General features: G+C 36.2%; 1 protein-coding gene and 1 long non-coding RNA gene across 2 annotated transcripts; both read right to left on the bottom strand.

The window, feature by feature from the left end:
• Positions 1-6,063: 6,063 nt before the first annotated feature.
• Positions 6,064-9,684, bottom strand: LOC141702475 (uncharacterized). The gene is made up of 5 exons (XR_012567128.1): positions 9,455-9,684; positions 8,985-9,143; positions 8,045-8,862; positions 7,574-7,730; positions 6,064-6,338 (listed from the first exon to the last, which is right to left on the bottom strand). It is a non-coding gene; the product is annotated as an uncharacterized LOC141702475 (long non-coding RNA).
• A 21,242-nt stretch (positions 9,685-30,926) lies between these two features.
• Positions 30,927-31,634, bottom strand: LOC141702474 (uncharacterized). Its single transcript, XM_074506136.1, has one exon. It carries the CDS (start codon positions 31,632-31,634, stop codon positions 30,927-30,929), a length of 708 nt encoding a protein of 235 aa, XP_074362237.1.
• Positions 31,635-63,652: the final 32,018 nt, after the last annotated feature.

Raw genomic sequence — 63,652 nt, 5'->3', positions numbered from 1 at the left:
ATACAAAATTCATGCATGTTAACAAGATAACAACCCCAAGCTACATGAACAATTTAAACTTTACATAAAAATTTACAGAAACACAATAATTAACATTGAGTGGTTATTGAAGTTTTAACAAGGCATTCATTACATAAAATCCTCATAGCCTGACTCCTTTCTAATGAGATCCTTAAGAGTCACTAATACTTCCATTTATTCTAAAATTTCAGTTCCTATTAAATCTTCCACAAGCTTGAGCCACTCATCTAAGGAATAACCATTTAAGTAACCAACTCTAAATTTGGAAAATCTGTCAATTTTTATGTTCAGAAAATGTCCATCTTTGGAGAGTTTGCTCATCCATTTTACTTTAAGCTCATTTGATCCTTTCTCATTCTTGCAAGTTGTTCTGCATACTTCCTATCTCTTTCTTCCTTTTCAGCCTTTGCCCTTGCAATTTTTTCATCCCTTTCTTTCACCCATAGACAATAAGCAACTTTACAAAACCTTGTGATTGTACCCTTATCCTTCATCGAAATGATCACTCTTTTGAATTCTGTGGTTGAAAGTGTATCCATTAGATTACTGCCAAGTAAAGTGAAAGAACCATTATCATAATATATCATGACTTCTGTATATGATACAACCCAGACTCTGACTATTTCTTCAGCTAGCTGTTGAAAATATTCTCATATGTGAGGCACCAATTTAGTGGCAGAAAGTCAGATTGATTATAGAAGTTCCAGAGAGATCTTTCATTAACTTGCAGTTGCTTTGTTTTTCTTTCAACATATTTAAAGTGAATCTTGATTGGTGGTTTATTTGAAGGGAAGTTTGAGATTTTCTTTAGGCTTTTTGGCTGGTAGTGATTGGGATTTTGAGAAGGGAGTTTGCCGTTGGCTTATATAAGAATTTTGGCTTTGAGGTGAATGATGGTTGATTGTTTGAGCTAAAAGGTTTAAAGGGTTGAGCTTGGTTAATTTGGATTGGTAGGGATTGTTTTTGTGGTTTTGAACCATCTTGTCTTTTCTTACTTCTCCTTTCTTCTCCTCTTTTCTTGTCACGCGTTTTTCTTTTCATCTCCTTAACTCTCATCCTTCTTCTTATCCTTGCTGAATTGCTCTTGAGGATTGACTTGGATTTGAGCCATAAGGTTTTTGCTCATGCTTCTGCTCATCATCATCCTTGTCATCTTTTAAATTGAATTGTGTGGTAGGCAACATGGTGTCAGCATTTACAAGATACCTTTCAAGGATTCTGATCATTTCTTCATCTTCAATTTTCTTTTTCTTTTGTATTTCAAATTAGATTGTAGAGTCATAATCAGCCTCATGTTCCCTCTCACATAGTTCTTGGGAACATTGAATATTTTGTTTCTCTTGGTCTCTGAGCAGATGTAGGACACCCCTTGCTTGGATATAGATAAGCTTTAGGAAAAGCATCTATCTGAGTCTTTTTGAGTTCATGAAGTAATTAGGTGTCCTCTATGATGACTACATGTACCTTGTCAATCAAAACATCCAGTTCAAATGCTCTTAAAGTTCTGAGATTTGGAGGAGACACATGGATACATATGTCCACACCATCATCATTTATACTCACAACAATTCTCTTCTCAAAATAGTTATTAATTCTCACAACCACGGCCCTAATGAAGTTGATGTTCTTGGCCAACACTCTTTTATAGGTGATGCAGTTGTTTTGAAGAGACATTTGTTAGGACTGCAAGAAGTTCACTGAATTCTTGATCATGATTTGGTCATTTTGCAGCTTTGATAAGTCTGTCTTTTCCTACATCTGAAAATGATTGGCCTTGTGAAGAACTTTGGCCATTTTGAATAGGCTCTTTTGATTTCCCAGCATCCCTGCACTGTTGAATCCTAGCCTCAATCACCCTCTTAGTATTGGAAATAGGCATGAATAGGGGAGTTGGTATTTTTGGCCTTATAGCTTCAGGTAATGAGGGCAATGGTATGTTGACCTTCCCCATGATGGCTCCGAAAGCATAAAATTTTGCATTTGGAGATGCTTGTGAGAATCCACCAGGGTTTTGATGTCTGTTGTTGACTCTGCACCAAAGATGTGAGAACTTGTACTTGTGCACTTAGTAAGTCATTGAAAGATTGAAGAGAAGATACTTGTTGTTGAAGTTATTGAACTTGCATGTGAGATGAAGATTGAGATGTGGATGAAGTAGAGATCCCAAAAGTATCCTGCACAGCCTTCTTAATTTCTTCCATGAGCAAGACTGAAGGAATGTATCTGCTAGAGTGCATTTGATCCAGCTTCAGTCTTGAATCATTGGAGTGAGTGATATGGTTTTGAACTTGGTCATGCAGGGCTACAAATGAAGTTTTCATATTCTTGATACTAGTTTCCACCCCACTTAGATCATACCTAGACATTTGATCAGCAAAAGTGGCGAATTTATTCTTGATCTCTGTCTGTGAGGGAATGATTTGATCCATCTTCTTTCTAACCATCTTCATTATTTTGTCCTGATGCCCAGTAAGGGTAATTTGAAGTGCTTTTCCAAAGTTATATAAAAAAGCTTTAATTTGAGCCATGTATACCTCATTCACGGCATCATATACTTCCTGTAGGTTAAGGATCTAGCATTTATCCCTAAGATAGTTAGACACTCTTCCATGAATTGGGCTAATCCAGCATCCATTTCAATAGCAAACTCCTTATCGAACCATTTGTCATAGTTTGCATCCTGACCAGTTTCATCAATATTTTAGCTTGTTGTTCCTCAACATCTTTCTGGTAGGATAGTATAATGGCATGGTAGTCTTGATTAGATATGTTCGATATGAGAAGTTGTTGTGATATTTGAGCAAATCCACCAAGTTGGTCAACCATGAGATCAGTAATTGTGGAAGGTTGATATGCAGCTTCTTGAAGCCATTGAGATATGAGATGAGGTTTTTGTGGTTGAGAAGTAGAAGGTTGATTGGTTGGGTGTGAAGGAGATAAGACAGAACCACCTGTGATAGGAGTCACAGTTGTACTCACAATATGCACTGTGGTTATGATAGGTAGTTGTTCTCCACTAGTGATGGGAACCTCCAGTTGAATTGGAGGAGATTTGGTTGGGTTACTGTCATGTGCACCAGCCTCAAACCCTTGTGCTTCTTGCAAAGCACTGTCACACGAATGTGATGTTATTGCCACTCCTATAGCAGGGTCATTGTCAATTGTACTCCCAACTTCAATTATTAATACAATTTCAGCTAGGGTTTTGAGGGGAGTTGTTCCTATGGTAGGATCGTCCAATTGAATTGGAGAGGATTTAGATAGCTCCCTCTCAGGATTACTACCCCCAAACCTTACAGTCTGTGAAAGCTGATTTGCACATGAAGGTAGATTTATGATCATCATAGGGTCTTCAGTAAAAATGATGAATCCTCCATATTTGGGATGGTGTCATCAAGGTCTACCCCAGCTAGTAGCCTCTCATCATCTACATTTGGTTTCTGGTGGTGAGCAAGGTTTCTTGAACCTAGTCACTTGAGTGAGATTGCACCTGAGAATTAGATTCAGGTGCTGTGTAGAAAGAAGAAATTTTAGAGATAAGATTTTGGATTTCAATATTGAGTGTTGGCAGCTCCCCTTGAATGAATGAAGGAGCTTCAAGAGATGTGCTCTCCTTGTGTGTGCCATCCTTGTTTCTCTTCTCATACACTTGGATTTGTTCAAGTGATGATTGTGCAGACTCCTTACAAGGTGCATTTGGGTTAATGCTCTTTTCAATAGAGACATCCTTTGAGAGGGTACCTCTAGAGTCTATTTTTGTCCCTTATTTACAACTACATCCTTTTGAGAGGATACAAAGGTGGCTTGAGTGGTCAACTCTAAGTTTTTAGCCTTCTTTAGTTTTCTGACAAAGGGTGACTCTGTTGGTGTTTTTTCCTCACCACTCTCAGTTACAATTGGTAGGTTTACCTGCTTTCTCTTCCTTTTACTCACTTCACCCTTTTGGGATGATGAAGTAGTTAGTTTCCTAGCTGCTATTGGTATAGAAGAAAGGCTCTCAGTATTGGAAGGTCCCTGTTGGTGTTCCCGTGTTTGTACTTTCACAGGTTCAGGGACCATTGTTGTACTAGATTGAGCATTTATCCACATTTCATGCATGGGGTAAGGGTAAGTTTTAAACCTCTCCATCATGAATGGAGTGATTTTGAGACTTACAGTTGCCTTGTTATTTGTAACTAGTGATCCAAATAGAATTTTGGACACTTAGTTACAATTGCCTATTAATGATCTATCTACACCATTTATCAAATGTATGTCATTTACTTTATAGTTTAAAGAAGACATAATGAATCTAGGAAGAAATATTTCCTTATCTCTTGATGTTAAAGGCATTGTTAGCCTTGTGCTCAATTCCTCCAAGATTTAGTGTCCTACATTTATCTGTTTGTTGTGAGCCATGGAGTAGACTTAGTGTTGTCAAACCCTGACTTTCTGCAAGTGAAAGCCCTTATCACTGAATCAAAAAGAAAGGACCACTCTCTCCTCAGGTTCTTTTTATTCATGCTTGACAGATTAATATTCTCAAAATAATTGATGAAGTCTATGAATTTATAAGGCTCATCCTGAGTTGGAGCCTCCACCAGCTTGTCAGTAGGAATGCCTAAAACCATGTTGACGTCATTCTCAAAAATCTCCATCTGTTGGCCCTTGATGTATAGTTTATCACAATTGACGTAGCCTGGTTCTCATGCACATTGTTCTTGTTACTGCTGTGTTCCAGAAATCCCCTAAAACATCCAAGTAAAGAACAAGATTAGCAGTAAGAGCTCCCACAAAGTATGTTTCAGAAATAAATTTCACAAAGCTTTTGAAAGCTTCAGGAACTTGATTTGCATCTAGAAATGCAAGAAAGTTGGTTTCTTTTGGGATAAAGGGTACAATGTTGTTTACTGCCATTGAGAAGAGTATAAAGTTTAGTGGGTAAGAAAATTTGAAGAGAAAGAGCTTGAAATGAGAGAAATCGATTTGAAATTGAAAAATCTAGGTCACTTAGAGTTCTCAAGGCGTAAGTATGTGTATGTCGAGATGTCCGAGTATTTATAGTAAAAGCAAATGACTTATCGAGAACTCAAAAATAGACGTTTGGAGTTTGCTTATCGAGAAGTTATTTTAAAAATAGAATTACATATCGAGAAGTCATTTTAATTTACTATTTTAGAGAACTAAAACTAACTTGTCGAGATGTCAATAAATACTTAGTTTGTCCTAAAATGAACTGAATTGTTTCCAGTTTATATTTGAATAAATCCAAAAAAAATTAGAATAATTTTGCCAAAAGTATTTTACTAAAATAATTTATTGAATTAAATTATTTCAGCTATGAGGTAATTATAAGTCTAAAATTGTACTTGTAGAGAACTCTATGACTTAACACTTATAGGGAACTCTACAATGATTTATCGATAAGTCATAGTGAAGGTTATCGAGAAGTCCTTCGAGAAGTCAGAAAATTGACTTGTCGAGAACTCACTCGAGAAGTCTTAAAATGACTTGTCGATAAGTCAATTAGACTTATCGAGAACTCAGGTCTCTATACTTTTGATTACTTTGATTCTCACTATGCCATAGATAGCCTGATATAATGCATTTCTACTGTTACAATATGCCCGAAAAGCATTACAATAGACCTATTGTAACAGTAAAAAGCGTTGCACTTGCGAGCATTACATCAGACCCCCTATTGTAACACTTTGGCTACCTATTATAACAGGACTATAAGTATTACAATAAAGCCCTAACATTTTACTGATGTTACATTAGGTTGGATTTTTTTTGTCAAAGTAGGTCCCAATATGGGTCCCACACATAGTTTGATGTAACACTCTAGTAGAGCACTAGTTTTTATTGTGCAATAGTAGGTTTCATTAATGTAAGGCTACAATATATAAAAACATTACACAAGAATAAGTGCAAAAGTTAATTTTACAAATTTTGAGATACATCATCCGTTTGCAGGACAATCCCAGTCACAAATATGCTATGTTATACAGCAATTCCAATAGCATTATAACCAAACTTATTAACTACATTTTCATAACATTCTCAAATTTGATAATATACTTGAGATTAAAGGATGCCTGAATAAAATGTTGCTTGAATAAAAGGCTGCCTGACAATATTGACTTGAGAAACTTTTAGCTAGGACATCTCCCCCAGTTGATCTTCTAGCTGCAACCACAACCGCTCCAACCCAAATAATCATAGACCGGGAACAAAATGTCACAGTTTGGAACATACCGGTTCTAACTCCTTTTACGAAAGCTTCTCCCCTGCTTAGTACTAATGATCTTCTAACGGGTTTTGATTTGGGAAATAGTCTGCGACGTTAAAAAACAAGAACATAAATTAGCTGGGAAAAGCATGTTTATTTACTCGGGAACACATAAATCATCGGTTATCTATAATATCCTTATTTCTGAACTGAAACAAATCTTTCAAGGCATTATCTGTATCATATCTTTATAAAGGAATTTATATGTATTATATTAAATTCCCATAGCAAATCTTCGTTTAGCATATACATAAATTCGATGTTGATGGAAAGGCTGGTCACATCAGATTTTACCATAGCAAATAACGATTATAAAATTTACTCTCCATAAATAATATAGAAGAGACTGTACTATGTAGTAAATTAATGTACTCACATAAGCAAAAAGTAACCAAAAACAATCAATTTTCTATTTTGAAAAAAATGCAATTAACCTAATATAAAAGTATTTGAGGACTTCATAAATTGTGTACTAAAAGGGGTGTATTCATTCAAGATTTCAAAGGATTTTTTAGGATTTTTGAAATCAAGGGGTATTCAATTTGGATTTTAAAAAATCATTTAAAATCTGATGGTATTCAACCAGGATTGTTTAAAGTCTTTTAAAATCTGAGGGTATTCAATTTAGATTTTAAAAAGTCTTTTGAAATCTGATGGTATTCAATTTAGATTTTAAAAAATCCATCAAAATCTGATAGTATTCAAAATTCCATGGAGTTTTTTTTATTTGATAATTTTGTGGATTTTGATGGATTTGCTAGTACATTTTTTATCCTTTGAAATCTCTCTAAACTCCATAAGATTTTGATGGATTTGAGAAAAATTTAACTAAAATCATCAAGACTCTACAACATTTTCCATCAACTCTCTTAAAATCCATGTCAAATTGAAATCAACAAAAATCTTTCAAAATCCATAGATAATTATCAACCCTTTAAAATCTAGATTGAATACACCCCCCTAAGTCGCTTTACAAGCAACACAGTTTTAAGGAACTCATTCATAATCCTAAATTATTAATCCTCTTACAAATGCCTAAAATAATTCAGAGCAGCAAATACGAACTGGCTGTTTCTCCTTTGAAACTGAATATCGTGTTGGATTTTTTTTATTATATTAATAGCAGCACTAATTTATGTCATTTTATTTCAGAGAAAACATCATGCCTCAATCTAAAAATAAAGACAGTAATGATAATCAACACTCAAAACTGCAACCTATTTAGTAGAAGATTAACTTTGCAAAACATTTTGGCAGTTACTAATCAATAGAATTACTCACATGATCCAATAACGACGAATATGAAGAATCCGATGGCAATCGATCCCATGGGGTAAGAACTTCCTTTCTTCACAGCTGACTCAGGCACTGCACCTCTCTTTTTGATGTTCTTCTCAAACTTCTGCACCTTCCTATCAGCTAGTCTCTTTAATGTTGTCTGTCACATTAACAGATCACAATAATCAATTTATAACATAATTAAGGAGGAAGAAAATATGAATAACTATAATGTAACTAAACAGTTTTGCACAACAAAACATAGTTAAAGAAGACTATAAAAACGAGATTAATAAAGCGCGACTGCTAAGCACAAGCTCGTATATTTAAGACCCTGTAATGACCCTATTTTTTATTTTATTTTGATTTTCAAGCAAGGACTCCAAATCTCTCAATCTATATGGCAAGCAAACAAAAGGAAAAATGAATTGTGTAGACAACAATTAGTAATAATTGCTAGTGAAAAAGTCATACCCGATATCAGCCAAGTCAGAATATATGGATATGGCATCTCCAAAATCCTGCATACCACTACTTGAATCAGTCAGAATATTATGAGCATCATTTACCCCATCAAGCTCATAAACATACAGGGATACAATCTTAATTCATAGCAGGTGAGAAGTCAATTAAATACAGGGATACAATCTTATTACAGTGATACAATCTTATTACAGTGACGGGGCATAAAAAAATTCGGTAAAACCAAGAAGAGCACATCAACTCTCATAGAATCATTTTAATATGGAGAGAAAATATAGAGGAGAACTTGTTCTCCAACTTTGCAAAATTAGCAGATTAAATAGACGGGTAAACAATAATGCCGATCTTAGAGAACTGATCAACCTGAGAGAGCTTGTAGTTACCATGAATCCATAATTTTTCCTGAAATAACATAATAGTACAACTGGATGATCCAAATCAGTACAATATATTGACAATCAATCCACCTCATATAAGTAACTAACACCATCAAGCTCATAATATTCTGACTGATGGGGTAACTTTGCAAAACATTACCAAGATGAAGAACTGCAGCAACAACCCTAAAAAAGGCCTCCTGCAAAAATCCAATTAATGTTAAAAATCCTACAAGAAAACATAGCCCATTAGCACCTAAAAGAAAAAACATAAGGGCAATCATGTTCTTCCTCACTGATTCCAACAATATCCATAGCAATTCTCGTTGCAAGATATTCATGAGCATCATTTACCCCATCAAACTCATAATAATATGACTGATTCAAGTAGTGGTATGACTGAGGGTTTTCCAATTTATACTTCTCCCTGTCCTGCGAATCCAAGGAAAACTTATCAAATAGTTGTCAAATACATCAGGGTCCTTCAATAAAATTCCTAAAGGAAAGGCTTCATAACAGACTCACACAATATTAACAAAAATAGAAAAATGTACCTCAGGGGTGCAGCACAAAGAAGATAGAAGCAGTGATAATTTCTTTCTAGATTTGAAATCTGGCAAACCCGAGACCTCTCAAGCAAGTAAGTCCGTATAGCTGCCCCATTTATTCTCCCACTCTTATCAAATTGAATCTCCACAAACTTACCAAAACGACTATGTGCAGTTTTAAAGGTACAAACAGAGAGTCAGCTTACTGAAATGACAAGTATAGATATCTGAAATTTATCAATAACTACTACAATTTGCCCTTACAAACAACAACAACAACAACAACAACAACAACAACAACAAAAACAACAACAAACGAAGCGACAATAATCAAAACAATTCCAAACTCATTCAATTACAAAAACACCCATATATCACAAAAAATCACAAGTAATCCAATCAAACAACAAACTTCACCACAATACATAATAAATTGATATTGTAAAATCCGAAAGAGAGAAAAGAAACACAATTACCTTGACATAACGAATAAGATGCTTAATTAGGGTTTGTAATCATCTAAATTAAACATCAAGGGAGTGAATTCATGTGTAAATCGCCTCGATGGAGATCAAATTATAATAAAGAGATTAGAAAGAGATGCATCTCTGAGCATATTTTTAGAGATTAGAATGAATTGTTGGGGATGAATCTACTTTATCGGCTAAATCGAGAGTTCAAAAGGGATTATAGTACGGTACCTGTGACTAGGCTCCGCAAAGGCATGTTTTTTTTTCAAAAGCATGCCTGGCATTTCATTTATCAATTAAATATAATAAAATTTAAAACATATTTTCATTTATCAATTAAATATAATAAAATTTAAACATATTTATTATACTAATATATAGTGAACTTGAATGTAAAATTAAAGTTAGTTGATAGTAACAACCGAATACCATCATAATACTCATTTATATTAGTAACTTTTAAGATACTCAAATATATGTAAGTATTTTATAATTATATTTGTTATTTCTGGATATTTCTAATATTAAAATAATTATTAAAAAATAAAATAAATTAGTAAAAAGGCATGCCAAATTATGAAAAGGCATGCCTTGCTAATTGACGTATGGCATGCCCATCTTGGCATGCCCGTGCAGCTGTGACATGCACCCTAGATTATAGGCAGGGGTTTTTCATTTTGGGGGAAAAAGGCCGCCCTTTTTTTGGGCTCTTTTTTATCTTCTAAATCTATATAGTTTTTTTTTAATTTTAATTTTAACTAAAAAACTATTATTTTCTTAATTATTTATATATGTTATTTAAATATTTTTTTATTTTAAAATATTATATAAATATAATATTATATGTTTTTAAAAAGAAATTTAATAAATTTAAAAAAAAATTAAAATGTTATATATAACATTCTATTGTCATGAATAATCCAAAATATAATTTTAATTTTAATTTTATGATAATATATTCACTTTAATATTTTTAAAAATAAAAGAGTAAATATCATAACAGTAAGTGCTAGTGTTACATGTTATGCAACACCGTAACTCACATACAACACTAGCTTTATCACTATTGTAGCACCAAATCAGTACCGTTACAATAGCATATGAATTTCTTAGCTATTGCAACGAAATGCTTGTAACGCTTTTCAAAAACCATTGCATCAGGCCATCTATGGTGTAGTGTCTGTGTGGCGCCCTCCAAACCCGGGTTAGAAGTTTGGGGTCCACAACACAAACATAATATATCAACCTGTAAAAGAAATATTATTTATAATGACCCTGCTTCAAAAAACCACGGATCGCAACAGGTTAAAGTATGAAAACAAGCCACAACCTTAACTTTTATTACAGCTTATCAAATCCCAACTAATTTAACTTACAATTGATAATATAATCATTCTTACAACCTGACTATCTTTATACCGCATGAAGCTTCTGCTAGCTTGATTCAACTCCCTGGAATCTTAGCCCGCACTTTGGACTGAGGAACTTCACTATCATCCACATTCTTTTCAACTGTAAAATATATAAAAGATTCGCAAGGGTGAGCTAACTAGCTCAGCAAGTCATAATAGTGATAACTGAGGTTAAACAATGATCAAATGAGATGATTCAAAGGAATCAAATTTCTTTTTAATTCCTCATTAGAATTGGATATTTATTTTAAGTTTTAAAAACCAAGGTTAGGCTACTGATCAGTCACGCACTAACCCCGAGCAAGCACACAGCACTGCTCTAATTACTGGATCCAAGGAACACATTGGCCTAACTTGACCATTGGTATGGTCTGACCACGAATCTGCTCCACATATATAAAAACTATCCAATCCTAAAGTAGTTCAATATGATAAATGATATAATTCAATAAAACAAGTTCGTAATCAACAATAGTTAAACACTTGAATAAAAGCATAAGGAAGATTATGGATATCTCAAGGGGATTTCAGGGTATGTATAAGAAATGGTTTTCAATTTGTACCAACATCCGGTATTAGGTTAGAAATGATTTTTCAAGGTATAGTTCTTTGATGTTATAAAGAATGGTTGAAGTATAAGAGTTTCTGTGTTTTCAAACAATTTTGTTTCAGTGTTTTGTATTTGGTAGTGATACATTTGGAAAGTAGTATCATATTTATGTGGTTTGTATCTGAGGATCAGCAAAAGATGGTTTTACAAAGAATAAGGCTTATGGCTCAAGATCAAGAAAGATCAGGGTTCAAGGGTAAATTGTTTATAGCACTTTCTATATAAAACATGGGTTATTTTGAATAGTAGCGACACGTTATGAAACAGTTCAAAAATATATTTGCAATATATCTTGAAGAAAAGTTCAGAAGTACTTGCCTTACAGGCTTTACAACTAATACTGATCAATTCTGATCCGACTCTGCCGCTCAGGCTTTAACGTCCAACCACTAGATCTCATTGGATTCGACTTCGACACTCAGGTTTTTCTGTTGAAACTCTACTGAGACTGATTACTAGGTCATTTCTAGTCCATCGTCCACTTTCAGGTTCCCGATTATAACCTACAGGGTCGAAATACCCTACGTTAGACGTCTAGGTATGCTTGATATATCCTCGATACTAATTCTTACCCAACGATATTCAAACTCGACTCGTAATTATATGGATTATTATAATATAACAACACCCCCAACCGTCAGGGTGTACATTCTCGAGAAATTGGTTTGGTATTCATTTTCCGAAAATACGTATATTTGTAATTTTACAAAATCAGGGTTATGGATTTTAGAAAATTATTTCATCACATCGTGCAATCAAGTTCCATATAGAACACATATATATCTATGTAACCATTCGACGTCCCGATAATCATCGGATACGCTCCCGTATTTTCGTAGGTAAATTTCCCGAAAATCGGGCAGCGTCTCTTTTGTTTATCGGACTACCCGTCGAAACGATTCGACGTCAAACCAATCAATAATACAACAATCACAACTCCAGTCAACTCAAATTCATAACTCAATCACAATTAAATACGCAATCCAAGTCTCAATACAAAATCCAAGTCTCAATACAAACTCTAAATATCGGATAAATATTTCTCGAACTAAATTAATGTTTTGAAATTTTAGGACTTAGAATAAACATCACAGTCCACCGTCAGCTCACTGATGGTCATTGCTGACGGCGGCGAAATCTCGGAGGTACCCCAATGTCGGATGCCACTCACGAGTTTCACCGATTGATTTTTAATAATTCCCGTATCAATTACTTATTTCACGAATTGCAATCAATAAGCCCTGCAGAAATTTATACAATTAATTAATTATTCCAGACAACGTACACAAAGTGACAACAAAACAGAATCAGGTGACCAACGCACACGCGCGGCCAGGTCACCTCGCAGGAGTTTAATCCGGCGGCAACCGGACTGAACAGGGAAAAAGAACAGCATCACAACGAAGATATATACACAGGTATATATATACATGATTTCAAGCAGAAACAGGGCCAAAACGGAACCAGCCACCAGCTGGAATTCCAGCGGCGGCGGCTTGCCAAGAACACGGCGGTAGGGCGGCGAGACAGGGACGGCGGCCGGTACCGAAAAGAGGCACCACAGCCGGCGAAAAACACGAAAAGAAAGAAACCGTGAGCTTATATATATATAATTGTATGTATCGTTTCTTGAAAGAGAGAGTAGAGAAATCAGAGAAATTGGAGAGGCTAAGAAGAGAGATTGATGTTCAATAAATAAATAAAAAGAATGAATCACCTTCCTGCCTTGCTGAGTACAAACCACGTGTCCAATTAATAGGACACGTGTCTCCTCCGTCCTGACTATGAGCCCAAAGTCGAATCACTTTTTAATATTTTAACGTATAATTCTGCGAATAATTATTACTTAAATTAAAGCTAAAGTAATTTTAAAATTTTCTAAATATCCTAAACTAATAAAATAAATTTTTCATAAATTTCTAAATCATTTTTGAAACGCAACTCGTACCCGTATTTCGAAATTAACGATCTGAGCTGTATTTTAAAAAAATTCAGAAAATTACGAAAATAGTCTTAAAATGTTACAAATATCTCGAATTAAATAAAAATATAAGTTTCGAAATTTTAAAAACACTTCCGAGGTGCGCTTTATACTCGCTTTTTAATAAATAACGAAACGACGCACGCGTGAAATGACTCCTGAAAATTTCCAAAATAATTTTAAAATTCTCAGAATATTCCTAACTCAAATAAATATGAGTTTCATAATTTTTGAAGGATTTTAGAATTAAATATGGATTTTATCATTAAACTTACTCAGAAAATCATTTAAGGATAAATAATTAATGAAATATTGATTTCTCAATTTTATAGAAACCTAAAAATAATTACTGTAATTATAACATCATAAAATCAATTTTAGAAACATTCTCAATATTTATGCAAATAAATTTGTACTAAATCCACTTTTGAAAGTGAAAACAATTCAATACGATTCCAAAATTAATCGCGCGAATAACCCGGTATATTATAAATCACATATGGATAATAATCAAACAACACATAGCGGTCAAAACCAACACATATATCTTATTTATTTAATAATTTCCATAATTGCACAATTAAATAATTAAAAAGAATACACGAGTCGTTATATCCTTCCCCCCTTAAAAAGATTCTGTCCTCAGAATCTGGTCTAGTTACACAAGTGAGGATATTTGTCAAGCATATCTGACTCTAATTCCTAAGTAAACCCTTCTACTCGAGGGTTCAAACGTACTCACAACAGGTATGCATTCATTTCCAAGGACTTGCCGTTGACGATCAAGAATTTAGATTGATCACTATATGCAGAATAACTTGGACAAGAGCCTCATTGGCTCCTGATCAATTATTTAATTCAAACTCAATACTTATCACTTTAACATTGACAGGAAACATATTATATGTACTCACGGGTGTGACGATCATATCATTTATGAACAACTTTATCTATATTTATCAATACCTCGAATGGTTTACTAATTTTAGGTCTTAGCTTGTCCCTTCTACTCAAACTTATCCAATCTCTTTCAAGACGACACTTTTACTAACACTACTGGTCCTATCTCTATACTCATACTTTCTCTCAATACAATTTCGTTTTCTTTCTTTGTCTACTCTGATCTGTTTTAACCAATAGCACTATGCTCTTGGCGTGCCGATTTAACTTAGGATTTAACAATTTAGGATTTAACAATTTTCTTTCTCCCACTTTATTCTAATAGAAATGGGAACCTACACTTGCGTTCACACGAAGCTTGATACAGGGGCATTCCAAAACTGACATTGCTGATAAATGATCATTCCAGTGTTTCCTTAAAACTTCACCTCTCCACATATCTTACATTTCCTAAATCATTTCCGTACTTTGACTCTCCACATAAGGATGTTAGACGGTGCTCGTTTTTAACTTGGTTTCTAAATGTTTAAACATCTCTTATTCTTTTTCATCAATTAAGGCTGAAAAGTAGTCTCATATATTCATGTATTATCACCTTTAAGTATTTAAACTCCAGATTCCACTCTTTTCAATTCGTCTATTAGCTCCTCGGTGGTCTTAATTACATCCAAATCTTCTCTGCCGGCATAATGCATCTGTTACCATACAGTTTTACTTAGGTAGTTGTTAATGGATTAATTCAGAATCTCTTGTTAACCCTAGTCAAAATTTCATTCTTGAAGACTCAACGCATAGTTACTTTCCTTCTGATCCTTGGAGAGAAATTCTTGGGCATTCCACACAGACTTTCTTATTCTTTGAGTAGCTGAGGATGTTATCAATAAATACAGTTTGCTTATCCAAGCACTCCTTATACACCACGTTCCTTAATTTCTTATAATCACCTGATGCACTCGTCATTTCACATAATATCACCCGAGCTCGCAATGCTCTTAACTCACCATAATCGTAATCTCTGAAATTTTCTTAGGTTGGATCTTAAGTTATTTCTCGAGATATAATAGATTGCTTGAATTAGGTCTCGTAGGAAACTAATTCTTTATAGGGGTCACTTATTCTTATTCGTTGTTTTGTTAAACTCCCACTTCACGATTCGCCTCTTGTAAAGTCACTTCCTGGATCTGCTTTATCCACTAGGCGTTCCAATATTTCATTTTTAACTCTTTGACCTGTCCAACACCTCCTGATCTATCTTGAAATTTCCTTTTTATACTTGGTTATCACTATTTTTCTTTAAATTTCCATATATCTTGACATCTCTTCAATAACTTAAATACTTAATATTGTGAATTCCCTGTGGGATCTCATTTCTTAATTCTTCTACTTGTAGCATCCAAGTGCTGGAAGAAAATCTGGAGATATCGTGATCGTTCTCCTGGGCGTATAAATTTTCATTTTCTAACGACTAACATCGTGATCCATTATTTTCTCTTGACATCTTATTTTTCCCTTCACAACTTTAATTGAAAGATTACACTATCCATTTTCTTCCTTTTGGATTATGAACTTTAGCTTTCAATTCCAACTTTCAGAATTCTATAGTTAATTCCTCTGGTATAGTTTTTATGTCCGTTATTACTTTCCTCTATCTTTGCTTTTCCCCGTGAACACATACTTCAACCTCTTATGGCCCGTATAGATCTTACACCTTTCTCCATACATATTATGTTTCCCAAATCCTTCAAAACGAATATTATTACTGTCAATCCCAAATTATGGGTAGGATACTTCTGCTCATAAGGTTTCGGTTGTCTGGATGCATATACAATAACTCTATTGTGCTGCATCAACACACATCCTATTTCCTAATGAGAAGCATTACTATACACTACCAAACCTCCTTGATATTTTTTAAAATGATAAAACAGGTGTTGTAACCATTCTTTCACTTAACTCTGTAAAACTTTCTTTACCCTTCTTTACTTCATATAAACTTCTTACTTTTGTGAGTGTTTCTGGTCTCTTTTCATTCATAGTAACTTTAACTTCTGCTGAATCTCTTTTAATCTTTTCTACATTGACTATTTATGCTAAGAACTATATTTCATACAACTTCTTTCTTCTCCAACTTCCCAGTTATCATTAAATGCTTCGCATGGTCCTCCGTTGACTTTAAGTATCACAACTATAGCTTACTCGGATATTCCTTAAAGGAGATATCCATCTAGTTCAAATATTATTGGTATATTGGTTAATATAGATGACAATATGAGAACAATACTTAGTTATGAAAATTATCCTTGATACATCCATAGGTTTAATCTTCAATTAATAAAATATCAAGTCTTAAATCATTCTTATAAAAGTACTTTACTTCCTTCATTTGATCAAACAAATCATTGGGTCAAGGTAACAAATATTTGCTCTTGATAGTAAACTTGTTGAGCTCTTGCTAGTCGACGCATAATCACATACTTCCATCTTTCTTATTAACATTTAATATCGGTGCACCTTATGGGGTACCCTAGGTCAAATCGTTCTTCTTCTAGCATTTCTTGAATTCACTTTGCTATCTCCTTCACTTTAACTGGTGCCATTCTGTGCGGAGCCTTGGACACTGGCTTCATTTCAGGTGCTAAATCAGTCACGAACTCAATTTCTATATCCGAAGGAAATGTTGATAACTCATCCAAAAACATATCTTGAAATTCCTTAGTTACTATAACAATCTTCATACTTTGTTTGCTTCCGACTTTTATGTATTCTACATTCATCATAATGCTCATATCTTGATCACCGTAATTATCATTAACAAATTTGTTATCTTCTTTTATCTTCTGAACCTCCTCACCTTCTCATTTGGCATCCTCAGAATTATCTTTTCGTCACGACGGTCTGTCTGGACATCACGCTTTAGTAGTCAATTCATTCCTTAGAATAATATCAAATCCTCTTACCTCCCAGGATATCAATTCTTCACAACTTATTGCCAGGAATTTCAATTTCACCATTGGTACTCACTTACTTTAACAACTACACGTTCTTGACTTGCTAGTCCTTTAATCACAATCTTATCAATTCAACAGGGTAATTCATCTCATCTACAAAACCTTGAGAGATAAACAATTAAGTTTCTCTCACATCTTTTAATACTTTAACACATAAGGTATTCACCTTGATTATCCATATCATCACGTCTGTATTCCGTACAACATATTTCACCGGAAAATCACGTAATCTCGTTCTCGAAAACATATTCCTTATTGGAGTAGATTCCCTTGATTCTTAGTGGATTCTTCACTGAGACTAGTAATTTGTAATCCTCGCCAGGTGACCTTATTTCCTTCCCATGCATAAAACGTAGATGGAATTTCGTCTACTTAATTTAGGATACATTGGTTTCTGCTTGAAAACCTCTTGCAAAGAACGACAATACAACTAAGCAACTAGAAGGATTCACAATTCAACAAAATCGAAAGTTGAAAAGAAAGAAGAAACAAGGATTTGAATATGAATGAGACAACCACATTGGTACTTAAGATGGCCAGTCTTTCATACCATATGGCATACAGCACATGATTAGGTGGCGTGCCACCCGACTCTTCGTCATTCTGACAAAGTGTCTTACCATAACACTGTTTGTCCCAATCAGAAAGCAAAATTTGAGAGAAGTCAATAAATTTGAAAGGAATGGAATATCTTTCTTTTTGATATCATCATAAAGAATTAAGAAAAGAAGTTCATACATTTTTAGGAATTAAAAAGGAATATACGCTGTAATGTTGAGGACGAGAATGATACTGTTGGTCACCATCCACATTTCACCTGTATTCATCTTTCGAGCTTGCTCGATCATTTCCCAATTATATCATATAACAACTTTAGAAGTATGCTAAAATGTCTTCGCAACTAAGCATTATGGTAGATTCTTACTTGTCAAGTCTCGTGTCTGTAACGTCGCACCTATACGTAATACTTTAACAATTCGATCATAATGGCGTTCTTATCTGATAACTTCGGGCTTCCTCTTTTAATTTAGAATAACCACGAACCATATGATATAACGATCCTTTTGTTAACAATATTCTTCTTTTAGAGAGGTTTGGAAATCTTTTCAATCTTTTCGATCACGCTACGGCTTCTGTTGAATCAATGAATTCTTCGAACTCTGATAGTCCTAGTAATTGAATGTATAGTTACTTCGTACGCTGATTATGCTGTAAATTTTATCAAACAATACTTGCACCTCACTGTTAGGAATAATCAACTTCTTCATAATCGCAGGTTACTTCGTTCTTGGAATTAGCAATACTAGGTCTGAAACAGCATCTTTCCAGGTAATCCAGGCTTTCTAACAAACAAGAAACTCAAGTAGTAACTCGACAACCAATGTTTAAAAATCATTTTATTCAAAAAGGCTTCTAGAAATTTGTAAAGAAAAATCTTTTTCGAAAACTTGTTTTAAAAAGTTTGGAAAACCACAAACCTGGTTGTCTTTACTATATGAGTTTGTTGTTATCCTTCCGACCTATAACAAGGTACCAAACTCATGGAACGATCATATAGAGGTCCATTCACTTCAATCTACCTTTTCTCCTTCATCATGTCCACTTACCTTCCTTAATCGACGAAACTTCAATTGTTGTCGCACATTATCTTATTCGTAGTTTCACATCAAAGCTCCCATACTGGTGATACTCCCGACATTATCGTTACAGTAGTTAAATGGAACAGACTATCCAATAGTCCACAAGTCTATTTCATAGAACAAAGTTTACCCGTATCACATCACATCACTACTTTACATATCGCAATTATCGTAACACCATCATTTAATTTCACAAAAATCCCAGGTTTATACTTTTCTCTCTTATTCGTTCAAAATTCATCTAGTTCATCCCATTATTATTCATGGGTGGCTTAGTCACTAATGACTTCTTTTAACCCAACAACATCTATCCTCTGAAACACTTAAATCCCTTCTCTCTTTTTTTCTAAACTTATTCTCACCTTTATTTATATCTCAAGCGCTCACCAGGTACTATAACTCTCGAATCCCTCCTCGTAGATACAATCGCTTCATAGGACAAATTTTAAACTGGGGTTATAGAACAGGATATAGGGTAAACTGAAGAGATATGCTCACAGCCGAATGTCCAGTGAAAGAAGAATAAACAGATGGAGGTTCTTGAATAGGTAGCCTCATATCAAGAGGTAGAAAAGTAGCGTAAAATGGCTTGAAGAAGTGCAATCAGTACAACAGAAGGTAGTACCATTAATACTGGTGGAGGAACAAGGTACAAATCCAATCTGAAAGAAGATGACGATCCTCAAACGGAAAGCTCCAAATGATCAAATGATACCGGGAAATCAAGATCCGCCATTGCCGTTGTCTGGAAATCACGTCACAAGATAAGAATCCCGAATCGAAACATGAACCGTGTCGGAGACCTACTATATAGTCGCACTCATCCTCACGATATCTTATCTTCCTGTTTCCTATTCCTAATCCTAACCCTCTACCCAATCCCGATAATCTAGGCTTGTTTCAGTGACTTATAACATGTAGCTCTGATACCAACCTGTGGCGCCCTCCAAACCGGGTTAGAAGTTTGGGGTCCACAACACAAACACAATATATCAACCTGTAAAAGAAATATTATTAATAATGACCCTGCTTCACAAAACCACGGATCGCAACAGGTTAAAGTATGAAAACAAGCCACAACCTTAACTTTTATTACAGCGTATCAAATCCCAACTAATTTAACTTACAATTGATAATATAATCATTCTTACAATCTGACTATCTCTATACCGCATGAAGCTTCTGCTAGCTTGATTCAACTCCCTGGAACCTTAGCCCGCACTTTGGACTGAGGAACTTCACTATCATCCACATTCTTTTCAACTATAAAATATATAAAAGATTCGCAAGGGTGAGCTAACTAGCTCAGTAAGTCATAATAGTGATAACTGAGGTTAAACAATGATCAAATGAGATGATTCAAAGGAATCAAATTTCTTTTTAATTCCTCATTAGAATTGGATATTCATTTTAAGTTTTAAAAACCAAGGTTAGGCTGCTGATCAGTCATGCACTAACCCCGAGCAAGCACACATCACTGCTCTAATTACTGGATCCAAGGCACACATTGGCCTAACTTGACCATTGGTATGGTCTGACCACGAATCTGCTCCACATATATAAAAACTATCCAATCCTAAAGCAGTTCAATATGATAAACGATATAATTCAATAAAACAAGTTCATAATCAACAATAGTTAAACACTTGAATAAAAGCATAAGGAAGATTATGGATATCTCAAGGGGATTTCAGGGTATGTATAAGAAATGGTTTTCAATTTGTACCAACATCCGGTATTAGGTTAGAAATGATTTTTCAAGGTATAGTTCTTTGATGTTATAAAGAATGGTTGAAGTATAAGAGTTTCTGTGTTTTCAAACAATTTTGTTTCAGTGTTTTGTATTTGGTAGTGATACATTTGGAAAGTAGTATCATATTTGTGTGGTTTGTATCTGAGGATCAGCAAAAGATGGTTTTACAAAGAATAAGGCTTATGGCTCAAGATCAAGAAAGATCAGGGTTCAAGGGTAAATTGTTTATAGCACTTTCTATATAAAACATGGATTATTTTGAATAGTAGCGACATGTTATGAAACAGTTCAATAATATATTTGCAATATATCTTGAAGAAAAGTTCAGAAGTACTTGCCTTACAGGCTTTATAACTAATACTGATCAATTCTGATCCGACTCTGCCGCTCAGGCTTTAACGTCCAACCACTAGATCTCATTGGATTTGACTTCGACACTCAGGTTTTTCTGTTGAAACTCTACTGAGACTGATTATTAGGTCATTTCTAGTCCATCGTCCACTTTCAGGTTCCCGATTATAACCTACAGGGTCGAAATACCCTACGTTAGACGTCTAGGTATGCTTGATATATCCTCGATACTAATTCTTACCCAATGATATTCAAACTCGACTCGTAATTATATGGATTATTATAATATAACAACACCCCCAACCGTCAGGGTGTACATTCTCGAGAAATTGGTTTGGTATTCGTTTTCCGAAAATACGTATATTTGTAATTTTACAAAATCAGGGTTATGGATTTTAGAAAATTATTTCATCACATCGTGCAATCAAGTTCCATATAGAACACATATATATCTATGTAACCATTCGACGTCCCGATAATCATCGGATACGCTCCCGTATTTTCGTAGGTAAATTTCCCAGAAATCGGGCTGCGTCTCTTTTGTTTATCGGACTACCCGTCGAAACGATTCGACGTCAAACCAATCAATAATACAACAATCACAACTCCAGTCAACTCAAATTCATAACTCAATCACAATTAAATACGCAGTCCAAGTCTCAATACAAAATCCAAGTCTCAATACAAACTCTAAATATCGGATAAATATTTCTCGAACTAAATTATATTTTGAAATTTTAGGACTCAGAATAAACATCACAGTCCACCGTCAGCTCACTGATGGTCATTGCTGACGGTGGCGAAATCTCGGAGGTACCCCAATTTCGGATGCCACTCACGAGTTTCACCGATTGATTTTTAATAATTCCCGTATCAATTACTTATTTCACGAATTGCAATCAATAAGCCCTGCAGAAATTTATACAATTAATTAATTATTCCAGACAACGTACACAAAGTGACAACAAAACAGAACCAGGTGACCAACGCACACGCGCGGCCAGGTCACCTCGCCGGAGTTTAATCCGGCGGCAACCGGACTGAACAGGGAAAAAGAACAGCATCACAACGAAGATATATACACAGGTATATATATACATGATTTCAAGCAGAAACAGGGCCAAAACGGAACCAGCCACCAGCCGGAATTCCAGCGGCAGCGGCTTGCCAAGAACACGGCGGTAGGGCGGCGACAAGGTCACCGGGAAAGACAGGGACGGCGGCCGGTACCGAAAAGAGGCACCACAGCCGGCGAAAAACACTAAAAAAAAGAAACCGTGAGCTTATATATTTATAAGTGTATGTATCGTTTCTTGAAAGAGAGAGTAGAGAAATCAGAGAAATTGGATAGGCTAAGAAGAGAGATTGATGTTCAATAAATAAAAAAAAAAGAATGAATCACCCTCCTGCCTTGCTGAGTACAAACCTCGTGTCCAATTAATAGGACACGTGTCTCCTCCTTCCTGACTATGAGCCCAAAGTCGAATCGCTTTTTAATATTTTAATGTATAATTCTACGAATAATTATTACTTAAATTAAAGCTAAAGTAATTTTAAAATTCTCTAAATATCCTAAACTAATAAAATAAATTTTTCATAAATTTCTAAATCATTATTGAAACGCAACTCGTACCCGTATTTCAAAATTAACGATTTGAGCTGTATTTTAAACAAATTCAGAAAATTACGAAAATAGTCTTAATATGTTACAAATATCCCGAATTAAATTAAAATATAAGTTTCGAAATTTTAAAAACACTTCCGAGGTGCGCTTTATACTCGCTTTTTAATAAATAACGAAACGACGCACGCGTGAAACGACTCCTGAAAATTCCCAAAATAATTTTAAAATTCTCAGAATATTCCTAACTCAAATAAATATGAGTTTCATAATTTTTGAAGGATTTTAGAATTAAATATGGATTTTACCATTAAACTTACTCAGAAAATCATTTAAGGATAAATAATTAATGAAATATTGATTTCTCAATTTTATAGAAACCTAAAAATAATTACTGTAATTATAACATCATAAAATCAATTTTAGAAATATTCTCAATATTTATGCAAATAAATTTGCACTAAATCCACTTTTGAAAGTGAAAACAATACAATACGATTCCAAAATTAATCGCGCGGACAACCCGGTATATTATAAATCACATATGGATAATAATCAAACAACACATAGCGGTCAAAACCAACACACATATCTTATTTATTTAATAATTTCCATAATTGCATAATTAAATAATTAAAAAGAATACACGAGTCGTTATAGTCTGCCTTGTGTTAATTCAACATATTAAAAATGCAAATCAACATTTAGACAGTTTACTTAGAATTTGAAAAATTCCAAGTTAAATTTTAAATTTAAAAAAATAAATATGCAGATTTCTGAAGTATTTATAATTTATATTTCAGCTAATTTCCAATTAAATCAAATTAATTTTAATTTACTAGAAATTAATCTACTGCAAAACATTTGCTAAGTTCTTGCCTTAGGATGAAGAATTTAACATTCCAATTTCACTTAGAAGTCTAGTGAAAGTTGTTTCATCCAAAGGTTTAGTAAAAATGTCAGCTAATTATTTTTCTGTTGGAACAAAAATGAGCTCAATTGTACCATTTACAGCATGTTATCTAATAAAATGGTACCTTACATCAATGTGCTTTGTTCTAGCAGGATTAACGGGATTAGCTACAATAGATATTGATAACTTTATTTCTTCCCGTGTCTTCTCCGCTCTCACGTGAGCTCGAGCTCAGTCCACGTGGCAGACGGTGTGTGGTAAAGCTGTTATGTAGGGGGCTCTGCAAAACATAACCGGAGGGGGGCGGTGTCCCCGCGGCAACTCCGGTGTGAGAATAAGAATGGGGTTTCTTGAAGAAGAAGAAGAAGAAGAAGAAGAAGAAGAAGAAGAAGAAGACGGAAGAAGGAGCTATTCAAAAATATATGTATAGTGGTGTGTGTATAGGTGTGTAGCAGACAATATTTTTCAACCCCAAAAACCCTTTTCTTGGGGCCTTTTATAGGCCTCAAGATTTAGGGTTTTAGGGGTTTGTAGCTCTCCATCCTAGCCCTTGATTATTCTTGGTTGGTGAGTCATTGGATGGCTCAGATGGCCAGTGGGACCCGACTGTCCTTTTGCCACTGGGGTGTTCTCAGATTCATACACATGGACGACTAAGATGTAGTTGTTCCATTTCACGTAACATGAGACAGTTGACATTTCTGTCATTTTCCACGTGCTCTGGGGACCACCCTGGTTTGGGCTTGGGGTAAACTCTACTTGGGCTTCTGTATCATTTTTCTTGGGCCTGATTATTTATGGCCTATCATTTGCCTCCCACTCCCTTATGCGGGTTTGCCTGGATGGGGGAGTAATGTTCTCTTCCGGAGTTTGTGTTTTGATTTGTGTGCCTTGGAAAAAATGTTGCATTTTCTTCGATTTGTGGCCCCTGACCCTGGGGTATTGTTGAATACAGGTCCCCGGGGTTTTCTTTGGGAAGGCCCTTGACTTTTGTACCTTGGAAAAATTTTGCATTTTCCACGATTTGTGGCTCCTAACCCCGGGGTGTTGTTGGATACAGGTCCCCGGTATTATGTTTGGGTCAGCCCTTGATTTTTGTGACTTGGAATTTTTTTTGCATTTTCTACGATTTGTGGCCCCTAACCCCGGGGTGTTGTTGGATACAGGTCATCGGGGTTATGTTTGGGCAGGCCCTTGATTTTTGTGACTTGGATTTTTTTTTTGCATTTTCTTTGATTTACGACCCTTAACCCCAGGGTGTTGTTGGATACAGGTCACCGGGGTTATGTTTGGGTAGGCCCTTAATTTTTGTGACTTGGAATTCTTTTTTGCATTTTCTTCGATTTGTGGCCCCAAACCTCGGGGTGTTGTTGGATACAGGTCCCCGGGATTATGTTTGGGTACGGATGTGACTGATGTAAAGTGTTTTGTCATCTTTTCTGGGGTGTCAGGTGACTGTTGAGTTTCTTGCTGGGATATATGCGTATATATATATATATCAAACGTTGCAGTTCCCCCCTTTCTTCTCCTCAAAAGGCGCGCCTGTTAAATAATTACAGCTAAGTAATCATTAATTACTGCGGTTATTTTCTGGACGTCCAGTATCATACCACGTGTTTTAATCTGACGGGCAGGATCGTGGGGTAGTTGAGTGGGTTATTACCCCACTTTCTTCTATAAATACTTGTCCCTTAGTTTTTCTTCATTCTTTACGCAACCAAACATAACAAACACTCTCTACATCTTTTCTTCAAGGCAAATTTGGAGGCTTTTCTCTTTGAAGCCGCTTTATATCTCCCGCTTTCTTATAATTTTTGAACTTCTTCTTTCACTTTTATTTTCTCGTGCTTTTGTTCGATTCAATGAATAGTGTAGGTTGATTTTTTCGAATGCATGTGTATCAAATGTCCAAGTCGGTTTAGTTTTGTTGTGTCGAGTTTTGGTGATTTGAATGTATAACTGTTGTTTGATATTTGGGCTTTTGCCCTGTAAAATTGGGTTGCATAAAAAATGTTTATGAAACTAGTTTTGTTTTTTGGTTTCTGTATATATAAGAAAGGGGGCTTGATTTATGTCAAGAAACTGGGTTTGTGTTTGCATGTTGGTGGCTGTGTATATGCGTATGTATAGGTTATATGATATATTTTGGTTTTTGATTCTAAGGTTAACTGCTTCCGAGTAGCTTTATGTTTTTCTCCCTTTTTCTTTTTGTTCCCGAAATGGCATAGACGCCGGGGTTATATGGTTAGGAGAGTAAGAGTGAAACAACTAGCTAACCTTAGTCATAGACCTGACCACCCTCGATTTGGATTTCCTGACCATTCTTCTAGTGATTCATCCCCGGAACCTGAAAATATGCCTCCCCGTCATCAACCTGTAGTTGAGGAATTTCCCACCTTCCTTCTTCAGTCGGGGCAGACTTTGAGTAGGAGGGATGGTTCTTGGGTAGACATAGACCATTACTTCGTTCAGACCCGGGAGAACAGTCCTCCCCATAACTACTACTTTAAGGATCTGTCTGCTGCTTATAGGCCCATAGGGAAGGAACACTGTGACGGGGCCTGGATGGATCAACTATTTTACAACGCCCCGGGGACCGGCTATGTTCCTGCTCCCCGTCATCCTGACCTTGGCACATATATATTCGAACAGATAGTTGACCTAGTTAAGGCGGTGTTCCATTTCGGGGAGGGGATGGAGTGGAGGTGGCCTGAGCCTCACGAGAGGGTTTACTATCATCATGTGGGGGGTTGGGTAGCTATTCCACTAGAGCACCTTCGTAGTATGAGGCCCAACCTCCATCAGTTTACCAAGTCTCTTAGTCGTGATACCTACGGGATCCCCTTTACCCAGCTTGCCCTGAACTCTGTTAAGTGGATATCCTGGTTTATTGCTTGTTGCCACGTGAAGGGTTATTTGCCCACCTTCAAACTTTTTCACTATCTTTTCAAAATTAAGAAGTCCACCCGTTTGCCCTTGTATGAGTTCACCTTTAATCTAGATGGTTGTGGGTTCCCCGCTGATGCCCAGAATTCTCCTGTTTTATGTTGAATTCGCTCCGGGGTTGGCACCGGGAGTTCATCTTCGTCCGGGGTGGGGACCTGGAGTTTATGCCAGTGTACAAAAATGCTCTTAAAAATAACAGGTTCCCAACCAAGCGGCTCGAGGGAGCTGCCCTGGCGAAGATGTACGACTTTGTCGTGGCTCTGGGGGCTCAGTGGACTCAGGACACCTTTTTAGATAACCAAGCATTCTTCAATGTCGGATGTAAATGGTCAATTATATGTGGCTCTTTATTGTGTCTTTTCCTCATATATATTTGTGCACTTTCGGCTTTTAAGTTCTAAATCGTTATTTCATTGTGCAGGTCTTCCGTTGCTCAAGCCCTTTCATTACGAGATGTCGAAGCAATTCTAGGACTTGGCTGGCAGGTTTAAGAAAATTGGAGGTGTTGTGTAACTTGACTCTGGAAATAAGAAAGCTGATGGTGTGGCAAGTGGCTCGCAGGCCCGAAAAACAGGTTCTTCCGGGAATAGTGTGAGACAGGCTGTCCCGTAATGGTCTGCTCCTGTTGTTGTTAAGCGTGAGGAGATTGAAGTTCTGGAGCTGGAGGAAGAAGAAGTTGGTGCATTGAACCCCCGTAAGAAGAAGGCTGCTAAGGATGTTGCTGGCGGATCTGAGACCCCGCAGCGAAGGAGGGTGACAAACCCGACTCCAACAGAGGAGGAGATCCAGAAGCTCGTAGAGAAGGAGGCCCTAAAGAACCTCCTGGCCCGGTTGACTCTTGATGATCGCATGAGTGATATGAGGTTTACGCTAAGGAGGATATTGGTACCTTCTTGGTTCATCTTGTCCGGGATATCTCAGAGGTTTGTGTATTTTGCTGTTTGTGCATTTCTTTTTCTGCCTTATATTTTTGTTGAGCTTTTTTGCTTTTCTGCTTTCAGGCTAACGCCAGGATCAACGGTTTCTATACCAACATCCACAACTATCGGATGAGGGTGGCTAAGGCAAAGACCGCCATGAAGGTTTTGGCCGAGGAGAAGGATAGGTTTGTGAAGTATCGAGATGCTAAGGAGAGAGAGTCTCGATAGCACAAAGAGGCCCTTGCGGAGGAGGTGAAGGCCCAAGAGGCTGTTGAGAAGGTTGTTGGATCCCTCTGGGTGGAGGTGAAGAATTTACAGAAAGAGCTTGTTGTCAGGCCTCGGGAGGAGGAAGTTCTCACAGCCTTCCGGGGTACTCCTACTTACTACGAAGAGTTGAACAACAAAATATTCGAGAATGTTAACTTATGCTGGGATATCGCTTCTACTTATCTCGCTGAGAAGCCTGATGGTAACCTGGAGGGCTTTGTTGAGCTGTACCTCGAGGAAGAGCTTCGTCGCGAGAATGTCCAGGCGGCTAGAGAGGGCACCTCCAGGGCACAGCCAGCTCCTGCTCCCGAGAACTGACTGATGAAGATCTAGGCTTCGCGCCTTGTAATTTCCTTTCAAATTTGTTTATGTTCAAAACTTAGCCCTTGTGGCTTTTAGACTCGTTTGTTTTTAATTTCCTGCGTAGTGACTTTGGTTTGGATTTGGTCTAGGGCTGGTTAGCTCTGGATAAGTATGTAAATATATTTCCCTTTCCTTGCATTTGTTTTCAATTTCTTTACTAAGTGTATGTTTATTTCAGAAGTTACACATGGTTTGTGTATTCGTCCCCGGGATGGGGTTAAAACTTTTGACTGAATAAAAATTTTCTAATACACATGGTTTGTGTATTTGTCCCCGAGATGGGGTTAAAGCCTTTAACTGAATAAAACTTTTTTAAGTATACATGGTTTGTGTATTTTTCCCCGGGATGGGGTTAAAACTTTTAACTGAATAAAAATTTTCTAAGTACACATGGTTTGTCTATTTGTCCCTGGGATGGGGTTAAAACTTTTAACTGAATAAATTTTTTTAAGTACACATGGTTTGTGTATTTGTCCCCAGGATGGGGTTAAAACTTTTAACTGAATAAAAATTTTCTAAGTACACATGGTTTGTGTATTTGTTCCCGGGATGGGGTTAAAGCCTTTAACTGAATAAAAAATTTCTAAGTACACATGGTTTGTGTATTTGTCCCCGGGATGGAGTTAAAACTTTTAACTGAATAAAAATTTTCTAAGCACACATGGTTTGTGTATTTGCCCTCGGGATGGGGTTAAAACTTTTAACTGAATAAAAATTTTCTAAGTACACATTGTTTGTGTATTTGTCTCCGGATGGGGTTAAAACTTTTAACTGAATAAAAAATTTCTAAGTACACTTGGTTTGTGTATTTATCCCCGGGATGGGGTTAAAGCCTTTATCTGAATAAAAAAAATTAAGTACACATGGTTTATGTATTTTTCCCCGGGATGGGATTAAAACTTTTAACTGAATAATTTTTTTTAAGTACACATGATTTGTGTATTTGTCCCCTGGATGGGTTTAAAACTTTTAACTAAATAAAAGTTTTCTAAGTACACATGGTTTGTGTATTTGTCCTCGAGATGGGGTTAAAGCCTTTGACTGAATAAAAATTTTCAAAGTACATATGATTTGTGTATTTGTCCCCGTGATAGGGTTAAAACTTTTAACTGAATAAAAATTTTCTAAGTACACTTGGTTTGTGTATTTGTCCCCGGGATAGGGTTAAAGCCTTTAACTGAATAAAATTTTCTAAGTACACATGGTTTGTGTATTTATCCCTGGGATGGGGTTAAAACTTTTAACTGGATAAATTTTTTTCAAGTACACATGGTTTGTGTATTTGTCCCCGGGATGGGTTTAAAACTTTTAACTGAATAAAATTTTTTTTAAGTACACATGGTTTGTGTATTTGTCCCCGGAATGGGGTTAAAGCCTTTAACTGAATAAAAATTTTCTAAGTACACATGGTTTATGTATTTGTCCCCGGGATGGGGTTAAAACTGTTAACTGAATAAAAAATTTCTAAGTACACATGGTTTGTGTATCTGTCCCCGGGATGGGGTAAAACTTTTAACTGAATAAAATTTTCTAAGTACACTTGGTTTGTGTATTTGTCCCCGGGATGGGGTTAAAACTTTTAACTGAATAAAAATTTTCTAAGTACACATGGTTTGTGTATTTGTCCCTGGGATGGAGTTAAAGCCTTTAACTGAATAAAAAATTTCTAAGTACATATGGTTTGTGTATTTGTCCCGGGATGGGGTTAAAACTTTTAACTGAATAAAAATTTTCTAAGTACACATGGTTTGTGTATTTTACCCCCGGATGGGGTTAAAGCTTTTAATTGAATAAAAATTTTGTGCATGTGGGTGTGCGAACGATAATTGTAATGTAACCATAATAGAAGCATCATTTTAGTTTGAACAAGCGCGGCACATTTCATTGCGAAATAGGTATCGAGTGTCGATTACATCCTATATGGGGAAAATACAGGTTTATGTTTCTTGTTGTTCAACAAAAACTATATATAGCCATGCACACCTTTCTACTGATATAATTCTCGGAGACGAGCTCTATGCCAGGTGTTCGGGACCTCGGTTCCGCTGAGGTAGTTTAACTTGTAGGTTCTCGGACGGAGCACCTTTTTGACCTTGTAGGGCCCTTCCCAGTTGGGCTGTAGTTTTCCTTGGTTGGTCGGGTCTAAAGTCTCGGTGTGCCGGAGTACTAGATCGCCCATTTTATATTCCCCGATCTTAGCTTTCTTTACGGAATAGAGCTTTGTCTTTTTCTTGTAGCTTTCCGTCTTATCCACGGCCCGATATCTTACTTTATCCAAGAGCTCCAGGTTGGTTTTAAGGCCTTCAATATTTGAGACTTCATGAAAATTGATAACCCTATGGGAGGGGGATCTGGTTTTAATTGGTATACGGGCTTCGGTGCCGTAGGCGAGCTTAAAAGGGGTTTCCCCGGTTCCCGTCCTGGGGGTGGTCCCGTAGGACCATAGGACTTTTGGGAGTTCTTCTGGCCAAGCTTTCTTGGACTTTTCCAACCTTTTCTCTAGGCCCCGGAGTATGGTCCTGTTGGTTACCTTGACTAGTCCATTCCCTGAGGGTGTGCCCCAGATGCCCTTTTGTGCTTGATTCCGAGTTCTTTCAAGTATGCTTCAAAATCAGATCTAACGAATTATGGGCCATTGTCTGAGACCAAAACCATTGGGATCCCGAACCTCATAACGATGGAATCCATGAATTTAATGCAATCTTGTTGATTGATCATCCTCATCGCTTTAGCTTCTGCCCATTTGGTCATGTAATCAATGGCTACGAGGACGTAGCGGAGGTCTCCTTTCGCTCAGGGAAAAGGGCCCATGATGTCTATACCCCAAACGGCAAACGGGATCGGAGACAATACTGATACTGGTAGGCTCGGGCTTTGCTTGGGGACATTATTGAATTTCTGGCATTGAAGACACTTCTTGACATAGGAAACGAAGTCGGAGTGGATTATAGGCCCGTGGTATCCTTGTCTGATAATTTTGTAGGCCAGAGCTTTGGCCGCCAAGTGATCTTCGCAGATGCCTTCATGGACTACCCAGAGACAGTGATGTGCCTCCACCGGGTCTACACACTTCACAGTGGGTGCTGAGAAAGTTCTTCTGTACAACTGACCATTCTTCAAGAAGAAATGAGCAGCCTTGTGCTTCAGGTATTTGGCTTTGTTCTGGTCTTCTGAGAGCGTTCCGCCTCTTAGGTATGCTATGAAGGGGGTCATCCAGTTATCCGGGCTGTCGATGCATAAGATCTTTGTCCTATCAGTGCTTGGAGTTTGCAACTCTTCGAAGTAGACTGAGGAGTTTAGGTCCGAGGAATTTTGCACAAGTTTTGAGAGCTCGTCAGCTTGGCTGTTTTCTTTCCTGTTTATCTGTAGGATGGTGGCATCCAGGATGGACTCTAGAAGACCTCTAACCGGGGCCTGGTATTGGGCTAGTATTTCATCCTTGGAAATATATTCACCACTTATTTGTCTGACGACTATGTGGGAGTCACTGTGTATGACCATTCTTCTTATCCCGAGGGAATTTGCTAGCCTGAGTCCGGATATCAGGGCTTCATATTCTGCTTGGTTGTTTGTTGCTTTAAAGGAAAAGGTGATCGCCTGCTGGATGGTGAACCCCTCCGGGCTAATCAGGATGAGTCCAGCCCCGGATCTCTCGGCCGTCGATGATCCATCCACGTAGAGCTTCCAGGAGTTTGTGCCTGATTCGGCGTTTTCAGAGGTTGTCCCGTCGGGAACGGGTTGCTGATGCTCCCGGAAGGTGCATTCCATAACAAATTCTTCCAGGGCTTGGGCCTTTATTGCCTTTTATAGTACGAATCTAATGTTAAACTGGCTTAGCTCGATGGCCCAGTTAACCAGTCTTCCAGATGCATTTGGCTTGTGGATGATTTTCCTGAGATGTTGATCCGTGACCACTCTAATTTCCAAGTTTGGGTACCGAGTTTCGGAATATTTGAGGACCTGGCTGATATAGACGGGGTTTTGGATTCCTCCATCCTCCCGAACGAGAGCGGAAGAGACGGCTCTTGGGCTAGCGACGATGTATAGGGACAGTGGTTCTCCGGGATTAGCTTTTGACAACACTGGGGGGTTCATCAAATGCTGCTTGACTTCCTCAAAAAGTGCATTGCACTCTGGGGTCCAATGTACAATTTTCTTATTTCGGACACCTTTCAGCATTTCGAAGAATGGGAGACATCTTTCTGCAACCTTCGGGATAAACCTACGTAGGGCTGCTAGGCATCCTGCCAACTTCTGGATGTCTTTCTGGGTGCTGGGTATCTTTATTTCCATTATGACATTGATTTTCTCCGCGTTCGCCTCGATCCCTCTTTCACTGACTAGGAAACCCAGGAATTTGCCCGAAGGTACTCCAAACGCACATTTCTCCGGATTAACCTGCATCTGGTATTTGTGCAGATTTTTGAAGCACTCCTTGAGATCTTTTACGTGATTGGGGGCTAATATCGACTTAGAGATCATGTCATCAATGTACGACTCCATGTTGCGCCCCAACTGATCCTTGAAGATAGTGTTCATCATTTTCTGGTAGGTGGCCCCAACATTGATGAGCCCGAAGGGCATCATGATAAAAGCGTAGATTTCCCGATGGGTAGTGAAGGATATTTTAGCGATGTCTTCTGGATTCATGCGGACCTGATTATACCCCGAGAAGGAATCCAAAAAACTGAGCATAGTATGACTAAAAGTTGCATCGATCAGCTGATCGATGTTGGGGAGGGGATAAGAATCTTTTGGGCACGCAGCATTAAGGCTTGTGTAATCGACACACATTCTCCATTTCCCGCTCGACTTCTTGACTAAAACCACATTGGCGAGCCAGTCAGGGTACTTGATTTCGCAGATGATATTGGCCTTGAGAAACTTTTCCACTTCTTCGTCTATAGCTTGTTGTCGCTACGGGGCAAAGTTTCTCTGCTTCTGCTTAATTAGCTTCTTTCGCGGATTTACATCCAGACTGTGCATCGCCACACACTGGTCTATCCCGAGCATGTCCTCTGCTGTCCATGAAAACACGTCTGCGTACTCTTTTAGTAGCTGAATGAGTTCTTATTGGAAGAATATTTCTAAGCCTTTTCCAATCTTCAGCTTCCGGGTGGGTCTCCTGGGCTCCAGTTCTATTTGAACAGTTTGTGCAGCAGGTTCCACTTTGGTCTTCTCCTTTATCTCCATGAATTTCTGTATCCGGGCATTGGCATTGGTTACGCCGTACCCCAAATCTTCTATCATGTTGACGTCCAGCTTTGGCCTTTTGCTGAGATGTTCGCAATATTTCTTGTGGCTTTGGCCTTTGGGTAAGGCCATTACCTTCTTCATGTTCTCGTGTTCAGTTTCCGCCATGACCAGAGCCTGCCCATAACATCTCCCGAATACGCCCCGGTGCCCCTTTAGTTCTCCGATGCCTCCCGGGGTGGGAAATTTCAGCTTCAGTTGAATTATTGAAGGGATGGCCTAGAGCTTGGTGATGGTGGGCCTCCCGAGAATCATGTCGTAGGAGGATGCTGCACTTATCACGTAAAATTTAATGACATGAGAGACTTGGTGGGGTACAGTACCAAAGATTACGGGGAGGTATATTACCCCTCGGATCAGAATCAAGTTATTCCCGAATCCATAGAGGGGGTCTTCAAGGCAAGGATCCATAAGAAGGTGTCCCAGTTTCATCCTGTTAAGTGTGTGCTAAAAAACAATGTTAGCTGAGGAGCCGTTATCAACCAAAATTCCTTTTACCTCATTGTCGGAGATGTCGAGAGTCACGACTAGAGCTTAGTTGTGTCCGGGATCGAGGCCTTCATAATCTGCATGAGAGAAATAAATTGGTTCATCTTCGAAGGGTTGGATCATCATGACATTGTTGTCCATATCCGGGCTCCGGGGCGGAGAGGGGGCTCCTCCGAAGATCATTTTGACCACGTGCTTGCCATTGTTAGTGGCTTTTTCTTTGTCACTTAGTCTCCTTTGCAAGTACTAGTTCATGTTACCTTTCTTGATCTGATCTTCAATAAACAATTTGAAGGAGAAGCAGTTTTCGGTTGTATGGCCATGATCCTCGTGGTACACGCAATGTTTATCACGTGCTCTATTCTCAAGGGGGTGCCAGTAATGGCTTTGGCGGGGGGTAATAGAAGGGTTTCCCTTTAACCTCTCTTAAGATTTTCGGCCCGGGGTCTATTGAGCGGCGTCCACTCGGGCTCTGGCTTAGGATCTTTCTTGGGCATTGGATTCCTTTCATTTCTCTGGGGTCTAGAGTAGTTGTCCCAGGGTGGGGTTCCCTGGGACTGCTGGATGAAGTTGGACTATCTATATGTCTTGAATCTTCTCTTTTTTTTTGTGCGAGGAGTGTCCTTCCGGAGACTCATCATCATCCCAGATTCGCCTATTCATCTTAATGAAAGTTAAGAAGTCATTTTCTTTGATAAACTTTGAGGCCAGTGCGTAAGCTGAAGCAAGGCTTTGGGGTTCTCTGTGGATCAAGTCCTTGACATAACCCTTGCATGAAACCAGGTGGAGGCTTTGTCGGAAGATATTAACGGCTTCCTTTTCCTCGAGGTTGGAGAGATGGTTGACTGCTTCTTGAAATCTCTTGATGAACTCGGGTAGTGTTTCTGTGCTTCTTTGTTGAATGGTTTCCAAGTGACACATCTGGAGCTCGTTCATGCGGTTTGCCCGAAATCTCTTTAAAAACATCTCCCAAAAGTCTTTCCAGGAGTCGATGCTTCGGGAGGGAATTCTGTTGAACTACTTTTGTGCCCCTCCCTTTAATGTTGATGCGAAGAAGCGGCACCTGGTGAGGTCGTTGTAATCGTAGATATTAGAGATCTGTTCAAAGTAGTTCAAGTGCTCTTCGGGATCGGCAAGTCCGTCGAAAGAGTCAAATTTGAAGTGTTTAAGGCTGGGCTCCCTGGGGGTGGACTCCAGTTTTCTGATGAAGGCGCCGCTGCCCCGACTTCTATGTCTCCCTCTACCTTCCTTTTGAGGTCCTGAAGTGCCCGGGTCATCTGCTCCTGTTTAGACTCCTTTTCTGACTCGGAGTCTGAGGAGACATGCACCTTGCGTGTCTTTTTCTTTTGTTTCGCCTCTTCCTCTTGGATCCTTTTTTCAATTTTAGCTTTGGCCTTGGCTTCCTCTTCCTTCCGGATACTGTCCCGGAGCGTGGCTCTCTTAATTTCATCTCGGACATCCTCATATGGTTTCTTGGTTTTACCGATTTGGTCCAAGACCAAGCCCCGAGATTCTCCGGAATGCTCCACTTGGTCCCCTGGATGAGTTTTAGGATTCTTATGATTCTTTTCTTTCTATAGGCTCAAAGTTGTCTGGATCTGCTCCAGGGTCATACTTCCCAAGGGTTGGCTGAGGTTTCAGCATATCTATGGGCTTCCTTCTCAATGGTTACCCTCTGGTCTCCGGGCTGGAGCTGAGATGAACCGTGAGTTATGGGGGGGGGCTCTTCTTCTATCTCTTCCATTTCGCCGTCCCTGGGTGGGGCGACTATAGGCAGAACAGTCCCCGAAACCAATGTCTTACTCTTCCTCGTTGCCATTTTTTCTAGGAAAAGAGGAAAGAACAGCACAAGTGCAGTAGTAAGGAATGAAAAATAAAAAAGGTGTGTTGAAAATAAAGTGAGGGTGTTACCCTTGCTTGGGTGCAAGCTTTCTTAGTTCTAGGGACTATATGGCGTGACTGGAAACGACACCACTATCCCGGAGGTTCGCCCCTCCTTTTGGCGCTAATGATAACTCTATTTTCTTCCCGGGTCTTCTCCTCTCTCACGTAATCTCGAGCCCAGTCCACGTGGCAGACGGTGTGTGGTGAAGCTGTTATGTAGGGGGCTCTGCAAAACAAAACCGGAGGGGGGCTGTGTCCCCGCGGCAACTCCGTTGTGAGAATAAGAATGGGATTTCTTAAAGAAGAAGAAGAAGAAGAGGGAAGAAAGAGCTATTAAAAAATATACGTATAGTGGTGTGTGTATAGGTGTGTAGCAGACAATATTTTTTAACCCCCAAAACCCTTTTCTTGGGGCCTTTTGTAGGCCTCGAGATTTAGGGTTTTAGGGGTTTGTACCTCTTCATCCTAGCCCTTGATCAATCTTGTTTGGTGAGTGATTGGATGGCTCAGATGGCCAGTGGGCCCCGACTGTCCTTTTGCCACTCGGGTGTTCTCAGATTCTTTCACATGGACGGCTGGGATGTAGTTGTTCCATTTCTGGTAACATGAGACAGTTGACATTTCTGTCATTTGCCCCGTATTCCGGGGACCACCCTGGTTTGGGCTTGGGGTAAACTCTACTTGGGCTTCTGTATCATTTTGCTTGGGCCTGATTATTTATGGCATATCAGATATAGCACTAGTATTGTCACACATGATTGGAATTATATGTAACACTAGGCCATAGTCCATTAGCTGATTTCTAATCCAAAGCACTTAAGCACAGCAACTTCCAACAGATATGTATTCAGCCTCGGCTGTGGAAGTTGACACATATTATTATTTCTTGCTATACCAGGATACAAGTCTTTTTCCAAGAAGCTGACAGCTTCCACTAGTACTCTTCCTGTCAACCCTGCATCCAGGAAAATTTGCATATGTGTATCCAACATCTTCAAAACCAGTTCCCTTAGGATACCATAGTCCCAAGTTTGTAGTCCCCTTTAAGTATCTAAAAATTCTCTTCACAACCATCAAATGTGATTCTTTTGGAGTGACTTGAAACTTACACACAGACATGTTGCAAACATGATGTCTGGTATACTTGCAGTTAAGTACAACAAAGATCCAATCATTCCTCTATAGCTTGAGATATCTATATTCTTATCCTTTTTGTCTTCATCCAACTTTGTAGCTGTAGACATAGGTGTAGATGCAGGTGAACAATGAACCATACCAAACTTTTTCAATAAATCCTTGATATACTTAGTTTGGCTGATGGAACTTCCATCACTTCTTTGACTAACTTGAAGTCCAAGAAAGTAACTTAATTCCCCCATTATGCTCATTTCATATTCACTCTGCATTAGCTTAGAGAATCTTTGATAAAGTTTTTCATTTTTAGAACCAAAAATGATATCATCCACATAAATCTGAACTAGGATCATATCACCACCATGCAACTTGTAGAAGAGTGTCTTGTCTATTGTTCCTCTAATGAATCCATGTTTGAGTAGAAAATCTGATAATGTGTCATACCAGGCTCTAGGTGCTTGTTTTAGTCCATAGAGAGCCTTAAGCAGCTTGAATACAAAGTTTGGAAATTATGGATCTTCAAAGCCAAGTGGTCGTTGCACATAAACTTCTTCTTCCAACTCACCATTTAGGAAGGAACTTTTGACATCCACTTGATATACCTTAAAATTTGAATGAGCAACAAATGCAAGAAAAATCCTTATTGTTTCAAGTCTTGCAACTGGAGAAAAAGTTTCATCATAGTCAATTCCTTCCTCCTGTGAGTAGCCTTTTGCAACCAACCTTGCCTTATTCCTGGTGCCAATTCCATTTTCATCCATCTTGTTCCTGTACACCCACTTTGTTCCAACTATACTTATGTTCCGTGGTGTAGGAACCAACTCTCAAACTTTGTTTCTTTCAAACTGATTTAGCTCCTCTTGCATAGCAGATATCCAATTAGGATCAAGTAGAGCTTCTTCGGTTTTCTTTGGGTCAATTTGTGAAAGAAAATATGCATGTAGACATTCATTTGCAATTACACTCTTAGTCCACACTCCAGCATTTGGATCACCAATAATGGCTTCTTTAGTGTGACTTCTATCCCACTTTCTAGTGTGAGTTTGTTGACTTGAGTTTTCTGTGTTTTCTTCACAATTGGCATGACTTGCAGAACCTTACTCTCGTTCTCTCCCTGAGTTTGTGCTATCAAATTCAAGTTCATGAGATTAGCTTCCATTCTCATGATTTACTTATTTAGTTGACTCTTCATTTGTTCTGTGATTTGTGTTGACCTTAGCTTCACCATCAAAATCACTATCAATGTTGATATTTTCAAACTTTAGGGCTTCAGCTTCATTTTCATCAAGGAATTCCAAGCTTGGGCATTTGTCATCAAAAATAACATTTGTGCTTTCAATAATTTTCTTTTGTTCAGTCACATAAACTTTATATGTAACATCCGAGATATCGCGTGTAATTATTAATAAATAATTTTTATATCATTATTATGTGATTTTTGGTAAATTATCTAATGATTGGTGCGGATATGTGGATGCTTATATGTGATAAAGTATAAGTATGTTAATTTTATTATGACTAGAATAAAATATAGTTAATTACAGTATTTTTCTGGTAATTTTTGGACTGTTATATGATTTTATATTGATTTATGAATTTATTAATTATTTTCTGAATAATTATAAAATTATTTTATAAAGCCGGGAATCGTCCGACTTCAACCGTTTTTACATTTTTACAAGCTGAAACTCCTCCGAAAACTCCTTCCTAACCTAATCTGGTAATTCTGGACATTTTCCGTGTTTTGACTTTTTCGATCCAGATTACGGTTTGACCCGTGCGCGGCCTGGCGCAAGATTTTCGATACGATAATTATTTCGGTGAATCAACAAACCCCGTATTCTTCAAAGACAGGATATTATTACGTTATTCTCATATATAGTATTTTATAAAAAGCCCGGTTGGGATAATTATCCAAAACTGATATTAAATCAGATCGTTATTGCAGTTACTTAGCGGCTAAGTAACTAATTTAACGATCTAAAACAATCCAGAACGAACCAATATTCCCTAAATATAAATAGCATATTTTTTTATTTCATTTTATTCGTTTATTCATTTACAACTAGTAAAAATATAGTAATTACAGAGAAAAACCCTAAAAATGATACGTTCTTGTGAATCAAACGTATGAACGAAGGCGTTATCGAACTTCGATTGGGGCGTGCATGATATCAAAACGAAGCTCTCGAAATCTTCTTTCTGAATCAACCATTTGTTTTTGCCCAGAAATCAAGGTATTGTTCTAATTTAATTATTTAAATTCGAATTAATTATGGATTAAAATATGAATTTTTGTTCTTGATGTTTTTGATAAGATTTGATGGCATAATCATGTAGATAATATTTTTCTGGTCAATTTTGTATATTATATGTCAAAAACTGTGTCAATAACATGTCCAAATTGATGTTTGATTATCGAAATAATAAAATTAGGGTTTATATACTTTGAATGTTCTTAATTGATTTTAGGAACTTTTGATTTACTAAATCTGGGTTGAAATCACCCGCACCATCATGTAGATCGCGTAAAAATGAATTGATTCGTAAATTCGATTATATTGTTTGATTCCTGAATCGATCTCGTCGGGAAATGGGTTGAACCGGCGGCGTATTTTTTCCGATCGATTTACTGGTTGGTTGAACAAGATATGAGCATGAATGAATTCCTGGCAATATACTCTACAATTCTGCACCTTTTCGTGTTGTTCTGGGCAGGATTGGGCGTCGCCGGAAATCCGACCAGCAACCGGCGACGGGAAACTTACAGAATAGCCACTGTACTTTTCCCAAAATTACAGTTTAGTCCCTCATGTTTTAAAATTTTATAAAAAAAAAGGATTGCTGTTTACTCTATTTTTAAAAACGATTTTTGTATTATTTTAAATATCAGAAATTTTTTTATTTAATTATTTTAAATTCAGAAAATTATTATAATTATTTATTTATCCAAAAATTAATCGAAATTATTTTATTAATTAATTTTAATTAGTTTTTAATCATTTTAATTGATCAATTAATTTATATTTAATTGATTAATTAATTTAATTAATTATTAATTAATTTTAATTGATTTAATAATTACATTTAATTATTTAAAATTGATTTAAAAATTCTGAAAAATAGTTTCGAGCTTTAAAATATTATTTAAAATTATTTTCAAGGCTCGATAATTATTATAAAATTATTCTAAAGTCAGATTCAGGTGTTCGAACCCTAATATTTAATTATAAAATGATTCAGAGTCCCGTTTTAATTCCGAAAAATGTTCACAAATTCGTAATAAATACCTGGAAAATCATTTTGACCCCGAATCTTCGTTGAAAAATTATTTTGATCGGATATCTTGTGTGCTATGTGCTACGTGCTAACTGATTGATGTGTTATATGCCTGTGTGGTTATGGTTTGACTGGTTTAGTCATACCTTTTAATCCGTAAATCGGATTTGGGTGAAACGAAGGGTAGATAAAAGCTTATGACGTCTATGTGACGATTAGAATAATATGAGTATGAATAATTGATAGATACTTGTGATGCCTAGCAGAGTCAGCGAGGCATAGAAAAGGAAATCAGTGATCCATAAATAGAATCAAAGCGTAGAAAAAGAAGGAAAGTGATTGATAAGTAGAAGCAGGGCATAGAAAGAGAAGAAAAGCATAGAAAGAGAAGAAAAGTGGTTGATGAATAAAACTCTTAGATGAGTACAAGTAAAGTGGAAATCGTCGATGATAAGGCAAGTACTTCTGGATCTTTTTCAAGATATATTGCAAATATTTTTGAACTGTTTCATAATATGTCGCTATTATTCAAAATAACTCCTGTTTTATACTGCAAGCACTTTAAACGATTTAACCTTGAACCCTGATTCTTATTGATCTTGAGCCATAAGCCTTATTCTTCATAAACCATTGATTGTTGAATTCCCATATACGAGTCATACACATACGATACTACTCCACAAACACATATCTACCACATACTGATGCTGATATTGAGTTTCTTAACATATCAACCCTTATTCCTTGTTTAACAGAAGACCAATTCTTGGAATCCTTGAACCCTTGGTCTTCTACTTTCTGATTCTTTCCTTGATTGAAAGCCAATCTTTTTGAATTCCTTGTTATACCTACATGGTATTGTGAATTACCCTATGCTTCAAGATAAATGTTGTTTATGATTCAGCTTATAGATTACATTGGTTATCATTTTGAATTATTTTAGAATTGGATGGTTTTACAAATGTGGACCAGATTCGTGGTCGGGCCAGATTCGTGGTCATAGTAGGCCAATGCGTGCCTTGGATCCAGTGTATAGAGCAAAGCTGGGAGCCTTGCTCAGGGTTAGTGCGTGACTGATCAGCAGCCTAACCTTGGTTTTTAAAATAAAAAGTAAATATCCAATTCTAATCATTGCTTACTCAGAAACTTGATTCTTCTGAATCATTTCAATTGGTGATTGTTTAACCTCAACTGCTGTTATTATTACTTGTTGAGCTAGTAAGCTCACTCTTGCAAAATTTTCATGTTTTCAACAGTTGGAAAGGAAATTGTTGGTAACGAGGATTCCATGTCTAGTGTGCGAGCTAGGATTTCCGTTTAAGTTGGATCGAGCTAGCAAGAGCCTTACATTATAGAAGAGTTGTGTAGGATTGTAAGTATGATATCATAGCCATTGTAAGTTGAATTAGCTGGGATTTTGTATGATGTAATGAAAGTTAAGATTATGGCTTGTTCTCATACTTTAACTTGTTGCGATCCGTGGTTGTGTATAGAATGGTCAATGCATATAATACTTTATATACAGGTTTAAATATTGTGGGGTGTTGTGAGCCCCAAACTTCTGACCCGAGTTTGGAGGGCGTCACAGGTTAGTATCAGAGCTACAGGTTATAAGTCACTGAAACAAGCCTAGATTGTCGGGAATGGATAGAGGGTTAGGATTAGGATTAAGAAATAGAAAGATAGAACGTCGAGAGGTTGAGTGCGATCAAATAGTAGGTTTTAGTGGGATTCGTTATGAAATTCGACATCCTTATCTAGCGACGTGATTTTCAGATGGCGGCGATGGAAGATTCTTTTATCCCTGGATCGTCTGATCATTTGGAGCCTTCATTTGGAAGACTATCATCTGATTCACGCCTTGCTCGTCCACCGGTATTCTCCATGTCACCTCTTGTTGCGACGGTTGCACCTTTTCACATTATTATCTCATCCCCTGATGCGAGGCTATCTTTTCGAGAATTTTCCCCCAGACGCTGATTCTAATTCTACCGGATATTCAGTTATGTGCGCATCTTTTCTGTCTACTCTATATTATGTTCTATAACATCAGTTTAAAACCCGCCTTACGAAGTAACAACACTTACGAGGATGGATTCGAGGGTTGCAATATATGGCGAGTACGCGAGGTATTAAAAATTATAAGAAAGAACCTAGAGAGAAGATTCGTGTGTGCTAGAAAATGGCTGCTACCAGGTTATACAGAACTACTAATAAATATGCCAACCACGATTATCTTGTGGAGTGAGCTAGATGGATCTTTAAAGAAATTTGAGAGGATTGGAAATCGAGAGTTTTCTTGAAATTAGATGATGATGTGATGACCAAACATGATACGAATAGAAGTAATTTGATATAAATCAACCTTGTGTTATAGAATAAATCTGATGATTGCTGGATAGATTTGTTATACTCGGTAATCGTAAGAGATGATGATGATGGGAATATTACCAGTATGGAAGACTAGAAGTGAAGTTACGAATAAGATAGTATGCAATGGTAATTGGAATTTTGTTGACCAATGAAGGTAAAATGGACTCAATAAGGGGTAAAAGGTATATGGAAATGAATGGGCTTTTATCTGATTATTTTCCTAATTAGATTCCTTGTGATAGTTGAGAAGGATGACAACCAACTCATATAGTAGTGATGACCATGTGTATGATTTTGAAAATTTTAAACCAGCTTTCCAAAGAGATTTTCTTCACAAAATTTTTCTAAAATTCCTTGAAATAAAATAAGTTTAAAAAAAAACTTGGTTGTCCAAATACTGTTTGAGTTTCTTGTTCGATTCAGATTATCCAGACGAATACTTGTTTTAGAAATTAGTATGGTTCATTTAGAAGGACAAGTGGACTCGCTATTACGGAGAAATTGTTTATTCAATTGCTGAGACGATTAGAGCACGAGAAATATGTCGATTCACCATAAGCTGAGTACGAGCAAAGAAGATTAAGGAAATCTCTAGACCTTCTAAAGGAAGAACGTTATTAGAAAAAGAGGCGACAAGTTGAACGATTAGCAGCATAAGCGAAATTTGAAGTTATGAGCATAAATCTCGTAAGATTGCATATATGAACGTGGAAAAGTGACGCTAAAGATACAAGACCTAGTAAGTGGGAAATTATTTTAATAATCGATTCAAGAAAGCATTTTTGAGAACTTTCTAAAGTTGATATACAGCTCGGCACGAGATCTATTGATCGGAAAAGCGTTGAAGCTGTAAAAAGATAAAATGCAGATGGCGACCAATGATATCAATCTTTCTTATCATTCTTATAAATATCAAGTAAAGTATGAACTTCTTTTATGATCAGCTTTATAAGGTGATTGTTGAATCCCTTTCAAATCATTCCTTCTACAAAATATTGTTTCCTAATCGGGACAAACAGTGTTATGGTGTGACGCTTTGTCGAAATGACAAAGAGTCTGGTGGGACGCCACCTAATCATGTGATGTGTGCCATATGGTATGAAAGACTGGCCATCTTGAGTACTAATATGGTTGTCTCATTCCTATTCAAATCATTATTCACTCTTTCTTCTTAAAATCCTGATTTGTTGATTCATGAATTTCTTCGATTGTTTTCATATACTCTTATTCCTTACAAAAGGTTTCCAATCAAAATCATATACACAAATTCCTTCTTGTGTAAGATCAATTCTTTGAATATCTTAAAAAGAAGTGAAATGGACCCGCGTAGCAGATGGAGTTATGTGAAAAATGTGGATAATTGCAAGCTAAGGATGGTGTACAATTACGTGCAGAGAAGAACTATTATGCCGATAACGGGATAGTTGCGAGAGCATCAAATCAAAGGCAGAAATCTGTATACATGATACACTTCGAGTTTGAGCTTTTGGCATGAATCGGAGTAATTAGCAAACTGTATGAGATAAATTAAATAGAGAACAAGAGAGGCAAGCTACATGTATCAGATGAGGCAAATGATTGATTGGACAATGAAGGCGAATCAAGAAATTCTTAATAATAACCAGATAATCGATTAATACGTTATGGAAATGAGGCATACCTCAATCATGTGGAAGATATTTGTCATGAAGATTCAAGATCGAAGAAATGCTAGTTACGAATAAACTTTAAGTGTGTTCATCAAGGGATGATTGGGTTTTCCCACTCAAGTAAGTGAGTTGTGGTAAAACTTATGCTTGTAGCAGGGATGAAAAAGAAGATTCAATATGGAAAGACACAAGGGAAGATGAAGGTATGGCGGTTTGACTGCAATAATTTCTAAAATGTGAAGTTTTTAAAACCAAATGAACTCATTCGCAAGATTATAAGAGTGTTGGTTGAGGCCAGGTGCTGGTCATCAGAAGTTGAACAAGTTAATCAATAAGAACAAGTGTATTGCCAAGGATCGACGAATTGCTAAGTGGAAAGCTTGATTTAAAACATGAACCAGAAGAATTCTAGAATAATTTATAATTATACTCAGTATTGATATTCCGTTATAATCAGAAGATATGAGAAATGACATGGTATCATCAGAATTGTTCGCTATAATCCTAGGTTGAACTAAAATATGGGTTGTACTGGTTAGTATTATATGCGGTGGTGACATAACGAGTTTAGAAGGTGGCAGTGGATTGGTATATTTGAAGGTTGATGATTGTTTGGTTGAGTGACTGTTGGTTGCCTGATTGATTGTTGGTATTGGCTTAAGCCCGACTGGTAGTCAATAATATAAAGGAGATACTGCCCAAATTTTCAGAAATTACCCTACTTTTAAAGATAGAAAGTATACTTCCATGTGTAATTGATATTCATGTTGATACTCCAAATAATTGTGATCTCGGTTCTTGAAAGAGATTGTTACAGCCAATCCGACTATAGGTAATTGGTTTTTGATTTCATTTAGCTAGTCATCACTTGGTACAATTGATCAATTAAGTAAGTTAATTGGTTAATTTTACCAATTAATGGTTAGTTAGATGGAAATCGATTCCAATTAGATTAAGTCAAATTTTGATGTAACTTTCAAATCCGAAATCAAAACAATGAGGAATTGGGGAGAAGTAAGGACGCTTGTAGAATTTAGAAAATTTCTGCAGATGTGTGAGTTTTACTTGGATAAATACGCTTTCATAATGGACAAGAGAAATAAAAAGTTAATCGTATGGACAAATGAGAAGAATGTTTCCAAGAGCTAAAGATTTAAGATAAAGCAACGAGAAGAAAGGAAGAAGGGAGGTGGAATAAAGTAAAGATTAATAACTACAGCAATATGGGTTTCATAAGACGGTCAGGGAGATTTTATCATCTACAACAAAGTTTTATCAAAGAACGTCTTTTTCTCAAATTGTTGTGATAATCATACAATAAATGATTTGTCAAGTATTTCTGTTTTGGATAAAGTGTGAGATACAGTTTTAATTCAGTTTCCGATTGATGTTGATACTTAGGTTGTTGTTAAATATCAAAAGTGGTATTAATACAGATCATTGATGTTTATTTCAGAATGGGATGTTGTGAGCATCAAAGTTCATATTAATTTCTAATTTGATATGACAACAAAATGAGTATTAATATCAAAAGTTCGATTTTGAATAAGCTATGAGAATGAAGAACGGAGATAGAAAAGGAAGTGGAATCAAAAGGGTGATAAAGAAACTTTATAAGATGCCAGGAAAAGCAAACGTAGTAACATATGCATTAAGAAGAAAGGAAGGACTGAACATGTTGACAGTATCAGAAGAGTTATACAAGGAATTCCATAAGTGGAATTGGAAGTCAGAGTTTGCAAGCTTAACAATGGAAAGATGTATAGTATGACTTTTTAGCCGGAATTGTTAGAGAAGAATATGGGATTCCCCCAGTGACAGAATTGAAGAATGGAATTTGACAAGAAGCTCACAACCCAAGATATTCAATCCATCCATGGAGTACTAATATGTATAGAGATTTAGAGGAAAATTATTGGTGGCCAGATATGAAGAAAGAAATGATGGGATAGAGTAGCAAATGTTACATGTATCAAGGAGTTAAGGTGGGATATTAAAGACTAGATGGGTATATTTTGCCAAGAAATGTCATGTGGTGCCACCTGAGAACCAAAGGTGAGGAAAACGTTAATTGCATTATTATTGATAGGTTATTCAAACCTAATCATTTTCACTTATTAATAAACAGTTTGGCCAATAAATGGGTTAGTTGCTGCTGGAAGAAATGATGGTACATCATCAGATCCAGAAATTTATTGTAAATGATCAATATTGTTTAATATGAGATTTGACGGGAGTATTCAGAATATACCTGTCGAACCAAAATAGTATATACCACTCCTAGATGAACGGGCATTAAGTAAGGCGGAACTAAAAAGATAGGAATTTGGTTAAACAACGATAACTCAAGAGATTTAAGCTACTCCGAAGGTATGATACGAGACATAGATGTCAAAGAAGACTCTATGATAGTATGGCATAAAGAAAGAATAAACGTTATATGTGATTAGACGTCAAGGAACGCATTGCAGTCAGCCTCGTATGAGAACTCCTCAGAACCAAATTAAATGATAATATAGGTTAAAAGTATGTCGGTGATGCCTCCAGGTTAGTGTACTTTCTCTAAAATGGTAAAAGATCTTCGCTCGATAAACATCCTCGATTATATTTCAAGGAAAATAAAATATGATGATAATTTGTGCGTCAGTCATATGCAGTCGAAATTTTCTCGTTAATTCTTAACTCTGTAGTAATCTCGAGAACGTTAGAAATGGAATACGCCATGGTTCCAGTATATCAATCGTAGATGGACGAGAAGATTAAAAGAACGATTAAAGAGCCTGGAATGTGATGGGAAGCGATTATGAACTAAGTTAACTGAATAGAGAAACATGTAGGAATGGGGTTCAATAACCAATAACTATTACAAACGTTCATGAGCACGAATTACTAGAATTACAAAGAAAAGCTAATTAGTAAGCATTATGCTGGTCCATTTGAGACAGTAAAATAGTCAGGAAAAGTGTAAGTAAGTTGGCTTCACCGCCACACGTTTAGCAGATTCATAGGGTATTTATGTGTGTATACTCAGGAAGAGTAATTTAGCTCCATTATATATAAAATAGAGACTCGAGTTGAGTTATATGAGCAACAGATAGAATATGATGTCAGCGAGAGGTTATTAGGTAATGGTTGATGCTGCGAGTAAAAGTTTATGAAAAGTTGTAAGGTTGAGGAATCAACCCAAGAAAATGAGAGTAAGATACTTGAAGGTATCACTATCGGATCCTTAGAGTGATTCTGAGGACAGAATCCTTATAAAGGGGAAGGATGTAACATCCGGGATATCGCGTGTAATTATTCTTATCAATAAATAATTTTTATATGATTATTATGTGAGTTTTGGTAAATTATCTGATGATTGGTGTGGATATGTGGATGCTTATATGTGATAAAGTATAAGTATGTTAATTTTATTATGACCAAAATAAAATATAGATAATTACAGTATTTTCTGGTAATTTTTGGACTATTTTATGATTTTATATTGATTTATTAATTATTTTCTGAATAATTACAAAATTATTTTATAAAGTCGGGAATCGTCCGACTTCAACCGTTTTTAAGTTTTTACAACCCGAAACTCCTCCGAAAACTCCTGCCTAACCTAATCTGGTAATTCCAGACATTTTCCGTGTTTTGACTTTTTCGATCCGGATTACGGTTTGACCCGTGCGCGACCCGGCGCAAGATTTTCGATACGATAATCATTTCGGTGAATCAACAAACCCCGTATTCTTGAAAGACAGGATATTATTACGTTATTCTCATATATAGTGTTTTATAAAAAGACCGGTTGGGATAATTATCCAAAACTGATATCAAATCGGATCGTTATTGCAGTTACTAAGCAGCTAAGTAACTAATTTAACGATCCAAAACGATCCAGAACAAACCAATATTCCGTAAATATAAATAGCATATTTCTTATTTCATTTTATTCGTTTATTCATTTACAACCAGTAAAAATATAGTAATTACAGAGAAAAACCCTAAAAATGATACGTTCTTGAGAATCAAACGTATGAACGAAGGCGTTATCGAACTCCGATTCGGGCGTGCATGATATCAAAACGAAGCTCTCGAAATCTTCTTTCTGAATCAACCATTTGTTTTTGCCAAGAAATCAAGGTATTTTTCTGATTTAATTATTTAAATTCGAATTAATTATGGATTAAAATATGAATTTTTGTTCTTGATGTTTTTGATAAAATTTGATGGCATAATCGTGTAGATAATATTTTTCTGGTCAATCTGGTATTTTATATGTCAAAAACTGAGTTTAATAACATGTCCAAATTGATGTTTGATTATCGAAATAATAAAATTAGGGTCTATATACTTTGAATGTTCTTAATTGATTTTAGGAACTTTTGATTTACTAAATCTGGGTTGAAATCACTTGCACCAGCATGTAGATCGCGTAAAAATGAATTGATTTGTATATTCGATTATATTGTTTGATTCCTGAATCAATCTCGTCGGGAAATGGGTTGAACCGGCGGCGTATTTTTTCGATCGCTTTTCCGATCGATTTACTGGTTTGTTGAACAAGATGTGAGCATGAATGAATTCCTGGCAATATACTCTACAATTCTGCACCTTTTCGTGTTGTTCTGAGCAGGATTGGGCATCGCCGGAAAAGCTCGGACCGCCGTTAATGGTATCCGACCGGCAACCGGCAACGGGGACGGGAAACTTACAGAACAGCCACTGTACTTTTCCCAGACTTACAGTTTAGTCCCTCATGTTTTAAATTTTTTTAAAAAAAGGATTGTTGTTTACTCTATTTTTAAAAACGTTTTTTGTATTATTTTAAAAATCACAAATTGTTTATTTAATTATTTTAAATTCAGAAAATTATTATAATTATTTATTTATTCAAAAATAAATCGAAATTATTTTATTAATTAATTTTAATTAGTTTTTAATCATTTTAATTGATCGATTAATTTATAATTAATTTATTAATTAGTTTAATTAATTATTAATTAATTTTAATTGATTTAATAATTAGATTTAATTATTTAAAATTAATTTAAAAATTCCGAAAAATAGTTTCAAGCTTCAAAATATTATTTAAAATTATTTTCAAGGCTCGATAATTGTTATAAAATTATTTTAAAGTCAGATTCGGGTGTTCGAACCCTAATATTTAATTATAAAATGATTCAGAGTCCCGTTTTAATTCCAAAAAATGTTCGAAAATTCGTAATAAATACCTGGAAAATCATTTTGACCCCGAATCTTCGTTAAAAATTATTTTGATCGGATATCTTGCATGCTATGTGCTACGTGCTAACTGATTGATGTGTTATATGCCTATGTGGTTATGGTTTGACTGTTTTAGTCATATCTTTTAATCCGTAAATCGGATTTGGGTGAAACGAAGAGTAGATAAAAGCTTATGACGTCTATGTGGCGATTAGAATAATATGAGTATGAATAATTGATAGATACTTGTGATGCCTAACAGAGTCAGCGAGGCATAGAAAAGGAAATCAATGATCCATAAATAGAATCAAAGCGTAGAAAAAGAAGGAAAGTGATTGATAAGTAGAAGCAGGGCATAGAAAGAGAAGAAAAGTGGTTGATGAATAAACTTGTTAGATGAGTACAAGTAAAGTGGAAATCATCGGTGATAAGGCAAGTACTTCTGAACCTTTTTCAAGATATATTGCAAATATTTTTGAACTGTTTCATAATATGTCGCTATTATTCAAAATAACTCTTGTTTTATACTGCAAGCACTTTAAACTATTTAACCTTGAACCCTGATTCTTATTGATCTTGAGCCATAAGCCTTATTCTTCATAAACCATTGATTGTTGAATTCCCATATACGAGTCATACACATACGATACTACTCCACAAATACATATCTACCACATACTGATGCTGATATTGAGTATCTTAACATACCAAGCCTTATTCCTTGTTTAACAGAAGACCAATTCTTGGAACCCTTAAACCCTTGGTCTTCTAATTTCTGATTCTTTCCTTGATTGAAAGCCAATCTTTTTGAATTCCTTGTTATACCTACATGGTATTGTGAATTACCCTATACTTCAAGATAAATGTTGTTTATGATTCAGCTTATAGATTACATTGGTTATCATTTTGAATTGTGTTAGAATTGGATGGTTTTATAAATGTGGACCATATTCGTGGTCGGACCAGATTCGTGGTCATAGTAGGCCAATGCGTGCCTTGGATCCAGTATATAGAGCAAAGTTGGGAGCCTTGCTCGGGGTTAGTGCGTGACTGATCAGCAGCCTAACCTTGGTTTTTAAAATAAAAAGTAAATATCCAATTCTAATCATTGCTTACTCAGAAACTTGATTCTTCTGAATCATTTCAATTGGTGATTGTTTAACCTCAACTGCTGTTATTATTACTTGTTGAGCTAGTAAGCTCACTCTTGCAAAATTTTTATGTTTTCAACAGTTGGAAAGAAAATTGTTGGTAACGAGGATTCCATGTCCAGTGTGCGAGCTAGGATTTCCGTTTAAGTTGGATCGAGCTAGCAAGAGCCTTATATTATAGAGGAGTTGTGTAAGATTGTAAGTACGATATCATTAGCCATTGTAAGTTGAATTAGCTGGGATTTGGAATGATGTAATGAAAGTTAAGATTATGGCTTGTTTTCATACTTTAACCTGTTGCGATCCGTGGTTGTGTAAAGAAGGATCAATGCATATAATACTTTATATACAGGTTTAAATATTGTGGTGTGTTGTGAGCCCCAAACTTCTGACCCGGGTTTGGAGGGCGTCACATTATATGTAGTTCTCTCCAATGAATATCCCATCAAAATTGCCTCAAAAACTTTAGATTCAAATTTTCCCACATATTCAGAGTTGTCCTTCAACATATAGCACTTGCTTCCAAACATATGAAGATGGTTCACAGTAGGCTTCCTTTTAGACAAGATTGAGTGGGGTGATTTGCCAAGATTCTTGTTAATGAGATATATGTTTGGAGTATAACATGCAGTGTTCATAGCTTCTTCCCAAAAACTAGTTGGCAACTTTGCATCTTGCAGCATTGTTCTAGTAGCTTCTACCAGTGTTCTGTTCTTTCTCTCAACTACACCATTTTGTTGAGGTGTCCTAGCTGCTGAGAATTCTTGAACATGGCCTTTGTCTTTGCAGAATTCAGTTAAGGTTGTATTTTGGAATTCTGAACCTTTATCACTCCTCAATCTTTTCACACAATTCTGATCTTCATCCTGCTTCTCAATCTTCTTAATGTGTTCAATTATGATGTATGGAATTTCATCTTTAGAGTGCATAAATTCTACCCATGTATATCTTGAGCAGTTATTCACCATCACAAGTACATATCTTTTTCTTGAAATTGACTGGTCCAAATAAATCCATGTGAATAAGTTGCAAATGAGCACTTATAGAATTCACAGTTTTACTCTTTTGACTTGATCTCTTCATTTTCCCTTTTGACAAGCATCACAGAATTCATCTTGAGAAAATTCTAGATTAGGCATGTCTCTTACCAACTCCTTTTTTACTAGAGTATTGATTTCCTTGAAATTCAAGTGAGACAGTTTCTTATGCCATAGCTTGCTTTGCTCTACATATACCTTGGTGTAGAAGCAACAAATTCCATCCTCATTTGCTGAGTCCAAGTCTGCAATAAATAAGATTCCTTTCCTTGCTCCTTTTAGAGAAACTTTACCAGTCTTTTTGTTGATAAAGATGTATTCTCCTTTTGTCAAATGAGACCTTGAATCCTTTCTCTGCAAATTTACTAACACTAAGGAGATTCACTTCGAGACTAGCTACCAGTACTTCATATTCAATTACAACATTTCCAGAAATCAATTTTCCATATCCCATTATGAAACCTTTGTTGTTGTCTCCAAAAGTCACTAATGGGCCAACCTTCTCCTCAAATTGTGATAGCAGGGCCATATCACTTGTCATATATCTTGAGCATCCACTGTCAATGATCCATATGACTTTCTTTCCTTTTCTCTGCACACAATGAGTTTTAGATATGTTTAGCAACCCAATCAGTGTTGGGTACTATTCTCTTGTTAACAGATTTGATAGAGGTAGAGTTTGATGATTCAGAAAGAATAGAATTTACTGAGTGATGTGTATTATCCTTTTTACCTGATGATTCAATATTGATTTCCTTGAGATCAACTCTCAACTTGTGGCAACTTGTCATTACTCTCATGTTACAAGATGTGCAATCAAACTTGTCACAGAATGAGTAGGGATTTTCAGTTTTTACCTCATTGTACTTGCATGCTCCCACTCCTGGCTTACTAACAACCTTTTTACAAAGGCGAGTTAGATGATTCACAGAGCCACATTTTTGACATTGTTTTCTTGGAGCATCTGCAACATAAGCAAAATTATTTCTCTTATTTATCCTAATTTTTCCATTTCTATTCTTCTTTTTCTTTCTTGCATCTTCAATTTTTACTTCCTTGACAGGTGTCTTGGAATCTTGGTTGACCATGAGATTCTTTTCAGTTTTGGAAATTTGAGTTATTTCTATATTTTTCTTCTCATTGTCCTCATTAGTAATTTCTTGCTTTATGATCAACTATTCTTCACTGAAATCTACTTCACATGCTTTGAATATAGGTGTACCAACCTTTCTCAGCATAGCTGGGACATCTTTATTTTCTGTTGCTTTTCCTTTACCACCAACATTTTTCTTGTTACTGTTTAAAGCATCATAATCAAGACCAATTGCTATGTTAGCACATGGTTTGTTCTTCTCATGGTACTGACCAACCAACTCAGATGCATTCCTGAATGATTTCAGTTTCACCTCATTCTTTTCAATCTTTTCTCTTAACACAGTTTCAATCTCATTGGCACATTTCAGCTTGTTTTTCAAATATTCATTCTCTTGCTTGACTGATTCAAGCTCCACAAGCAGTAGGTCTATATTTTGCTTCTCACTCTCAAGCTTCTCATTAGCATTTGCTGACCTGCTTATTTCCTCAATAGCTTCCACTAAGCTTGTGTGTATATGAAACATTTCCACACTCATATTTTCCACAGTCTCCTTATATTGACTAGCATTTAAATCAATGGTGGTTAGAATTGGTACCTTTTATTTTGAAGTGGATGCTTCTCCATGCTCAAAAGCCATTAGTGCATAGTTTCCAACTTCTTCATCCTCATCATCAACGTCAGTGTCATCCCAACTCTTTCCTTCTGCAATACAAGCTTTTCCAGACTGCTTCTTCAAGAGAGCTTCATACCTTGCTTCCAGTTCAAGATATGCCTTGTCTTTCTTCACCTTTTTAGGCTTTCTGCATGCAGTAGCAAAGTGACCCAACTTATCATAGTTGAAGCGCCTTATCTTTGATCAGTCCACATATCCTGTTTTGTAGCTACCTTTGCTAACTGAATTGTACTGAGTTTTTGGTTTCCAATTGTTGCTATTTGAAGTTTATCCCTTACTCTTGAAGAACCTTGGTTTCTTGACTCTTATGTTGGAGAATTTCAGGTATTCATTTTCTTGCTTGACTGACTCAAGCTCCATAAGCAGTAGATCCATCTTTTTATTCTCACTCTCAAGCTTCTCATTAGCATTTGTTAAGCTGCTAACTTCTTCAGTAGCTGCTACTATGCTTGTGTGTATATGAAACATCTCTACACGCATCTTTTCCACAGTCTCCTTATATTGACTAGCATTTAAATCAATGGTGGTTAGAGTTGGTACCTTCGATTATGAAGTGGATGCTTCTCCATGCTAAAAATCCATTAGTGCATAGTTTCCAACTTCTTCATCCTCATCATCAACATCAGTGTCATCCCAACTCTTTCCTTCTGCAATATAAGATTTTCCAGACTGCTTCTTCAAGAGAGGTTCATACTTTGCTTCCAGTTCAAGATATGCCTTGTCTTTTTTCACCTTTTTAGGCTTTCTGCATTCAGTAGCAAAGTGACCCAACTCATCAAAGTTGAAGCACCTTATCTTTGATCTGTCCATAAATCCTATTTTGTAGCCACCTTTCCTAAATGTATTATACTGAGTCTTTGGTTTCCAATTGTCACTGTTAGAAGATTGTCCCTTGCTATTGAAGAACCTTGGCTTCTTGACTCTTATGTTAGAGAATTTCCTTGCCAAGTAAGCCATGGATTGGTCCATTTCATCAAGCTCATCCAAGGTGGAATATTCATCTTCCTCTAGCTCCAATACAACTTGCTTCTGAGGTCCTTTGATCTTTTGTTCCATAGCTTGAACAACTGGAACTTGATCATCTTGCTCATCTTCACTTTCTTCTTTGTCATTTACAACTAAAGCACTTGAACCATCAACAACATGTCCATAATGTGCTTTCAATGACTTTCTTTGCAGCATCTCAAGTTCATAGGTTTTCAAGATTCCATATAGAACTTCCAAAGTCATTATGCTTAAATCTCTTCTTTCTCTTATGGATGATATCTTTTGTTCAAGATGATCAGGAAGAGCTTGCAAAAACTTTAGGTTAACCTCCTCAGCTTCAAAATATTTATCATGTAGCTGCAAGTCATTTATCAGTTTGTTGAACCTTTCAAAAACTTTAGTAATTCCTTCTTTTGATTTACCCATAAACCCTTCATATTGAGAAACCAAAATCCTCTTTTGGTTCGACCTAACTTCCTCTGTTCCTTCACATAAGATCTATATTTTCTCCCAGATCAGTTTGGATGTGTCATAGTTGGCAATATTATTGTACATCATATTATCAAGTGACTATATCAAGATCAGCTGCAAGCCACTATCCCGAGAGACTTTTTCTTTTTCAGGCTCAGTATATTCTAAAGGATCTTTAGAAGCATAATGTGCTGGAATGACCATGTCTCCATCTGTTGATTCATCAACTCTTATCATGGGGGTGGAAGGTCCATTCTTGAAGATCTGAATGTATAATGGATGGCCATCCTGATGAACAACATCATTTTCTTTTTCCATAGTGTGTAGTTAGATATGTCAAAGGTAGGAATTTTAATGCTGCTAAGTTTCTTTGTATTCATTCTTCCAAGATCTTTAATCTATTTGCTTTCAGATTTTGCTCTGATACAACTTGTTGGGTAATGAATACAACACAGGGGGGGATAAATATGTTTTAGAAAATTTTAATGGCTTTTTGCACTTATATGAATGGTGAACAAAATAACATGTCTTGTAAAGATAATTTGTTTTAACAACTATAATAAAACATGCACATGAACACACTATCTTTCAAAACTCACGTAATTTTTATATTAAAAATCAAGCTAGTGTTTTGCTACAAATTTAGGGGTTCTTTGTTGATAAAGAACTCACCTTCTCGCTTGAGAGTAACAAGATTTTTCAAATCTAATTTTTTACAACTAAAACAAAGCATCCAGTGTTTAATTTATAGAACAGTAAACATTGGTTTTACACATCATGCAAAAGCATGTACTAAACCCTACTTTAAGTTAACTAAAACTTTCTATTTATGTCTTAGTATATCTTTGTAAATCGTGCATGTCTGTGACTTTACTTTTTCAGTTAATCTTGGCCTTTGATCTTGTACTCTTCAACCTTCATTTTGTAGACTTTTCAAATCAGTGATTGATTTGTTTGTTGATTAATAATCCTGAATATTAAACTGATTTGCATTCTGTACTTGAGTTTTATATCAAGATCTTCAGTTTGTTAGATAGAGAACTCGACATCTCAATAAGTATAATGACTTATCAAGATCTCTAACTACTCTATAGCTATCATGACTTATCAAAGTCTCTGAGTTCTCTATAAGAGAATTTGGCTTGTCGAGGTATCTCATCTTCATGTCTTCACTTTGGCTTATTGATATCTCTGAGTTCTCTAGTGAAGAAATGACTTGTCGATATCTCAGAGATCTCTAGTGACAATTAGACTTATCGATATTTCAGAGATCTCTAGTGATATTTTGACTTATCGATATCTCAGAGATCTCTAGTGATATTTTGACTTATCGATATCTCCAATCTTTATGTCTTCATTTTGGCTTATCGATATCTCTTAGACTTCTCTATAAGCTTTTCCTGACTTCTCGATAAGTCATTCTGGAGTTCTCGAATGACTTCACTATAACACTTAATCCGTGACTTGTAGATTTCTTGAATTAGAATATTTTTCCCAAAACAGATTTATTCAACTTCAAGTTTCTTCACACTTTCCTGAGGTATGATCTTCATGATCTTCTTCCAGAGTTTTATTCTTAGGCTTGAGACTGTTTACAGAAAAATACTCTAGTATAATCTAGAGTTATTTTCATTATGCATCCTAACACTTTCAGGTAAATACAGAATTGGCACAGAACTTATAAAATATACAATAAACACCCCTCAACTTTGAGACCTCTAACATAAACCAACCTTTAGGCAGATCCCCGTTATTGTTGACCGTGAAGTAACGGTCAGCCGAGATTAATAAGGTAAATAGACCATGTAACAGTCATTTCTGGTTGTATATAAACATGTAAGTATTTGTATGAGGGAAATACAATTATTCTCCTCTAATTTCAGAAACAGATTTGTTGGTTATAGTTGGAAGATGTATATGCGGTAATTGGATCATCGAACAAACAGCATGGACGTAAGTAAATCCAGGAAGGCGAAGGTGCAATAGAACATTCAGGTGGTTGGATGCTCCAGTTTCCGATCGAGCTCAAGTGATTATTCTGGGATTAATTTAAAAGGATTAATCATTTGGAAGCTGATAATAAAGCTTTGGAAATGGCTTTGGGATCAGAAAGAAAGGAAAAAGAAGCTGGTTGTTTTAAGTGTTCATGGAGCATGGCCATGTTGATTTTAAGCTGGGTTGTAATTTTTACAATTTTAATGTGTAAGAAAGAGGACAATGGAGAGATGTAATATTTATATATTTGTTGACATGTATTTTTAATATATGGAGCATTCTGGTGTGTTTTTAATTTTTTGTAAGCATCGAATATCAAATAAGATGAAATAATTAAGATGAAAAGATAACAGAAAAGATAATTTTTTGAGATAGATATATTAAATAAGATAAAACATCCAGAGTCACGTTACACTACATTAAATGATCAATCCTAGCCAAAAGATTTAGTAGCAGATAGAGAAACAAAAGATGGTCCAAATGACATTAAAATGCAGTGAAATAAGAGTCCTAATCAACTACTTCTTCTCAAGTAGTTTGCTCCTTCTCGCGACAGCAACTTCCATTTTTTTAAGGTAGTGACTGATACTTCAAGCCCCTCAATAGCTTCACACTAAACATTCATTGCTCCTAACTTAGAAGGATGTTTAAATGTCTTCCTAATACCACCATGTGAAATGGTCTTCTTAGTCTCCGGGCTTTTGTTCTTACTCTCCGGGCTTTTCTCTTCTTCTTTGTCCTTTTTCTTTTGTTTTATCTCTTCGTCTAACTTCTTCTTCAGAGATTCTTCAATGTCAATTTTTAATACATTTGTTAGGGAGCTAAATATAATAGTTAGTAGTGATTCTACAAACCTTTGATTTGCAGGTCCTGGTGTTGTGGCCCTCTTCTTTGCAGTAAAAATACATGGCAATCTTCTTAACAAGCTCAACTTCTTTTGCCTCGTAGCCTTCTTCAAGCTCACTCTAAGGGTCCAATTTCTAGTACAATAATAATGCAACATACAATAATAATGCAACAGACAAGTTTTAAGTTAAAGATTACCTATTTTTTGCATGTCATAGGGTTATGACCAAATTGTTGATAGTTTCCACATCTGAGAGAAGTTTGTTTTCTTTTGAGCATTGTAGGGTTATTCTGCCTTGCCTCAACAACCATATCCTTGTTCTTCTTTTTGTTCTTTTTTGGCCTTCTAGGTGAAATTCTGACCAATGGAGGCAAAGGGAGGTCCACACTTTCATCCACCTTCTCCCTATATTCCTCGCCATTAATCGGCTCCAAGACATGGTTGTATACATTGAGATATATGGATCTTTTGTAACACTCATGGATGTAATCACATGGGTTATCTTTTTGAAATAAAATGCAGGCACATGCATGAAAGCATGGAAGGCCTGTCAACTTCCATTTACGATAAGCACAAACATGCCTCTTCAGGTCTACTACCATTTCATGTCCTCCTGCACTCATGGTCACATAATATTTATCTCCTCCATTCCACACTGGTGTTGCTCTAGTTGCAACTTTCATAGCTCTGCAGGACAGAAAAAGAAATAATTTAAAAACCTTTGATCTAGTTGCAACTGTCATAGTCGTTATTTAAAGAGAAGAGTGCAAGAGAAAAGTAAACATCACTTACTTGTCCAGTTTTTTTAAAGCTTGTGTACAAAAAATGGTGTTCCTCCTTTCAAAATTGGTTTCTCTTCTTTGAATCCTTTGAATACAAGACAGGTGAATAGACTTGAACATTGTTAGAATACCCATTTCCCTGAATGGATTGATTGCATTGTTGAAGACCTCGCAATTATTATTGACAAAAGTATCACACTTGCAAATATCTCTAAAAGCAGATAGGTTTCTGAGCTAACCATGTGTATGCTTTTAAGTGCAACTGTTAACAATAGAGTAAGATGAAATCAATGCAAGTGCAACAATTATATGCTGAGAACTTTTAAATGCAAGTGTGAGGAAATACCTTTTTCAGATTTTCCATGTGCTTATTAAAATAGTATTCACTTGTTGACTTGGCAGCTTCCCAAAGTTCTCCTCTAATCCCAACCCCATTGTACACATTAGAGAGGTTATTGTATAAGTGTATTACATAAAACCTTTTCTCTGCTACTGGGAAGTACTTTTCCAATGCATTTACTAAGCCCTAAATAGAAATGTGCAGTCAAGAAGTTAATATACAACTACTTAAACAAGTGCATTAAAAAGATTCAACAACTTGAAGATATATCATTACCTTTTGCCTATCTGAGATGAATGTATAGCCCCCATCATTTTAAATCCTAAGGTCTTCTTTAAGAAAGCTTAAAATCTAATCCCAGCTTTTTCCATTTTCTGCTTCTACCTGGGCCCAGGCCACATGATACATCCCATCATTGGGATCTGTGGCTACATCACTTAAATGAATCCCCTTGAAGGGTCCTTTTAAGTGACACCCATCTAACCCAATTAAGGGTCTACTACCTGACAAGAATCCAGCTTTTAGAGGGCCAAGACATACATAAAAACTTTTAAATCTTCTACCTTCTACTCCACCTTCAGCAGCCTCTGTCATGAGTTTGACAGTTGTATCTGGCATGGTCTTCATAAGTTCATTTCCATAACTGTACAACTTTTTAAATTCTTGCTCATGATACCCATAATTTTTTCTTTTTCTTTCCTCATGGCCCTGTATATCATAGAATAAGCAACTGAACACTTTAAGTCATTCACTACTTGTTTATGGAATGATGCTAATTTCCATGTTGGATTTAGTCTGATCTGATCTTCATAAGCATTTGCAATCCATGTTGAGTTCACTTGTTTCTGTTCCCAGGTGGGTGTACATGTGTGCACATTCATCAGATTCTTGATTTGATATTAGTTGACCTTTGTTGCATGATACCATAACATTTCCAACCACAAGGAAGTTCATAAATCCACTTAATTTTGTCCTTTAAGTTTTTTTCAACTTAATTGGTCTCTGGTGCACTATAGCATGTTTCCTAACAGCAGCTCTGAACACTTGACCACTACTAAACACCATCCCAAGTTGAAATTGAGGATCATCCATGTCATTAGCCTCATTGAATTCTGGATATTTGATTCCTTCTTCATCACATGATGAAAGGGCCATCCTTTCTTTATTGCTGTCATATGCACCTTCAGAATTTGGACTCTCATCATCAAACATTAAATCTTCATTTACTCCATCACCCTCTTCATTGGCTTCATCATCTTCATTATCTCCATTTGTACCCTTCTTACCCTATTCAATGGCTTTATCATCTCCAATTGTACCTTTCTCACCCTGTTCATTGGCTTCATGATCTCCATTTATACCTTTCTCACCCTCTTCATTTGCTTCATTTGCACCATTTTGACCCTCTTCATTTGCAATGGGATCATACTCAGCTTGATAACATTCATCAGGATCATCTAACACAACAGTGGTGTCTGCCGTGTTTTAAATAAACCCTGGTTTAATAAAACCATATAATTGTTAACATATAATTCAAGCCATGTACACAGTGCATAATAAAACCACTAACTAAATGTACTTACTCGTAACATGGAGTATCTACCCCTTTTCCTTGATCTATATGGAGGGTTAGGAGGGGGCACTCTTCTCCTTCTTTTAGCAAAAGGTACTTCACTCTCAGTTGTATCAAGGTTCGAGGTGTTGGCATGAAAAGCAATAGGTTCATCTCCAATATTATGATCAACTCCTTGACTTGGTAATACATGGAATAATTCCTCTAAACTAGACAATGAAGCTTCATCCCTAGGAATATAGTCAAAGTATGTCTCACTTCCACCATCATATTTTTCTAGTCTTTCATCAAAATCTCCACCATAAAAAAGTTGAACACTGAAGAATTCAGAATCCACTACGAAACAAAAAAATATACAAATATACCAATTAGGGAAGATGACATTAAATATAATTTCTACTTTGAAACCCTAAAAAAATAATTTTTAATCAACATTCAGGGACCACCGATATCTCATACTATAAAGAGTATAAAACATATGTTAAACTTAATTACTAACATGCATGCTTATAAACACCTCTTAAAGTATATTTACGATCATAAATTATCACAGAAAGCAAAGAAAGCAAAGAATCAAGTAAGAATCGTTACCTTATTTGCTGTTTGTATGACCGTAATGGGGCATTCCATCATCATCAGGGGCTCCATCTTTCAGTGGTCTTAGTATGCCTCTCATTGTTTTTTAGATTTAGGGTTTATGCTGAGATTTAATTAGGTTAAATTTTGGGTTTTAATTAGATAGAAAAGTGATTTGGGTTTTCTTTACACAGGGATATGTATCGCTTATCATGCTATTCAGTATACACACACTTGTTTGACCGTTAATTCACGGTCAAACATAATGTTAAAATGAACAGATTGGATGACAGGGTGTCTAATGCCAGGAGTCTCATAGTTTACGGGTGCAGATTGTATAAATTTAAAGTTATGTACTAATTTTGCATTTATCTGAAACCGATGGGGTGCAAAATAAAAATAACTCTATAATCTAATTACATTTTTACAGACTTGAGTGATACAATACAAAATACAAACTTAGATTATCATATAACTTAGTTAGGGCTTTCAATTTGACTTAGTCTTGTTATAGTACAAGCATGTCTTGCATAACAATGTTAACTACTAGAATGATATGCAAAATAGGTTGGCTAAATGTAAGAACCCAAATTTTTGACATCGGTAAAAGACCTTTATGAATAGTAATATAATAACTTGAATTTTTGAGACCTTGTAAAACGTTTAATGAATAGTAACCCTGACGGACGGGGAAAAAACTTTTTAGCCCACACTATGTTGTGCATGAGAAAATGAGTTTCGGAATTGATAACATGATTATACGTACCAAATGATTGTATGTAAACACTATTAGTTTTCGAAGAAAACGAACTTTGAAAAATGACCATATTTACGAATCATCGAGGATTACGGGAATCATAATATAATTACGAATTTAAAACCCTATGTATTTATATTTAAGTATGATAATTCAAAACATAAGGAATAAATACGAAAGGAATTACGTCGCGAACCATTTACGAGAAAGTATTTCAAAAACGTTTAAGCGACCGAGCGAACGCGAAAATGATTAAATAAACGTAACACACTAAATAACCATGGTAATAAAGTAACCATGGTTACTTTATAAAATAGTGAGCTATAGATAGGATGATCAACCAAGGCTAAGCAAATAGTGAGCTAAAGGGTTAAGTTAAGTAGATTAGATTACAAACTACAAGGCTAGCTAGTTTTCTTGTCCATGCATTTGGAAACAAGAATAAAATCCTAGGATCTAAACTAGAAGATGTCAATCAATATAAGATATCACAAGCTATCACAACCTTATTTCCAAGCAGCAACCAAGAAGAAAGCATAAAAACTCTCCTTCTCTCCCCAAAACCTCCCATTCGGCCCTTCTTCTTAAAACCAAGAAATCAAAATCAAAACTTCAAGCTCTAGCCATGGATAAATCCTCCCATTAATTCTCAAGCTTCGTATCAACCAAAATAAGGTAAGATAAATTTTTGAGCTCTTTTTATCAAGGTTTCATGGGTGAAATAAAATCAAGAAAGTTGATAATGAATAGTGTAAATAGTAACTCTTCTTTGGTTTCTTAATTTCAATGGTGGTTTTCGGTTCTAAAAACTATACTAAGCACTCCCAAGACTTCACCATCATCAAGAACACATCTCAAGCTCTCAAGAAAGGTAAAAATCTTTGACCCAACTTTATTTAAGATTAAATTTCAAGATCCTTTTAGTATATAGTTGTAAACCTAGCTTTAGTGGTGGTATTGTTGAAATCTTGATGTTTAGCTAAGTATATTTAAGTTTGATTGTTTTTGTCTCAAGAACATGATGTTCTTGAGAGGATTTAGTGTGTCGATGATGATATGTTGATTGGTGGTGGTAGTATAAAGATCTAAGGCGTAAACAAAACTCCGATCGTAAACGTAATCTCGTTAAAATGAACAAAACATAACTTTAAGTTTCTGCAGAAAGTCCCGAGGATGTAAAATGTATTTTCTTGAAAAATAATCCTTTATTATGATAGAAAATGTTACAAGGATCGTTTAGGCACTTGAATCGCTTGATTCCGATTTACGGATCAAAAGTTATGGCCGTTTTACTAAAAGTGATTTACGCAACAAAAACTGCTACGAATTACGAACTTTGAAAATATAAAAGATCGAGTTAAGTTCATAAATCAGGAAATTTTACAGAGAGTAGCATATTGAGTTTCCTAACTGTCATAAAAATTTCAAGTGAGAATAATGATTTTACAATTTTACAAAAATATCAGAGCCGAGACCGCGCGATTAGAAACCGTAGAATCCATAAGCGGAGCCGACGATGAAAATGAAAATGGACTTAAGATACTTTGAAAAAGGAAGACCATAATGTGAATAAGGACTTAGAGAAATATTAAGGGTAATATAAGTTGAGAGGGTGCATAATGATTAGCGCATGAGTGCGGGTAGCCGTAAATTAGAACGGGACCTAACAAAGCGACTTGTGTTATGATTATAGATTTCTGAGTGGAACCTAGAGCATCCTCCACCTCAAGATACCCAGGCAAGTTTTCAAACCCTACCTTTTAAGAACTGTTGTGTTGTGAATATTTTACAAAACTGTGATATATGCATGAAATTGCTTTAAATTGTTTTACGAAGTTTGAGATGTATTACATTAACTCAATTCTTGATAATTTCTAGTATATGTTCATACCGAGTTCGAAGTGTTATACTTAGACCGAGAGTCGGTCGGTGTAAGCTTATAAAAACCCAGAGGTATCC

Source organism: Apium graveolens, unplaced genomic scaffold (assembly GCF_009905375.1).
Source record: "Apium graveolens cultivar Ventura unplaced genomic scaffold, ASM990537v1 ctg5194, whole genome shotgun sequence".
In the NCBI taxonomy this organism is placed as follows: domain Eukaryota; kingdom Viridiplantae; phylum Streptophyta; class Magnoliopsida; order Apiales; family Apiaceae; genus Apium; species Apium graveolens.
This window is presented reverse-complemented; position numbering and strand designations above follow the sequence as displayed.

Excerpts from the sequence above, each read along its gene's own strand:
- LOC141702474 (XM_074506136.1), bottom strand. The coding sequence starts at position 31,634 with ATGGTCATACACAGTGACTCCCACATAGTCGTCAGACAAATAAGTGGT.